At 40.0% G+C, this 72,089-nt stretch overlaps 1 long non-coding RNA gene across 1 annotated transcript; it reads right to left on the minus strand.

The window, feature by feature from the left end:
• Positions 1-28,998: 28,998 nt before the first annotated feature.
• On the minus strand, positions 28,999-36,629 carry LOC136009190 (uncharacterized). Its single transcript, XR_010610382.1, has 3 exons — positions 36,605-36,629; positions 33,618-33,665; positions 28,999-29,086 (listed from the first exon to the last, which is right to left on the minus strand). It is a non-coding gene; the product is annotated as an uncharacterized LOC136009190 (long non-coding RNA).
• Between the last annotated feature and the right edge of the window lie 35,460 nt (positions 36,630-72,089).

The following is a 72,089-nucleotide window of genomic DNA, read 5'->3' on the forward strand; positions in this document are numbered from 1 at the left end:
TCTGGTCTGACACAGACTAATATAATCACAGACCACTTACTTTACCAGTCTCTGCTTCCATTTTTCCATCTCAAAAAATGGGACAATCTAACATTTACCCATGAATGTGGTAACATTTAATGACTTAGGAAATGTTTATGGCACAACAGTTATTAGTATAGCATTGTTTACTCCTGCAAATGTTAATTAAGGACACTGAAATTATCTGGATGATAACAGGAAGGTACAAAAGGAAATTAAAATGAGGCTTTAATCACTCTCTCCGTGTCTAAAGGAGCATCGATATGACCATTCCCAAGCACGAGCTGTAAACAGGACATTGCCCAGTGAGTACAATTTTGTCACTTATTTTCTCTCTGGGGATGGAATCTCAGCAAAACTTTGTCTTTGCTGCCTGCTACCACAGGCTACTAGCCTGGAACCAAGTTGCAAACATAATGAAAAGGATAAAGACAAAGAAAGTTAATGGCCACAACTGCTCATATGGGTCTCGCTTCCACAGGGTTGGTAACCTTGTATAGTGCTGCTTTCATTATGTGCAATGGCATGCTGTGACTTCTTCAATTACATGGGTGCTGCTGTGTTACTGCTTTGCCTACTGACACTAAGATATTGCGTGGATAAATATTGCCTGCTGAAGGACTGCACTGAGTCAACTGCATGTACTAAGCTAAGAATGATGAATATTTCTTCTGGATGAGACAAGTTAACATTTTTCTTGCTGACTCCAGCAGTAGGAGAATCCTTTGTGATTCAAGTACTAGAAATGCTGCTTTTGTTTAAAAGACTGCAACTCTTCCCTTGCTCAGGAGGCACAGACCCAGCTCTCTGCTTCTCCTAATTTGGCTGGTGTTTACCTCAGCTTGCTGTGTTGCTAGAACATCAACCCATGTGTGCCTTGCCTTTGCTGGGAAACGCTGTTGCAGACTACATGACATGCCAAATTCTAGCCACTGTTCCCACTTTCATTTACTCCTTGTCAAACTAAAAAATTTTCAGAGAAGTCAAGAATTCATACTTAATCTGTAAAAATTTGGAAAGCTGCAACATAATACCTATGATGTCTGGAGGACTGTTGAAAAAAATGTATTTACTTCACTGAGTATTCCAAAACTCCTCAGTTCCTCCCTGTTTCCTTCACAAGCTGCATTTTCCCCCCATCTCCTTCTTGTTAGGTTTTTGACCTTTAGGTGCCTTGCAAGTGCATAACAGCAGTGTGCTTGTAACATATGCTTTGTGCAGTGCAGATGAAGATGAAAAAGCATCTTCAACTGAGTACCAAGCATCTCATTCAGTCTGCTTTCATCAGCTTTTCCCCTCAGAGCTCAAGAAGAGCAGAGGAGAGCAAGAAGTTTGTCATGGGCTCTTCATTACTTTCCTAATCATTCTTCCAATTATTGCTAGACCAATGGCAAAATTATTGTTTCTAGTCCTCTTTGCTAGATCTAGGAGGACTATAGTCTGTCACGGGATTAAAGTCTGTTCCCATGCTATATAAACCACTTGTCTATGTTGACTTCAGTAGCACATCTTGTAACTGCTAATTGAATTTGGTTTACCTTCCCTTGTCCTTATGTCACTTACCCCTACTTCGTCTCTGCAGCTACAACTATGCCAGTAAACTGAGCAAGGTCAGGGTACATCCCAAGCATGGGCACACCACTATCCATACGGTAAAATCATTAAAAAGGTACATGACATGTCTTTGGACCAGGCAATTCAATACTCTTCCAGACAAGTAAAAGACATCGCCTGTGAATCAGTATGGGACAGAGGCTGCCCTCAGTTCACGCTTTCTACATAGTTGTCCTGCCTGGGAGTTAGAGGGAAATGAGGTGGAAACAAACTGGGCTGTATCAATTTGCTACAGGTCCATTCCCATTGGTGTTTTATTTCAGATCAGACATATTGGAAGCTAATTTCCTGGTTGGTTCCCAGTTCCCCACAACACTATCCTGAATAAAATAACAAGCGCAGATATTCTGTGTCGTTCACGGCAATACTTTACCATGACACAAAATTATTGCAAGCATGTTACTGTGTCATAATTCCCAAGCTACTATGTAAGATAGATAAAAAACCCCATAATGTTACTGTTGAAAAAAATATTTCAGAGTCTGGATGTAACTTTGAACTCTGGAAGTAACCTTCAATGCAACACCATATTGGACCTTGAGGCTTGAATATGATGCTGGATATTCCTTTTTCCTGATGTATCTGTAAGAGTACTATCCTATGTAAGACAGTCTAAATTGTAAAGGGGCCATCTAGAGACTCAAAGCTCAGTGTACTAAATCCTTGTGCCCAAAACACATTGGGACTTAACCGCTAGGAAAAGCTGTCTGTAGAAGGTGCAGCAAGATCAGCATAAACATCATGTAATAGCTGTTATGTAACCATAATTATTAATAAGGTAACCATATCATGTAATAGCATGTAACCGTAATTCTCACTTGGCCGTAAAAACTGGTTAGTCTTCGCTGGCAAGTTTGCAATGATTTAATGGTCTCAGCTGGTATTGCAGCTATAGCTGCCTTTCCTCTAGTCATGTATTTGAGTTGTCTGCCCTTAGAAGAATTGCAAATGGAATGTTTTCTGCAAATGGTATTTCAAATTTTCCCAATTATCTGAAGTTCAATGCAATGTCTATGAGGTTGTAAGACTTTAATCAAAATGTTGATGCTGTATTTCACAAAATTAACAACAACTTTAAATTCAGGGACTTACTGATTGAAAAAGGAGGCTTTTCAGAGGAGGACTTGGGGCATGGGTATCTACCAAGACCTTTGGTTAATTTTAAGGACATGTATCATGCTTTTCCTATCCACAGCAATGATAACAAATTAATTTAAAGGCACATCTTAGGGAGGCCATTGCAGAATTTTCCGGGGTGGTCTGGTCAGTGAGATCAGTCAGACTGTGCCAAATGCTTTGTAACAAATGGTGCCCATTTTCCACATTTCTATGGTTCTTCAGGCACTCATCATGTGACCTCACAAAGGCAATCAGGCATCCAAATGGGAGTATGGAAACAAGTACTGGAAGATAAGTGCTATCTAATCAAATAGAACTAAAAAAATATTGCCTTGAACATGTTTACAAAACAAGTTATTGTTTTGTATTGTGCAAGGATTAGATATCTTCTTGGCATAATCTGTACTCTGAGGAATTATCATTTAGCTCCAGCCCTGGATCATACTTACATGAGACTTTGAGAAATCCTTATACAGCTGTCTATCTGCCCAGCAGATGGACATGATAGATCTGGCTTTTCTTTTCTTTGTTTTCTTTACTTCTCTTTTTCCAAATCCAGTTGGCATATCTTGTAATTTTCTGGTCTGACCCTTCCAAGGGCTTGATATTGAACCTGCCATCTGGCTAATAATGAGGCCAGCTGGACACTAACACGAAGACTCAGTCCCAGACTCACATTTTCTTCATCTGGCTCCTTTTCTAGTTGTTTGTTCTTGCTCTGTCTGGGCCCAAAGGACATCATGTTGTGCGAAGTCACATAAAGTTCCTAGCCAACCTTTTAGTTTCTGGGTACACTTCATGATGGCAGGGATGTTGTTTTCCAGTCCCTCAGGCAACATTTTACTGTTGGATGTGGACCACATAGGATGCCAAAAAGAGAAAAACCTGATGTAACTACTCTCACTGTTAATAAGCAGCAATATATTCTGGTTGCAACAATAGGTTCAGATAAATCACTGGATCATTTCACTCAGAGTTTAATTGAACCACTGCTCTAATTTATGGCTGTTTGATTGATGTGACAATGTACACAGATTCTTGATCCATAAGAAATAAACACTTTTCTGTCATTAAATTAGGGATCGTCCTCTAAGACATTCAGAACAAGAGATGGACAACAGACAAAGACTTTTAGTGCACTGGATGCTATTGGATCCACCTAAGTTGTTAAGCAGGGGGCTAACTATCAAAGACACATTTACATTCTGCATAAGCTAGCTATGGGACCTTACCATGTCCACCTCTGTCATGTCACTACTATCAATGAAAGGAGAGCTAGAGGACATAGGTGTTTTTGCTGGACACAAACAATTGACTGTACAGACAAAAGGAATGGACTGCTCTGTAAGGAAAGGTGAGCCATGAGCTGAGCGCAGCAGCAAAGCAAGCAGGGCACAGGTCTCACCAGCAGAGCCCCATAGCATTGCAGCAACACAAGCAGGGCAGGTTCAGGGACAGGAACTGGCTTCGGCCTAGAGTCAAGATTACCATGACAGTTTGTCATCTGTAGTGATGAGGCAAGTCTAAAGTCGAGCCAGGAGGCCAAGTTTCCCTGGGGGTCAGAATTCATATTAATGGGGTGTATGGCCAGGCATAGGCATAGATGAAAAATTGCTGAGACAAAGACCAAGGCGTTCAACCAAAACATACAGAGTGAGAAGAACCAGATCTATCATCTTTTGTAACTTCAGTTTTCATAATATGACATAACAGATGTCTCACTTTCAAATACAAAAATATGAAGTAGCTATACTTTTTCATGAATATGCTGAAAGGCATCCTCTTTATTGCTCCACAGACAAGTGTTTCTCTTTATTAACATGATTTTAGAGACACTTTATCCATGAGAGACCGTGAAGCTAGTGTCCATGCTGTGATTGTTTCCCTGCTCCTATCCAATAACATGCCAGTACCATATCTTCGCGGAAGAAAGAGATCATTCTCCCCCAAGGGGAGAATCTTGTTCAACATCTGTTCTATGTCTTCTGCAGCTCCTGCTGTTGCCTCTAACGCAGATAGAGCCACTCTCAAGTGTAAAGGCCCATTTTGAAAATGATCAGTTTCTTGCTAGCTGCTAAATGAAGAACAGTAGAAAGGCAATCCTTCACATGTCCATGGAGATAAGTTAATGGCACTATGCTAATCAGGTATGTGTTCTCCCCATTTACCAAACCTTACTGTGTGTATACCAAGGTCTCTTCACCCTGAATCCTCTGAAGTTTGTTGTGGCAGACCACTGATTTATGCCGCTGTTGTTGCCTTAGAAAACAGAAGGGTTCATATTGCCAGAGATGTGGGATCAATCCTGTGATTACAGTCCATTAGTAGGGAAGCCACTGTTAGGCCTTTCTTGCATTAGAAATACACCATCATTTCTAAGACTGTCTAAAACAATGAGATCTATGAAAACAGCTCCCAGTTGTGAGGAAGAGGCTTGTACAATCAGCTGGAGAGATAATTGCATTGGAGCACAGGTCAGCACAGAGGGGAGATGGTCCTTGTCTCAGTGCATTAAAGTCAATCCACTATGGCTATGACAGGCTCCTTTAATTTTAGAGTGATTTTCAAGGCCATATTTGAAAGCAGTCTGCCTCCAGGTGTTTTTCTCCAGAAAGATTTCCTGCTAGTTTTCCAGTTAGTGCTTCGCACCTTGTCTTCCGCTTCATCCAGAAGAACTTCAGGGAGCTGTTTCAGCTTCACCAATCAGTTTCTTATAGACATTTCTAGGCCCCTGCCTTAAACATCTCTACCTGTGACATGAGTTTTGAATCAATGCACAGCCACTTTTCTCTCCTCCTATCCAAATCTCTGTAGATGAATTCTCTGTTGGTATTTCCCACAATTTAACTCCAAAAGATGAAGTATAGTTGCAGCTGAATGTAGTGCTTTGCATGGCCACATTGTCAAGAGCCAATTGCTGTTCCAAAATGTAATATACTACTTCTATTACTTTTGTGAGAACAGGTGCCAGCCAGCTGACACAGGGATACTTGCAAGCTCAAACATCCGGGTTATTAAAACATTGTTAAAAGAAAACTCTGGCTGTCACTTGTAAACTGGGCTGCCATTGGCTTACCAGCTTCGCCAGACACTCAGAATGCTAAATTGAAGATATTGCTGTTGGTAAATTATATCGCTTTAATTACATCAGTTCTAATCTGCACTATCGACAACTGCCAAACATCTGCATTTCCTTTGTTCTGCTGCTGCTCCACCCAGAGAAGTAGCAGATTTAGGACCTTCTCTGTTGTTATTTTTGAAGGCTCCAAACTGTGTAATAGGCCAACAATAAAAGCATATTCTGCATTTGCCAAATTTGATCTTTTTCATACAACCTCCTGTTCCATGTACCCGGAATATGTAAGTTCAACATTGCCTTCACCACATCCTTTTCTGTTAAAAGGATTTCTGTTTCTTGCTGGATAACAAGAGAAATTTTCACAGAGAGAAATCTAAAGATTACTAATGGTGCCTTCTTCCCTTTACCCTGTGTTATCATTTAGTCATGACTTCACTTGCCCAACCAGACCAACCCATCTTTTCTTCTGCCTGTTCCCTGTCAAAGACTTAGGTGATGCTCAAGCCCCCAGGCATTAGCAATGTATCCTCTGTTACTGGAATAGTGTATGCCAGTGCAGCTCCCAACAGACTGCACATAAAAGAACTGAAATCAGCACTCCATGGTCTCTAATTCCTAGCTTAGTATCTACACACTTACTGTAATCTTCCTGGGTAGTTCTTCTAAATGGAGGGCAATCTCACTCACTGACCTATAGCTTTTTTTTCTTTCAACTAGGTCAGCAAGCAGCCTTAGCAAAGGAAGTGTTTAACCCCTTAGTAGCAAGGATTGCACTGGGTGACATTTCCCTGGCTCTCCTACAAGAACAATGTCAATGATCATTAAGATCATCATTAATGGTCATTTGTTTAAAAACTCAATAATGTGGATTTCTTGGCATGGAAGTACAGTTCAGACCTTTGGGAAATTCAAATTCACTTGCAGAACTTCATCCTTCCAGCCTCCAAATAATGAATCCACAGACAGATTTAGGAGAGCTTGGAATTCTTTGCAGGTTTTTATCCAAACTTCACAAACTGAGCCTATTTCAATCTGTGCATTGAATGGTACCTGCACAATACCTTTAGGAGCACTGGATCCTTGAAGTGCTGTATATTACTGACAGTAGCTCCCTTCTTCGTCTCATATGTTGCACTTAGTAGTTCAAGAGTTTATTTTCCCTGGTTATGGTAAAAAAGAAAATCAGAATAAAAATCTAACCAAACACCAGGAATCTGTTCTTCTGTTGAGTTAGCAACTATTCCACATTTTTGCTGCTTCTGTTAACCTCTGTGTAACAAGCTGCTCAGACGCACTTTGAATTTTTTCTCCTGTATTCCCCTTCTTGTCCCAAGTGACCCGTTTTTTCTCTCAGTAGCACTTTTTTGAAAAAGAAAAATCTACCCAAAGTATCAGTGACAGTCATTACTTAAGAAACATCTTCAAATATTGCATATTGCTGCACATAGATTCAGAGGCTCTCTCATACCACCTGTCTGAGCAGCAGGTAGCAGTAGGTGTTGCTGTATTTCTGTGCTCTTTTGCAGGAAACTGAGCAACTGTGCCACATACAGGTTCATAAAGCCTGGGGAAGGATGAGCTGCAGCTCAGAGGAGATCCCTCCAGGGAGTCATACTCCAGCTGGACCAACAGCCACTTTTCCCATCCATGACTGCAGACAGATGTATTGCTGTCCTGTGGGTGTGGTGTATCTGCTGTCACAGGCTTCAGGAAAGGAGATGACTGATAGAGAGACATTGATGTAGAAAGCTGAGCAGTTTACAAACCAGCGGTCAGGGCAGAGCAGATTGGTGCTGTGTGACAGTGGGCAGCTACATGGGTGGAGAGTACATCAAGGTGTTAAATCCTCCCCTCTTCAGACAGAGCTGGTCCATGTCTAGGGGAGCCCTCCTGCATTCTCCACCCTTCTCAGGAACATGGGCACAAGGGGAGTAGGGTTTACCACTTTTCCAGGTACAGAACAAACCTGAGTGCTTTTGCTTCCCTTCCCTATGCTCTCTTGGCTCATGCTGTGCTCTGTGGGGGACTGGGCCAACAGAAACTCACCTTGAGGTGTGTACACTCACCTGCCACAGTGGGTCACTGGAAAGCAAGTGAGGAGCCCGAAGTGCTGACTCAGCAAGCCTGTGCCACAGACCCTTGGACACTTGTGCTGCACCAGCATAACAGGACCTACAGCCATCAGTCTGTGTAGATGCTGCTATATCCTCCCTTCAGGTCTGGAAGCTTTTCAGTGAGCTCTGATGTAGCACATGTAAATAGCAAAGCAGTGTTGCAGCTAAATACATCTTTCAGCCCAGAAAACAGCCAATTTTGAATCCCTCAGACACAGGCAGAAATTTTCAAAAGGGACTTACAGCAGTCATGGAAGAATCTTAGCTAATATTCCTCTTTGCTGGCTGCTCACAAGCACGGAGAGAGCCCCATCCAGAAGTGCTTCCTTTCCAAGGGGAAAAAAACCCACAATAAGCAGGTACAAAGAGGTATCTAGGAATTACAAGGAAACAGCTAAAAAACTGGTCAGCACGACAAATACTAGTTTCAGCACAGCAGCAGCCTGCCAATTGTCACATCTTTTTCAGCCATCACAGCAAGAGAGAATTTTTTAAATGGATTTGAAGGAGGGACAACAACCACAGAGGTGCTTGTTTGAAAATTACAAGAGGAAAGAAAGTGAAAAAGAAAGGAAATGAAGTTCAGAATAACATTGAATGGCCTTCATTTTTGTTTTTGAGACTGTTTTGGGTTGCAGTAGGTTTTTTTTGGGTGAGGGAGAGACAGGATCTTCTACAGTGTGCGAAAACACACATGCACACATACAAACACAAAATAGTTCCCTGTTAACATGCTTTCATTGCCTACATCTCAGAGCCTTTGTTACGGTTACATTTGGTTCTCATTTAATCTGTGCTGCCCCCCTTGTGCCTCTGTCTTGCATCCATCTATTGTTTAGCTGAGGCTTCTTTCAAGCTTCTCTCCTCCCAGTGTCACTGAGGACTTATGCCAGTCTTTTTCCTCTTTCCCTCTTAGTATTGCTCCTATCCATCTTTTCATCATTTCCAGCATTCACTCTTATTTTAAGCCTTCATTTCTCTATTACTACCCCCCCCCCGCTATTTTTCTGTGTCATTCTTTCTCTGTCTCTTTTCTCCCAGTTTCTTCTCTTCTGCATTAAGCATGCCCTTTACCTTTATTTATCCTTTAGATCAATTCCAGTCTGTGTCACCCTCCTCCTCCCCCTCTCCCCTGCTCCCGGTTGTTTCATTCCCCTTCTTCTTTTTTGATCCCCCTTTTCATGCTCTCCTTTCCCCTGAGAACCTGTTGGTATTTAAGCAGCACTTCAGTGTATAATTTTTGTTTGTTGTAAGACCAAGATTCAAAGTCCACCTTGACAAAGAAGATATCTCCACTGACTTCAGTGGGTCTGCCTGAACACTATAATTTGCAGGATTTGTTTTCTTCCAGAAGCTGAGTTTCTTAAGTCTTTGATTAAAAACAGAATTATTTACATATTAAATGTGTTTGTGGCCAAAATTTGAACTCAGTGTAGTACATGGGAATCACTTAATCCACAACAAATATCTTTTTCCTGTTACCTCTTTATTTCTTATTAAAAACATGTGAAATTATGTTGGAGAAACATGGTCCAAGTTGAGAAGCAGTTGCGATCTTTTTTCTTTTAAAGGAACAGACATTCCTGACACAAGTGATGCTACAACAGCTTCACACTTGTGAATCAGTAGTTGCTATCAACATGGAAAAAAACCCCACATTTTGATGTTAGCTTTTGGGATATTTTAGATTCTGTCTGCCCTGATGCTCTGCTTTTGTCTTCACTGAATGAAAACACTGACATCTGAGGTTTATTCCATCACACCGAAAAATAGAAACCACTTCTAAAGACACTATTTAAGTATTTTTATCTCCTCCGCAGTTTAAATAGTTTCATTTTTCTGTTGCTTATTACTGTTAGGGTTTTTTTCACTGCTGAAGTACAGATCCAGAAGAAGACAGATGGGCTGAATATGTTGGAAGCAGTCAAAGTGATCTTCATGTGAAAGGTCAGAAATGCTCTTTATTAGCCATATGATTTTTATAGGTTGTAAAAGGAACCATCAAATTCAAGTCAGGTTCCTTGAATTGCTGGAACTATGCCTTTTCCCCACTCTGGATGGTTAAACAAAATGAAAATCAGGAAAAAAATATATGTGTAGGACAGTCAGAGGAGTTATTCAGTTTAATATGTTTTTAATTAAATTCCAGCACTTGATGTGAGTATCCATCCTGCCTGAAGAAAGACATCAGGAAATTCTGCAGTGCTATCACACTCTGATTAAGGTCCTGCCTGTTTCTGACCTGTGGTCTATTTCCCTACTAAAATAATGTTCATCATCTTTCCCCCCTTGCTACTTTCATCATGTTATTTTTTCCCAACATATTTTCTTTTTCAGTCACAACCAGACAAATTCCTTCTCACAGCTACATAAGCATTTCCCTCTTCCACTTTCATCTCTCATGTTGCAGGAAACATTTCCTCTTCTGCTGCCATTATCATGAATGGGCTTCTCTGTATCAGTGACTCTTTCATCTCCTTTCAAACATCAAGAACATAATTCAGTCTCTCCCTTGGATAGCCTGCTTAGGTCTCTTGTCACTTTTACATTAGAATTATAGTTTAAATTATAGCCTCATTGTGTAAGCATTTAGGGGCTGTCATTTGCACAGAAGACTACAATAAGGCAGACTACTTTTTTCTTATAAAGCAGCCAAGGTGCACAGGTTGCAGACTTGTTTAGCTCATATCTCAACTTGATTAAAAAAAAAAAAAAATATATATATAAAAGAATGACTTGGAAGAGGGCTCATAAAGGTGAGTTGATGACCTGCCGCCAGTGGGAAAGGTGCCACAGATCACCCCTTCCCCTCCTTGCTTTTGACATCTCACCAAATCATCTCACCATTTGAAGCTCAGTCTTTCTAGCCTGCCTCTATAGCCAGATCAGAAATCAAAGCACCAGATCTGAGTTGAAACATAACTTCCAAAGCATCCTTCATGGATGATATAGCTTAGGACAGCCCACTTAAAAGCCTCAGGTGCCTTAAATTTTGTGAGATACGTCTGGAGTCCAGCCGCTTGCTTAAGGCTTTGACCATTTAGAAAAGGTCATCAAAATATCTACCGTGTTTCCTTCTCCACAAAGACCAGGCTAAAACCACAGCAACATCTTCAATATAAGAGCATCCACATGAGCTGCAGATTATCTGTATGAATGCTGAGTGACATTCATCCTTGGAGAGCAGGGCCTTTACACCACTAACACCCAGAAAACATCTAGTGATTGCCACAGCCCGACACATTTTCTGCAGAACTATCTATGGATGTTGTGCCCATGCTTGAGCTCTGCAGCATCGGTGCCTCAAGTCACAACACTCTTGTGTTCTGGAAAACTCTGGCACAACACTCTGCTATGCCTTTCTCACCTGAGTCTTCCTCTGAGGTCTCTTATGGCTCTTACAGGCAGAACTGATTCCAAAGCATAATTGTGTGAAGTTGCAAGAACAGGTAAGAACACATCTTATATACCCATCAGACAGGCTTGAAATTAAAATCTGGTATAACAGACAACTATTCTCAGATGTAGCTGCAAAAGGTAAATAAATCCAGCTTGTAACTTAATGATCCTTGTGTTTGCAACCAGCAGTGAAAACTGCCTGGGGAACAAAAGCTGGAACTGTACATGGAAGACAGAATGAAGTCATTGGCAATCATATACAGAAAGCACCTGGATTATATCATTCCGACCTGGAGACACAGTCATGTTAGTTCTGGCCAGAAATCCCCCAGTTAGTGAGGGCTGGGCTTCAGGATCAGTCCCCTGGATATTAGATGTGTGCTGCTGCTCATTTCATGTTCATACCCCGTATTAGACACCCTGCACTGTGCAAAGGCTTCATTACATTACCCCGCCAGTCCCTCCTGCTCCCTCCTCCCACGGCTCAGACCAAAATCGTCTGCATTTCTTGGCATTCATTTCAAAACAGATTCATGTGGCACCTGCTATTCCCCAACAAACAACTAAATTAGCTGCTGTGATATGGAAATTTGCATGATTCACTGTACTTAAAAACTGTTAGCTGTGAACTTATTAATTGAAAACCACAGGACAATAATAAGTGTGTCCTTCAATCTGAACACTAGTCCCTTGTTCTAATGAATTTGTACAGCAATAAAGATGTGTTTTTCAGAGAAAACACTGCTGCCTCAGGACAGTTGGGGCCCAGTCATGCCTCACAGGAGACAGAGGTGTTTTCAGGGAGAGGAGAGCAGGGGTCTCCTGCCAAGTCCATAGTATCCTGGCTGCAGGGCACAGCTAGGGCACGGAGGTACCCAGGGTTAGTCGTGCTACCTCTGCCTCCCTGCCGCTTTCCAGCAATCCTGCCTTCAGGATGCTTTCTGCCACCCCTTCCCCACAGCTGGGTGCCAGGACATGGCTTTCCCCTCCTTCCTTTACAGCTGCCCTGGGGACTTCCCATCTTGTCCTTCCTCTGGTGTCCCCACACGTGGGTGGGGAGAAATGATTTAGCCCTGGTGCATCACCTTTCAGCTGACTCCGTTTTCCTTGCAGAATACTGTAGCTATTGGTTTATTTGTTCTGATTGGGTCATACATACTCACGTGGGTGTCTTTGTGCCTTGCATTTATTGAAGACAAACTGTTTCTACCCTCTTTATTTTCTAGAATGTTTTTCAAGCAAACTGCATTTATTTTGCTAATGTGATGCAAAAGCTAAAAGCTAGCAAGTCTATGTTTTGTTTGGTGGGTATACATGAGGTAGCTCCCATGTATAACAGGAGCTAGAAGGCATAGGTCTTCTTCCACCCTGACTCACAATCTGCAATACCAGTGAAGCCAACAGTAATTGCTAGTCTGCACTAGAATATTGTACCATATATTTTCATACCCATTAGAATTTTCAAACAAGAAACTATTAGTTAAAGCTGCATTGACAAAGCATGGCAACATTTGGTACAAATTCTGGCAAAATCATCCATTGTTTTGTTTTCTGTATTTTTCCTTCTTCTCTGTTTTCCTTCATTTATTCAGAAGGAAAGAAAGAGACTGCCTCTAGTGCTTGAATTTTAATTCTTTGCTGCACTGTCCTTGGGCAGAACTGAGTGTTTCTAAGAGGTGTAACACATTGTACAGCAAAACATGAATGTAGTGCCAGCGGTTCTAATGCCAGGATTTGTTGCTGCTTTCCTTATCAACGGCTGTTATACATTATTTTTTAAATACATTAAAAATACTGATATTTTAACTTAAAAATTACAACCCTCAGAAAAATACAGAAACAATTGCCAAAGAACCATCATATTTGTGGGATTTAAATATAACATGGATTTATATTTCTGTTGTCCTTAATCACAATAGTAAACTACCGCATGCATTGAAAAGCCAGGGATTTATTTTTTCACAAACATACAGTTGCTATGTGAACCTGATGCCAATATTGGCTCAAAAATGTGACCCATATGCACTGTGAAAGATATTGCCTTGCAGAATTTCCAGTTTATGGGGTAGGGAAAGAGTATGAGGCAAGAAACTAAAACTTTTATAGGCAGAAATAGCTGAAAAAATATAACTTAATTTACAAATAAAGATTTCCTTTACATGCCCTATCAAACCAAACTATTCTTGCCTTACCCTCAACCTTTTCTCATTTACCTGGTATTTCTCAATCCAACATTTTATGCCACTGTGATCTGTGATCTAGTGGTAATGTAGATGAATGACTGCAGTGGTCCAGTCAGCAAAACCAGGTCTGTGGGGTTCAGCAGATATGCATCATCCAGAGATCCTTCTTCAAAGAGGATTCCACATCACTAGATACTTGCATTCATAATGTCACAGCCATCACTATTACTTATTTTCAGCAAAGTAAAATGAGATCAGAATAACATTTCAGGCTGATTAAAACATACTTTTTCAGCTTACTTTTAATTTTGTATCCCTTAGCCATTTTGCATATTGTATCAAACCCCAAAACTTGGTATTTGAAAGCTCGGTTGCTCTCATTAATCCTTCACAGAGGAAAATTATGATATTTTTTTGCTCTGAAATGTAGAACAGAGTATCTGCAACAGGTCTAGCCATTGGGTAAAAACACTACCATGCAAAACCTGCTGTAGGAACAATTGCTTTCAACTTGTAGACCATCAGCTAATCATAAGAACATTACAAAAAAAAAACAAGTTCATATATACTATCAGTAGCTACACTTCCTCTTTAAAAATGATAAAAAGTCCAACTTAGAAAAAGTCAGGACCATGGCAATCAAATTTCTTGGAAAAAAACCCCATACTGGTCTGTTTGAAAAATGTTGGCTCTTGTTAGCAGAGACTGCTATTTGTCTAAAGGACACCTTCTAAAAAGGCGTAATTTTACCAGAAAAGCTGGAAAATTATTTGAGCTCACTAAATGAATGCACATGACTTAAACACGAAAAAATCAAGCTTGACATTCAAGATACATCTGAAGTTAAAGGGCAAGAAAATCTAATAAGTCAGAAGAACATTTTTATATCAGAAAAGCACAAAAATCTCTTCCATGTCTTTCAGAGTCACAGAAGCATGGCCCATGTTATGATTTTCTATTTATTTTAAATTAAGTAATATCTCACAGTTATCTCGTAGAGTTCAAAGAAAATTGGCAATGTGAGACTTATGGGCAAGAACGTGAACTGCAAAATTCTTAAGACACCTTTATTAGATGATCCTTAGTGCCTGATTCTAGGTATTTAATGCAAATTAAAGAATGTCTTAATGAAGTGGGAAAACAAGTCAGGCAATAAACAGATAAAAAAGGAATCTGGAGAGACACTATTCTAGATCCAGATCAAGCCCACAAATATTAAAGTAATGTCTCTTCTTGAAGCATTTTACCTCATCAGCATTATCTTTTTATTATTCTAATTAGCCTGTCTGGTTATGCATTAATATAGCACTAAAATGTATCAACACTTTTAAAAAGTTAAAAAAAAACAGTAAGAAAATCACCAGGAAAAAAAAAAAAAGAGTTTGTTTAAGAGTCAAAATGTAGCCCTTACATATCTAGCTCTCAGGCAAGCTTCAAGGGATTATGATTTTTTTAAATTCAAAACCATAGAAATATTAGCTTTCACATCTATCAAAACCATCTTCTCACACTACCTCTCTCACCAAGTCCAGTACTGCTAGAAAGTGCATTTTAATGATAGTCTTTCTTACGACTTTCTTAAGTGATATAAGGAAAACAGCTAACTAAATAGAAAGCAACCAAACTCAACTAAACAAAATCCTTCTCAGATCATTTAACATGTCAGAAATAAATGGCTGCAACATGACCAGGGTCCCCTTGGATAATGGGTATATAGGCAGGGCAGTAATGCTCACTTTATGAATCAAATTCTGAAGCTGCAATTTAATCCTCTATAGGAAAGAAGCTGTAATGTTTTGCTCTCAGAAATGTTAAGGACATGCCCTTTAGTCCTCGCATGCCAAAGGCTGTAACCGAACAATTCATAGAGGGGATGGACGTGAGTATCATGTGTTCTTCTGCTGGAGAGAAAGCAAAAAAAAAAGAGCTCATCTTCCCACTCAGACAGACTATCACTGACAGCTCCTTAAGTTAAATACAGTAATCTCAAGTTGAGCGTCTACTGTACTGTGGCTGCAGCTAAACACCATTTCCTCAGCTTGGGTGTGCAAATCCACAGGCTGTGTGTCTGACCGAGGCCACAGCCAGCAGTAGGCGACAGAGCTTCCCGGTGACACATACGTGCATTTCCTTGCAGAGGGGCTAAGGCATTAAGGCACTGTTTGCTCAGTGGAAAACACCAGACGCAAACTAAGATATGTTTGGTTTTTTTGTGTGTGTGTCACCAGCAAAGCAGCAATTGTACTTTCAGAGAAAACTTGTGTCACCATCCCCCTTACTATAGTTGTTTTAAAATTGCTGCACTACATTAGTAGCAAGAGGTCTCATTGGAAGTATGACTCATGTACTTTTTGAGACTTGTGGACTTCTTTTCTTCTGAGTCACAGCAAGTTTATCCTGGAATAGGTCCTACAGTGACCAAAAAGTGGTGAAGGAAGGAAAGAAATATCTTAGATTAAGAGGATGAATCTCTGAAAATAGACAATTACGTCAATGACTTTCATTCCCTTCTTTTTTCTCCCAAAATTTAAAAAGCTGAGTGAAGAAATTACAGTGCATCCATTAAAGAGAATTAAAAATTGCACCCCACATCCTATACAGAGGGCACTGTTCTTTTGGAAATTGAAATCATACTCTGGTTCTTTCTCAAATCAGTCTGGCACATCCTCGTCACCTGCATGTTTAATATTTGACAGTAAGTAGCAATAGGTGAAAATCAAGAGGCAAGGAGTTCTGTTTTGTTTAACCTGAGAACTGTTATATGCTTATCCAAACCTTATCTACATCCTCCTACAAATATGTGAACCTCTGGGCATGAGAAATATTTAGACACCTGCTACTGAAATTAATGGGAGCTGCAAAGGCAGAGTTCCCAGGACAATCAGATATCTTAAATCTACAAAATTAAGTCGAAAATCTCCCAGGAACAATTTTTCTCTCTCACCATATTTACTACTTCCCACCAGGCAGGAAATGTCTGAAGCACAGGTTCACTTGTGGTATGCTGGCAATCCTGAATTTTTTATGGGAAGGAACCAGGACACAGGGCAGGGCATTATACATAGAGGGAAAAAAAACCCAAACAAAACCAAAACCAACAAACAAACCAAAACCAAATTTTCAAAGTAACTGTCAAGTTACAGCGTCTGCAAATGCTCTATTTGGGATTGTCTCAAGATTATGAGTGGATTTTCAGTTGGCTGTATTTTTAATCCCAACAGATAAAGCTTTCTTTAATAAAAAGGAGGATTCTATGGAAAGTACAAGGAAATGGCTTCTTAGACCCCTTCTTACAACATAAAACACATGGGCAGGCTACCAAGCTCATCCACTGCCTTTCTGCATTCATTGAATGAGGACTCCAGCTTCCAGGCTGGTAGAATCAGGACAGCATTTTACGCACTCTAAATCAAGAGAAGAAGGTTCTTTTCCATTTAAGTACTCCCTTAAGGAAAAATGGCTTTAGGATGGCTTCTGCAGTTTCTAAAGCTTAAAATGATCCCCTAGAGAAAAGGGATAGAGCTATGAGGAAGAATAGGTACTATAAAAGAGCTTGCTATGAAGGTCCTTAGCAGATGAGAGAAACTGTCTGGTTTCCTTGTAATTCTGTCTTGTTTGGCTTTATGGCTTTGGTTGCACTTTTAAAAATAAAGCCAAATTTGTGGTTTGATTGGCTGTTTCCAATACTGAACAAATACTGCAAGATGTAAAAGCGCACATACATTTTAGTAGAATGAAAATATATCCAATCACACTGAATACCTTCTTTGTAGTCCTCCTCCACAAGCAGTCACGGAAAGTCTGGGTTTGGGGTTTCTCCACACACACACAAAAAAAATAATGATGCATTCATAGACGTCAGGTCTCAAACAACTGATGTCAGAGCTGAGCGCACATGGATCACAGAACTTGTGGTTACGTGACGAACCTCTGACCTGTGCTTCCCCAGAGTAAGTTTGGTATTACAGCTCTTACAAGCATGTGGGTTGCTGACAGACTGGTGAGATGCCACCAAGCGATCCAGGCAATGATCATTGGTGCAAAGGTACAGGGTGCTACAGAGCTGGACTGAGTCTGTAGTAGCTCTCCTCCCATCCTGCCCATCAGCCTCAGGGCACCAAATGTGGTCCAAAATGTAACATCTCATGCACACATATATAGGCAATCCAAAATGTGGTCTCTCATTTTATAAGCCTATATGGGGCATCTTGACCACCTTCTGTTGAGCCCAAACAGAAGCTCAACCTCATGAGCCTGGGGTTTTTTCTGTATAAAAACTTGGGCACTGACCAAACAGCTGAAATGCAAACATTGAAATTTGCGGCTGTGGAAATTAACCACAATCTTTCCAAATGCCACTAGTGCATTTCCTCAGGGATTAGGTAGCATTTCCCATCCCAGCCTCTGCAGAGGCTGTGTGGGCTAGAAGTGGCTCTGGGGAAATGAGCTAGTTGCCTCTGTAGTTACAACACCCTCCCCAGGCACGTTCCTGTGGTGTTGACTAGCATTTGGAGACTGTGAAGGAGCAGCTGTGTCTCCCTTATTGCTCTCCGTGTGCCTCCAACAGGGTTAGTTGAACAGGTGTGAGAAAGGGGCTTCAAACAAGCTTTCATGTGCCTCTATCCTCTGAACATTATGAAGTCCTGCCTAGGTGGGAAGTTTAGAGTGAGAAAGATACTCAAAGCAACCTTTCTGCTTTTGCATCATGTGAATTTGGATCATAGTTACCCATCTGCTATTGTAACCTGTCTGCTAGTCAGCTGAGTATCCCCATAAGGCTCCCTTCTTTTAACTATTGGGGGATTTCATTTCTCAAAAAGCCTTCTGGAGCAACAATAATGGCTATGAATTCTTCACCAACCCAGATCCTGAGCCAGAGTGTCTTAAGAATGAATGTGGTTCTTTGCATTCCTCACATCCATAGGAGATCAGGAGTCAACTTTTGGTATATGTACAAAGCGACTTGATAGTGCGTGGGTACAGTGAGATAAAGTCCTTTTTACAACACAGTTAAGATATGGAATGCAGAGTTGTAAATCGTTGTGGGTGACAGATGTTTCTGGGCTTAAAAATGTTTTTATTAAAGTCCTTAGTAGGCAACACCAAGGCCTGTCAAAAAGGAAGAAATGTGCTTTGGCTCAGGAGCGCCCTGACCTACAGATTGCTGATGAGTGGAAAAATATGCTAGGGAAGTTTGACTATATACTCACCTTTGCCTAACATTTTCATCTCTGTTGCCCACCAACCACTGGCCACTGTTGGTGACATGCTAACTGGGAAGGCAGACATCTAACTTGACTTTTTGTAGCCATTCTCACATTCTTTTTTCACTAGCTTTGCCTTGTGTGTATATATTTGTTTGCTTGCTTATTTATTTATTTTTGTCTAGGGGGGAAGGCTGTGGGCAAGGGGGCTCTTTCATATAAGCTGGATTATGTGACCAAGTCATAAGATGCTACCATGCTTAAATCTATTTTGAAAAGCTGCCATTCCAGAAGTAGAAGGTATTCCTGCTATAGGCCAAAGTCTTGTTAGATTTTTAGGTTTTATTTAGAGGTGGGCATGAGTCAAAATCCCAGGTCTGAACAGCCTAAAGCTGAGATTTGAGCTTTCACGAGCTTATAGCGCATGTAATCATTTTCTCATGCTGCCTTCAGGAAGGCTTGTTAGAGAGCAGGATTTTCATTTTCTTCCAGTGCAGCTCCAAAAATGCATTTGGCAGTGTGTAAATTAGCTGACGTAGCTAACGCTTCAGCTCCACTGACCACTACAGTCACCTCACGAGCTAGAAAATTCCTGCTGAAGGTTTGCTACATCTTGTTGACCCAGAGGTTCTATGCTAATGTACAGATATGCTAATAATGCTAAAAATCCTTGTAAGGGTGCATAATAATGTATATAAGATTAAAAGAGTGGGAAGCACATGCACATGGGGTTGGTGGACATAAGAGAGAAAATGTTTCTACCTATTAAGTGTGAGATAGATGGAAACTCTGACCAGATCTTTCTGGCTTTCTGTCACATAAAGGTAAGCTCCAGTTTCCCATTTTAAAGATGAGTTTAATAAAGTGAATGATAGAGCGAGATTAATTTTGTTTTCATCTGTAGGTATTATACCAGTGGGAAATGCCATCTGATAAAGGGTCTCATTCAGCTACCAACCTCTCTTGCAAAGGCATAATAGAATAAAAGCTATCTTCAAGGGACAGTGATGTATTTATATACTGAAATTAAAAATTAGATACTTCTGTCTTTGCTAAAGTTGACTGAGTTATGCCACATTTGCCCAGCAATCCAGCAGCTTGGTTTGGTGTGAACAGCGTTCTGTTTTCGTGTCTTAGGGTCAGTGGTCCCCTGTGTTATTCTTGGAACTTTTTTTTATGTAGTAAGCTAACTATGCGAGTTACCAGATCTGAGTTCTGCATAAGCAGACTAGCATTGTTCATAGGGAGAGAAGAAACTGTTTTGAAGCTGAGGAAATAAAAGGCAGTGGAGTGCTTTATTTTTGTTCTAGCCTAGCAAAGCCCAATGCTGGCACACTCAAATCTAAGTGGAATTGCTAGCTTTGACAGTCTTGAGATATCAGCAAAATTAAAACTCTGAGCACAGAGGGTTTTTCTTTTAATTGGGCTTACTGTCTCCACTAACAAACTGCAAACATAGCCTGAACATAGATGTAAACAAAAACCTGCATGTAAAATGCCTTGTACTGTTCAAATAGACACCAAGTAAACTTCTCCGCATAACTGCTCTTTTTGCACTACCCCCTGCACTGTCTTTACACATATACAAATACATAAAGAACCATGTGTTTCCATTTGCCTTTTTTTTAGCCTTAGAAAGTATGGGCATTTATCCCCATCAGACTGTTTATAATGATGCTCTAGGTTTAGCTGCATGTCCCCTTTGGCTTTTCTCCTGAAGCAGAGAAACATTTGCACAGAGCACACCAGGTGTTACTTTCATATCCTCAGACATACTGGAATATATTAACACAAACACTAAATCAAAACACAGCAAAATTAATGATCACTGCTAGGCTAGAGAAACCAAACTCCTTATTACCAAACAAGAATTCTGTGTATTGTTTCTGTTATCTTACTTCCTAGATTATTATAAAATCAGATACCAATAGCTAATTAGCTGTTCTAATTATTGGTTTGAGTTTGCATAAATTATGCTGAAATGCCCAGCTTTCTCATGCTTTAATCAATATAATATGTCAGAAAGTTGCTTGAGGTTGTAAGATAATGAGATAACTAAAGCAGTATCCTGTACACTTCATTATTATAGGTTTCAGCCAAAAGAAACATCAGTATTTCCAAATTAAAGTATGCAGTCTGAAGTCTACTGCTCATCAAGAAACTGCTCATCAGCCCTGTTTCTCTTGCAAGTACTGCCTGACAATCAGACTATCAAAAAAAATGTAGATTGAATAATGTAAATGGTTTTATCTTTTACAAAATCCTTGAACTCCTGAACAATACAACCTGCACTATCATTTCAATGTGTGGATTTAATCTTTGTCTGGATTGGTCTCTTGACCAATGGAACATGTAATTCTCTGAGGGCACAATTGTGACCAAAATGAACTCTCATTCAGACATGAACCTACTGCAACCCAAGTTCACTTCCAGGGCACTGTAACCTGCTCTTGCTTGTAATGCTAATACTCTAATGCAGGGGTTACTTCTATAAGCACCAAAGTCATTTACAAGTGAAGAAAAATCTTTAATTTCCTAAAAAGCTGACATCTCTCTCACTTTCATCTGCTGCTTTAAAGACCTTAATTATGAACAGATTTAACTGATTTTGTATAGAATACAGTTTTACATAGTAATGACATAAATGAAGGCTAAGAATCAAGAAAAATATCATTGTAGTGGAAGAGGTAGAAACAAAACCAGTGAAAGTGAGCTTTACTGCTCTTATATTTTTACATTATAATCTTCATAGTGTTAGGCAACACCAGCTCTTCAGCTGTACAAATAAGACGACTATTCACCCCAAATCCTCCCAAATTACTTAACTGTCCAAAGGGTGATTTCAGTGAAACTTGGGCACCTAAGTCCAAAAAACTGATTCTCAAAATGCATTGTTTGTTTGCATTTGTGCCAATAAATTTTCCAAAGAGACAACTATATTGCAGGTGTTCAAAACTTCTTCCACCTTGGCCATCATATGCAGCCTGTCACTTGGATCATGCTTAAACTCGTTTGAGGTCTACCATGAAGCATTCCCCAACTAGATTCTAAAAGGGAGGGATCCCACCGCCACGTACTGATCACACACTGGAAGAAACATGTTCTCCACATAATATAGAGGCATTGAGTATTGATGTAAACTGTTAAGATTAAGTCAAAATGAAATTAAGAACCAGCTAGACTGGGGAGCAGGGAAAGACAGAGAGAATGACTCTTCTGGTGAGATAAAGGTTCATCTAGTTGTGAAACTGAGGACTTGGCTACTACACACCACAGTCCTACTGTCTTTCCTTTGTCCATTCTGTTGGGTCCCTTAAGTATGCCTTCACTTAGAATCATAGAATCATAGAATAGTTAGGGTTGGAAAGGACCTCAAGATCATTTAGTTCCAACCCCTCTGCCATGGGCAGGGACACCTTGCACTAAACCATCACACCCAAGGATCTTACCACTTACCATCTTGCTGGTTTGGACTCTACTGAAAAGTTCCCATCCTTGTCCCAGAAGCAACGGAAGTCCAAGGTCTTTGGAGTATACACAAAGAACCAAGAATTTATAGTGGTTGTCATCACAGAAAACACCACAAAACCAGTGGGGACAATCCTGATTAAACCTTGGATTCTGAATGATCCTATGTCATCAAAAGGGATCAAGGACTAGTATGCAAGTCAAGATCAAAATGTAACACCTGCTGTGTGCTTACTTAGGGCAAGATTTCCCTCATATGTTTCTCATGCTATTAAGCCATTGAAATGAGAAGAATGTGGGAAGAAAGGTGGAAATAAGGGTCCAGATTTAAAATGTGTGATTGGATTCTTCCAGTAACACAAGAACGTTTACTTTTCAAAACGATTAATCATGCCTTTGCTTTTAGAATTAATGGAAATTGAAGTTATTCAGAACCTCATAGAAAGATCAAGGGATGGAATATGGTCCTGGTTGACAGTGGAACTCATAATGAGTTGATCCATTAAATTAATACAATGGAAATAGTTTCTGTATAACACTTTAATCTATGACCTTGAAGAGCAATCTTTCTGGATTTAAAGGTCATCCTTTCTCAATGAAAATCCTGTAGACAGTTAAGGTAAACTGTGGAAGAATACAAATATAGGAACTAAGACTGGTATGGCTGCTCTGAGAGAAATCCTAGGCCTTTTCTTGCAGGGAGGTGAGGACACTGTTGAAATAAACACATTAATTAGAGCTTTTTCATGGGGCTCACAGAGGGGGTTTGGTGGCAGATGTCAGAAGCACATGGACATCTCCTAAGTGAGGAGAAAGAGATATTAAAAAAGAAAAAACAATTAAGGGTCATAACCTGACAGATAATCAAGGAATTGAAATGTCTAAAGAATGATGGAACTTTGAAGCCAGGTGGGATCCAACGTGCTGGAAAAATATGGCATTCAGAGACATGGGGGAAAGAGTAATCACTTTAGTGCCTTATAGATTTATAACTTGGATCCATAATGGCAGCACCTGTTTATGAAATTGCACTGTATACCTCAATTTCACCATTTATGAGTTCTAAGTACATAACAAATCTACTTCGCTTTTATTCTTGTTTCCAGCCAAAAAAAAAAAAAAAATTATTTGGATTTAAGTTGCTTTTTTTTTCCCCTCCAGCTCCTCATCATTTCAGTTTAAACTTTGTTGGTTTCTTCTTTTGCCCTGAATGTCACTTCACAACTGAACCACAAATGAATCCACTTACTGCCTCTTTATTTCTTCATTCGTATAGAAAGTGAACAAAAATAATCCTAACACTTACCATTATTCCCCTCCCCAAGTCACAGCCCTCCAAGGTAAATTGCTCCTGTCCGGAATGTCTGTCATATTAGCCAGACTAATTCTTTGTTCTCAAGCACACAAATAATTTTCTAACCCATTTGTTTGATGAACAACACCTTTGCACGTTTCAATAAAAAGCCAGATCTCTTTGCAGCAGGTTTTCAGGATATGTAAGTTACTAATGTGGCATTAAAATCAAAATGGAATGAATCAAAGAAAATTTTTTGTGTAGCATGCAGCGCATGCTGAGTTGAATGCATTTGAGATATGGGATGAAGATGAGGAGTTTGCAGCTTCTCCCCCATTATAGGATCAGAAATACTGCATTAATCAATGTTTATAAGGAAGGTATGGTGTCTTTTGCCCATGCCTGACAAATTCACTCCTGGTTGTACATGTTGAAATTTTGATCTGGAGAAGAGAGACAGAGCCAGAATTATTAGCATTGAGCACTTTCAGGTACCCTCTGAAGAAGTCACAATTTTACCTCAGTTCAGCCAGCCCATCTGCAATATAGACATAATAATGTTATGCATTCCTAGGAAAGGGATCTAATTTTTGTATGTTTTGTTTTGGGTTTTCTTTTCAGTAAGGAGCTGAAGACGGGGTGTCCTGCCAGAGGAATGTTAGCTGTGGGGTGAGTGGATGGGTGAATATGATACAGTGGCAGGCGCCAGGTTTTTGTTGGGGTTTTTTAACCCTTTTTTTATTCTACAGCCAGAGCCTTTTTGTTACCACAGCACTGTGTATATTGTGCAGCTTTTTGAATACCAGCCAGGGAGGTAGTGTGGGTCCTCAGCTTGAAAGGGAAAGGCCCTTGCTTCAGAGGCCAGGAGAGAGTGGGAGCCAGTGCCAGGGGGTGTGTGAATCGCACCCCGACAGAATGTGGTTCCTGCCAGCAGCCCCCTGCTCAATTCATATGCTGCCGCCACAGGTACATCTCTGCAAAGGTACCTGTGGTTATAACGGAGATACAGCAGTGCTTGTTACTCACACAGCTCTGTTTGAAAAGGTTGGACCTACTGTTGAAGACAGTCTGCTGATGTGAACTTGGGCCTGGTGCCTTAGAAGTATTTGTTTAGATGTCTAATTCCTGCTGTAGTTAGATGCCCACCACATTTGAGGAGCTACAACTTCAGCCAAGGTCATTCAACAGAGAAACACCATATTGTCATGAAAATAATTTGTTATGATTTTCATGAATCTCAGTGCCTCACACTTTTCTGCATAGGATTCCTGAATGGTAGGAAATTATTGTCTGTGATCAGAAACTTGGTGCTAGGACATATAGTAGGTCAGGTTCATTACCTAAATTCACACAAGGAATCTGCATCTGAGCTAGGATTTAGAGCCAGGTCTCTCGAGTTCCATTCCAGTGCACTAGACAGGTTATCCTTCTCCTCTGGAAAGGTGACTGGAAAGCCTCTGAACCTAGGGGCCTGCATTGCTTGCCTAACTGCAACAGTAGGAAAAAAATTAAATATTAGTCAAGGTCAGACTTAGGGAAATTATAATTTAATTATGGAAAGTCAGCATGAATTCAAAAAAGCAAGCTTGTGCTTCACAATCCACTGATGGGATTTTTTTCAATGTGAGGAATAAAAAATATCGAATAACAGGAATCCATACATTCAGTTTAACTAGATTTTTACATAGAAAAGTCAGGTTCTTTGTGTTATGTGTCCGACTTCAGGGAGAGAAGGGATGCAAAAGAAATCCATTTTTAACACCTGCCTGTGACAGCTTTCTATTAGAAAATACAAAGAATTCTTTCTCACATCACGGATACAGGGATGAGAAGACAGCTTTAAACCTCCCGGAGCTTCAAAACATGATCAAGAACATTTGAAAGATGGAATTGCTCATGGGGCCATTCATGTTGTGACTCACCGAGGAGATGCAAGCCTGTCAGTGGCTGCTGGTAGTCCCAGACCACATCCTGCTTCAGCTCCTCTGCCCTATGGGAAGTTTGCCTTTGGCTGGGGAGGCGTCTGCAGCCGCAGGAGGGCCGGAGAAGCCCATTCAACTCCTGCCCCATGGGGAAAAAACAATGGCTTCCAGGTACAACCCCTTCTTCCTAATTCTGTTTCTCCATATTTGCAGTCTCAGCCTTCTCAAGATATCCAATTTCAATAAGCTATGGAGTAGCTCAGATGTGGTTTTTTTTTAAAGTGGTAACTATGTATGCTAACAGTTTAAAATGTAAGGATGTGACTAAAAGAGAGTCACAAGGATTAGTGTAAAGATCAATTTTCTTCACTTTATATACCAATGACCTGCAAGAAAGAAGATGCAGTAAGTGGATTACATTTGTAGATGATGCAAAGTGAAGGGGCAGTGAAAACAAAGAAGGAGGGCGATAGAATTCTGGGAGATGGAGACAGATAAATAGCTTATAAGTTTCAAAATGTGCAAGGTAATGAGTCTAGTAAAAGAAAAAAAACCAAAACAACAAAAACAAAAAAAAAAAAACCACAACAACCCCAAAACAAGAAGAGAGAATATCCACTCAATAGCCACACATTGCAAGACATTACGGAAGTGCAGTATATGTGGTTAGTGGCAGAGAAAGCTCAACATCGTAAGCAAAAGTGCTGAATGGTAGCAAGAAAATAGAAAAAATTTCTAAACTGTAAGACAGAGAATGATAACTGTAAAGCAGGAAAAGAAATTATTCAAATCCTCCAAATGAGGCTGGTTTTATGACAAAATACTGCATATTTCTAACCAGCTATGAAAAATATGTTGTTGAAAAAAAAATGGTAGAATAGGTCCCTGCCAGAAACTGACAGCTGTTGAAATATCTTGATTATCCAGGGACTGGAGATGAAATCCAGGTTTGTAAGGCTGAGGATAGAAGATTAAAAGGATGCCCTGCTGTGGTACACACAATCCTAAGGGGAAAAAAGAGGGAAAATGGTATGAGGCTGTTCGAGCTGGTGATACTGCAAGGGCAGGGAGGCATGGATGTAGGCACCAGCGGGGCAGGCAGGACTGCTCTTCATAGGGAATGAATCACCTAACAGGCCAAGGGCAATGGCAGAGACAAGGAGCATAGACAATTTAAAAAAGCTGATTGCCATATATTCATAGGGCAGGACCAGTTATGGAGAACACCTCTAACCCCTGACAGCGGTCAGTCACACTCGTGTGGTTCCTCTCCCCCATGGTTGTCCTCACACCCTTCAAGCCTTACCAGGAGCCCACAGAGATGAATAGAGATCTTAGTGCCTACTGCAGTGAGGGTTGGATCAGATCCCACGTGGAGAGTGGCCTTTCTGTCGCTCTGCTTTTCAATTCCAGCAGTCACTAATTAGCTCGCTCGCCTGTGCCCCTTTGCTAGTTGCTCTGCAGTGCTGGGGCTGGGGCGGGTGCATATAGCTGCTTCAAGAGCTCACTGCACCAGCCGCCCCCAGCACTCCTCTTCATTTGCTTCTCTGTGTGATCTGCACTTGCTGCTTATTTGTCACAGCTATTAAGTTGTCTCGCTCCTTCCTCACTCTGCTGCTGGCAGGGCTCCCCTCCCCAGGTCTGCCTTTGCAGTGGGAGCAGCAACGCCCCTGCATCCCGCCTTCTGCAGGTGCCTGAGCACAGCCCAGCCCAAACCTGCCACTTTTTGCTCCACTGCCCTTCTGCTGGTATTTCTCTGGTCTCACAGTCTCCTCTGGGTAATTGCTCTCTCTGAACAGGACCTTCCGGGCCAGCTCTGACACACACTGCACTCAGGCAACTCTTGGAAGTCTGTTGCCAACTGCCTTAAAAGCTTCTGCTGTGTTAACACCATGTCATTTGGTCTGTGGGCCCAGGATAAGGCAGGCTAGAAGGGTAAATGCCTGCACACTCCCTCACTCACTGTGTCTAAAGGGAAAGACCCTGCTACACATATTTCACGATTTTTTGGTCCTAGCAGAATTTCTTGAGCTGCAGTGTCTGAGTAGGCTGGAAATTACCACAGTGTTTTCCTCTCAGCCTTGAAATAAATGTTAACTGAACTGTGAAAAGCAAACCATTGACCACTTTTGTCAGAACAGATTCGTACTAACAATATTGAACCTCACACAATCACCCTGCATTACTTCTTTGCATCAAAACCTTTTGGGTTCAAATCCTTTAGCTGATACTATGATACTCCATGATCAGTTTTGTTTTCCCAAGCCTTGATAATAATTTCAAGATGACAGATGTGTCCTGCAGCATGAATACCCATCCACACTTCTTTACCACAACCAGTCTTGAAAACCTGATGGTGTTCTGTGCAATGCAAAAAGGAGCAGACCCTGCTTTTTCCCTTCCAGCATCTTTTGAATCAGTCTGGATACATCACAGACCGTGGAGTCACAAACTGCATTTGGTTAGTTACAATACTAAAATAAATAGAATAATTTGGGTTGTGTGGCTTTCCCTCTGACAGACAAAGCCAGAAACAGCAAAGTCCCTAGTGGGTACGTATGATTAACGTATGATGAATTTATAACATTTTTGCTTTCGACAGATATTTGGAAGAAGTTGGGATCTTGTCGACTACCACTCTTTCTAAATAAAATTCTGCTTTTATTATTTTTTTCTGTCAGCAAACTTGCTGATATGCCAGAAAAGGTCAGAGAAAAAGATACATTTGGGAGAAGATTTTACATTAATATTGGGTCTTTGTTTCAAGCAATTTCTGCATCTTAGGGATCAAGGTAAGCCTCCCATAATGCACCTGCCAGTAAGCAGGTATTAAAAGGAAGTCTTTCAGGCATTTATCTTTGAGACATCAGACTGTAAGATGAAAATACGACCCAGGGATTTTCTGACCATCACAGACAATGGCTTGCTATGATTAAAGCTGTGTGTGTTACCTGGACAAAACTACATCAAAGTGCTAATTAGGGACGTGTACTCCTGACTGGTTGCCTCTGAGGCTAATATGCTTTCATTTGTGTTAAAACCCCAAGCAGATGCAGATAATCAGTGTGAGCTAGCAAGATATATCTGTATAATGGACAGATATATATTGCTGCATTCTACCATCTTTTCTGTTCTATATTTTCTTTATGCAGAGAAACAAAATATGTGTTTATCTCACAGGGCTGAGATACTCAGTTAAAGAGCCTTGTCCTAGAAAATCATCTGCCTGAAATTAAAAATGAAAGAAAATTGGTCTGATTAATTTATTCCTGATGATAAGTACTTAACTATCAGTTTTTAGGACCTTCTAATCCTATAATATTCCCAAAGCCTGTCTGTAAATGGGATAGACCATACTCATACAACGAATGAAAAATATCACTCACATGTTTTTTAAAAAGTCATCTAATTTACCAAGGCAATCAATTGACAGGTAACAGAACAAGCAGTACATAGAACAAATACAGATTTATTGCTAATAAAGCAGCCAAGATGCAGAACACACTGTATGTTAGATGTGCTGCCTGGTTTGCACAGCCACATGCTCTGAATGCCCCTCTGGTTCTGGAGGGTCTGTCAGGAATAGAGCAGTGCCTCTTCTGGGGAGAATATTGTCTTCTTCTCCAAAGCTGGCAGATAACAGGCAGTGGTACAACAAATCAAGTCACACTGAAATAGGAGGGATAATTATTCACTCTCATGAAAAAAGCATCCAGCTATTCTCCTACTGAGCCAAAAAAAAAAGAAAAAAAATACGCACACTTGCATGTAAAGGAAACCAGACCTATCTCTATGAGTCAGACCGGTTTTGATACACTTTTATCTAAGAAACAACAGAACCCCATTGTTTCTCTATTGAGCATGAACCATTTGGAGGCCATATGGATATCCAGGTTTTATTGCACATGCAAAAGATATTTTACAGTAACAAGTCTACACTCTCAATGCTTCTTCCTAGGGTCAGGATGAGGCTGCAGGGGGATCAAATAAGTTTTTCTGCAAAGAAGAAAACAAAACGGTAGGACTAATGCTGCTAAGTGTATTACATTTAGTGTTCCTTTTCATCTGGTATAAAAGTAGGCAAGGGTAGCAAAGGTCTATGGAAAATGACTGCAAAGGTGCCGACCCTCCAGAAACTGAACCTTTTTCAATTATTGCTTACTTGAAGAAGTAATTAGGGTTCTCACTTCTTGGCTAATGCCTCCTAATGGTCACTTTATTCTTGAAAATTGTATAGTACTGTAATAGTAGAAAGGCAAGTAATTGTGTAAAAATGTTTATCAGGAGTGGCAATATATTTTTCTCTATACTATGAGGGCTTAAGCATTTTTTTTCTGGAGAGAGGTAGAATAGAATAATTTGTTTCGTAGTGTCCAGACAATACAGGCAATAGGAATACATAATTCAGCCCAAGCACTGTGAATACAAAAGGCCAATCTTCTGGCCAAACAATGCTTTGCTAATATGAGCACCTGGTTTTCCTTTGGATGTTTCTGTTGGAGAGCAGAACTTCTTTTATCTTTTACACAAAGTAGCTTCAGTCTGTATTTCAGAAAACTAGAGGCAGCACTCTCTGCTACTCAATTACTTTATTCTACCTACCCGCCTACTGCTTCCACTGCAGAGGTGTCAGTTAAAGACACGGGTGAGTGAACAGCTCTGGAATGCCCAGCCCAGGGGGATGCACACAGATCTCCCAGAGGTACCAGGACTGGGGAGAATGTGGGGCAGATTACGGTTCTTTTGTCAGTAAAAGTTCACTTGACTGATTGAAACGGTATTAGCCTGGCTAAGCAAAAAATTATGGCTGAGGAAGGGTTTCGGTACTTGGTCCATCAACTGTCTAACAGAAATCTCATTGTAATCAGAAATGCATCATTTCCAGTGCAGGTTTATCAGAAATCTTTGGTCCGTCTGTTGTGGCAGATTCCTTACTTCCAGTGACAAAGCAAATGGAGACTTTAAATCCACAGACTCCTGACTCAGCATCATCAATAGCTGAGCTGTTAAATCAGTGTCTTCTTGCTGAGTGGCACTTAGTTCACGACTACGGCCTATTGCATGAAGATCATTTTGCTTTTAAAAGCTAGGCTGTTCTGTACTAAAATTATCCTAATATAAATACATTTTTCAAACTGCTTATTAGCTTTGGAAATGTGTAAAATCCCATTTTTCCCACACATTCACAATAAATCAAACTTAGATGTCAAACATTTCTTCATTCCCAGGAAAAAATATTGTACTGTGGAATACATTCCATTCCTGCCATGGCACAAAGTGAACTATTAGAAAAGGATAAATAACACTTACGGAAATATATTTTGTCCTGCTTCTGCATTCCTGCTTTTAAAATTCTATTTCCTACAACCTGGCTTTGTGATGTTGCTGTTTGCATGCAAAAGCTATTTAAGTGGAACGTTGCACCTGACTTGTTCAGAGCTTATAATGAAGAAGAATGTGCAAAAGCATTATTTTGCAAAAACAGATAAGTAAGCATACTGCCTGTCAAATGATGTCACCCATGCTTGACAGACAAAAAAATAAATGAGTGCATAAGCCTGGTACAAGAATCTGCAGTCCACAGGGCATGAAATGTCTTGGGGAATGAGAGTCTGCATTTCTTCATACATCTTACTAATTTTCTGTTTCTTTTACTAGGCTGCAGAATCTGCAGCGTATTGCAAAACACTAGCTGCAAGCCCCCTTAAATGTATCTGGGATCAATCCCTTATGAGATATTGTCTCATTAAGATTGGCCAAAACCCCAACCTTCTCAGTGATATTCAGATTACTATTTTAAGTTGACAGAATGCAAAGAATCATTACACTATGGTATTCAGCACAAACTGTACATTGCTCTGTAAAGAAAGGAGATGGGGAAGCTTTTTTAGCTTGACTGCTCCCATAAATAGCCGGAGGTAAGAAAACCTCTATTAAAACTATTAAGCTACTCTTACCTGGTATCTTTCTGACTCTAGTTCTCTGTGTTATTCACAGCATCTGGCAGTGTTTTCACTTAAAACAGAGTTGCTGTTTGCTTTTCTTGCCAGCTCTGCAATCCATATCTGCTTTTGTTTGGGAAAAGTGAGGCTATTTGATGATGCTTCTGACAGAAAGACAACAAGCAGTTTGTATGCATCCCATGTTCATGGGGTCTCTTCTCTGCTGTGTTGGGTAATGGCACTGTGCTGCAGAGGGGAAAGGCAGCTTGGTGTCTGTGCTTCCCAGTCACTCCTGAAATGCTGAAGTGAGGGTACGATCTGCCCTGTGCTCTAGGCTGAACCTCCAAAATGGCTGCACAGTTACATTTTCTACCAGCCAAAAGTCATTGAGGTTACTGCCTCCTTGGCTTTGCCCTCTCCTTATCTGACACGTCCCCTGTATCCAGAGATGGAGAAAAGGAGGCTTTAAGCACAAAAGGGTAAATCTCAACTTAAAATCCTATTTAAAGGAAAAGGTAACTTGCAGTGTCATAGGAAATGGCAACAATATCCTCCTTTGGAGGGCTCAGATTGGGGGCAGGGATGTATGTGAGCTATTTCACTTTCATAAAGAAGCAATCTGAGCTCCCAATTACTTAGGACAAAACATAGTTACAGCTCTAGAGCTGTCTCCCTACCTGATCATGGAGTAGCAGCAATGAGAAGATCATGAATCATGAAGATAGGTATGTTGCAGAGCAATAGATTTGACCAAATACTTCTCAAATAACTTCAAAATGCAATAGTAAGTTCTCATTTTCCATGCCTGTCTGAAAAAGCGATGTGACAGCCCCAGAGAAAAGATAACAGCAAGTATAGAAAATAAATTAATCCAGTTCTAACCATATGAAAGTACACAAAGCACAGAGCAGAGCTTGAAGAGAAGAGTATTTTGCTTTGTAAATTCAAATCAGAGGAGCAGGTTTTTTCTGCTTTCAAGAACACTGCAACACCACTCATCTCTCACAGCAGGCTGAAAATCAGCATGAGGAGAGGAAGTGAGGACCAAAACTAAACCAAAACCTTCTAGCATCCAGGTGCTCAGAAGAGAGAAATTTGCCTTTTGTTATGAAGTTGGTAGTGTAACTTTAGTAATAAAAGTGTTGTTTAATAAAAAAATGGGTAATTTTCCATGCCATTATTTCCCAGATTTGTCCTACCAGTATTAACTACATTCCCTGATGAAAATCCAGGCCTTTTGTGGACTATTTCTGAAACTTGGATGTTCAATATCATAATTTATACTAGATAATAGTTGTCTGCTTTAAAGAATGTCTCTACTTGTAGCAGCTTTCCATGACTGTAGTTAACAAGCAAAAAAAATACATAGGTGAAAATGGGAGTATTTTCTTCTTCTGCTATTAAAATTTTAGTTAACTACCCTTAGGAAAAAAAAAATAGTTGAGTGTAGTATCTTATTTGCAGGTGCTCCTTTCCTCATAATCTTCAGAGAGGTTATTTGCAGGTGCAGAATGGAGATTATACCCTAATACTCTCCTGTGGTATAGCATGCTGTAGCATGCATCCCTGAACTGCTTGTGGGGATATCAAATATTGTAAGGAAAAAGAGAGCAGGGTTTTGCCATTATGATTTTCTATGATGTGCCTATTGGAGAGACTGGGGAATATCAGCTGTATTGAGTGGAACAATTCAGTTAATCACCAATTTTATGAAAAAAATATCATCTTTCTCCAATCAGATGACATTCGTGAAAGATTTTCTTTATGGGCCAACATTACTCACTGCATGGTTTATGCCAGGATTCCTTTGCTGCTTATTTATGAGCAGTATGTTGCTAATATTCAATCATCAACTTTTTTTTTCTTTTTTTTTTCCCTAGAAATATTACGTGCTATTTAGTTAAAAGCAAAATTTAAGGGCTCGTTTTGATGAAATTGCCTTCTAGGAAACTTATCTGTACACGCGTTCTGAAAAATGAGTAACATGCTCTAACAGAGATACTGTTTAATGCACTCGTAAAGGTGGATAAAATGTGAATACCTGCACACATAAATAATACTAAGATATAAGGAACTCAAAATCTGTCCCCCCGACTATTGAATGTCTATACTTTTGCCTGCATAACCAAGCAGGATGTCTTTCTGTATGTAAGCCTGTTTTTCACCAGCTGAAGAGCTTTCCAAAGCAACAGGCCAAGTCATGAGGAAATTTCCCTTCATTTTATCCAATTCTCCCCACAAGTGTATGAGTGAGATACCTTGACTTAATGATGTCATTTCAGTGCCAGCCTCTTCAGCAGCAATTACTGAAGGGAAGAAAAAAATAAGAGAATGAATTCCCTGGGTGCTTTTGTTAGTTCTTCATTATTTTCTCTTTGAAAATTATTCTTCCATACTTCGTCTTGAGCTGCCTTTTTTCAAGCTGAATAGCCCTATTTCTTCTGCTGAATACACAGACATGACCACCCACACTTAGAAAAACCTTACCTCTTGCTGAGTTTCTCTGAAATGGTAGGCAGCAGGGCTCATGCAGCAATAAAACTTCATGATCATAGGGGAAGGAAATAGTGCAAGGCTAAGAATCCTCCTGCTGTTTCCATGTGATTTCCTAATTTCAAAATTGGCTGAGAAATAATAGGGGGGAACTATATTGTGAGAGTTTCCTCTGTGCTCTTCTGTGATTTCCCACCTAGCCTGTTGTTTGTGTGAGGAACTCTATTAAACAGCTACCCCAATACCAGGCAGTCACTCTAACAAGCAGGAAAACTTTATTCTGCAATATTTTAAAAGGATGATCCAAGGAAGTATAATCATAGTGGGTTACTGTCTGGCTTTTGTTTGTTTTGTTTTTCCCCTACCCCACAACAGGAATGAGAACTTGATTTGGAGCATGTGAAAGGTTACAGTTGTTTACACTCAGCACTCAGTTTGGTCCAACATTTAAGGTGAGATCCAGCTGTGATGATTTGGAAATGTGTCCACACAGATGGTCCGAACAACCAGGGCAGTTTGGGGATTGGGATACAGACACTTAGCGCTGGTTTGTTATAACAACATGTACCAGGTACCACCCTTCACAGCTGGAATAAGATATTCCGGGACTTCCACAGTTCATTTTACTCGTATACTTCTTTCTTTTCCCATGAGATTTTTTCTAAGATGGGTCAACCTCCATTGATAATCAGCCTAAAAGACAGTATTTTGAATCAGAGTTTCATGCAGAACAATAATTTTAGGGATCAAAATGAAAGCTAGGCAGAGTTTGTTTTACACTACAAATACCACATTGTTGGCAGTTACCTAGAAAAATAATGATCTTGCATGTAATTTTTTAAAAAACTAGATAAAATGTTATAAAATCTATTGATTATGAAAACAAGGGAAAGCACAGATTTACTTTATCACCCAGATGACTGCCAGCTTTACTGCAGTATGAACAACCACAGCAAATTGAACCAAGTCCTAAATTAACAGGTCTGTCATACACACACTTGAAATGTCTCTATTCCAATGTACCATTTTCCACACCTTGGTATAGTGAGTTCTCTCAAGTCATCCCATCAGCCACAAACCACTTTTTGCTTGGTTTTAATTGTTGTTTTTTTTATTTCAAACAGTATAGTAGCATTATTTGAACACGGGTTTTTTTGTGGTTTCCTTTTCCTTTATGCATCTCTAAATTGTTTAAAGCATAACTCAATGAAGGAAGTGAATGAAAACTGACATCATACTGTGTCAGATGATTAAGCATTCCAGAATTTTTATTTCAAAATATAGTGGATTATTGTCCCTTTAGACAGTGGATTTTTACTGTGTTACCACCTAATGAGAGCACATGTGGTCTTCAGAGCTGAAGTCACAGAGGGGCACTGCTTTTTAAATCTCAGGAATTGTCTGGTAGACTTGTTATTTGCTTTTCCCTCTCCCTCCCATGAGTTTCATAGCCTTTGAACACCTCAGAAGAAGTGTTAATGCTTTACTTCACAGAAAGTGTCCTAGATACAGACTGGCCTGCTACAACAACAGCCAGAGTCCCACTGCTCTCTAGTACCAGTCCTGCTTCGCTATTTATTTTAAGACTGTTATGAGAGTGGGTTGGAAGCAAAAGGTCAGAAGAGTGGTGAAAATATGTACTTGGGGGGGGTCACAACTGCTGGGAAGTGGAGCTCAGCTACGCCAGGCCCTTCACCGCCTCTCTTGGTACTCCAGATTTCTCAGTCTCTGGGTAGGTTGGACTCTCCCACTGTACATTTGCACAGGCTGAATTCCATCGTGGGACCGTTGCTCAGCAACAGCACTGAGAACAACTTGGTTTTGGACCATTCGGAAGATGATTACATTCGCTGCATATTTTCTGCCCCTGGTACCTCTTTCTGGATATTGTACATATTCATCTGAGTTTTGCATATATAGTAGTTTCTCCTCTAAGTAAAAACTATGCCATCCAAATGAGCTTTTAAGAGTACTTTATCCTGATGCATGCCTACATTTCCTCTCATTCAGTAGATATAATGTTGCACATGAAATGGCATTGTTGGGCTTCTGGGGGTTTTGTTTTGTTTTGTCTATGTCAGACAAATTTCAGCTGGAGCAGGGCCGGGCTTTTTATGACAGTGCTGCTTCATTGCTTTGTTTGAGGCACATAAAACAAGTGAAGGATTTAAATAGTTGTGAACACCTGAATGACTTTAAAGCATTCGAGTAAAAGATAGGCTCAGATCTCCAGATTTCCAATTTCCTTCCTAATTGTTTCTTTATCTACACATCTTTCAGCATCCCATTAGGAAACCATTCCCATGCTCTCAACTTCGAAGAATTTGTCTAAGGACTACGATGCAATATTTAAATCTCTGCCATACATTTCCCTGTGCTTTCACTAGCAGTAGTAATTTATTCTGAGTCTTCCATTTTTCTTCCCACTAACACATACAAAACAGAGCTGCAAGGGTAATTTTCCAGGTCTGCTATCCGGATCTGTCCCCCTTTTTTGCAGGGCCTTCCTCCACTGCCGGAGAGTAGATAAAACACTCTTGGCCCTTTTGTCTTTAGGTGCCTCCTTCACGCCCTGCAGAGGAAAGTGCGGGCATCCACCCATCCATGCCATGCTCAGTGGAGATAACTTGGATATCATATTTACAGACACCACGTGCAACACTCCCTTTTTTACTTTCCCCCAGACATGGTGGAATGCAAGAACAGAGGGAGAGAAAAGGGAGACAGAAAGAATTCAGAAATCAAGTTTTACCTGCTAAAACCAGCTATGGATGAGTGTGTGCCTGTGTTCAGTGACACTGGGTTCCAGCTCTCTGAGGCAAATCAACATTACTAATTTTAACATATAAGATAAGATCTGTAACTCTATTGCTGTGCTTTTAGAGAGCAATGAACTTGTGTACCTTAGCAACTCAGTCAAGCGTAGTTTGTTCTGTGCTGCTGTAGATATATGACAGGAATCAGGCATTTTAGAACAACCCTTACTATACCTTTCCTCTCTTGGTTAATTTTTGCCCTTGACACCCCTCCACAGCAGTGAAGTGACCCAGATTTCAGGGAGGGGAAGAGGGAAGAAGGTGGCATTTCTCTCAGCTTTTCAAGGACACTTTGTTCTGCCTTAGAGGTACCCTCACTCTCCAGGCTCCCTGTGGAGCAGCAGATCCTATGGTCCGGCAGAGGGGCGGGCAGACACACTGACATGCACCCGCCAGCCAGCAGCCCCCGGCCCTGCGCCGCGTGGAAGACTCCAGCTAATCCCTCTCCAGAGCACAGCACGACTCCTTGCTCATGCAGTCTTGCCCTGAAACCTCTGACAGGGACCTGCACTGCAAAGAAGAAACCTTTTATACATTGCAGCCCACAAGACATGTCTATACAACGAGGGAAGGAGGCAGGCAGATATAACACACAAAGTCAAACAGCGCTAGGATAAGCAATGCTGCAGACTCCCCTTTATGTATGCCCAATAACAAAAGCATTTTTTCCTTTCTAATTAGCTGTATTAGAGCAAACACTAATACAAGGTTGACCTAAATACAAAAACATATTTTTTTCTCCTCACTTTCCTCAGTGCAAGCTATATTTAGCCTCTAAGTGTACATTCTTTTTTTCTTAAACATTTTTCTTTTTAAAATGCAGGTTAAATGTTAATCAATGAGGTAATCTTCATCAAAATTACTAGGTATCGATGTTTGGTTCCAGCCACATATTTCCTCATTATTTTGAAGGAACAAATTACCAACTCCTGCTGCAGTGAACTCCTTGATACAACATGCATTTATCCAGGCCCCACGGGGGTCATTACAATGAGATTCACCTCTGTGTGTGTGCATGTATATATTTAAAAATAACCCCCTTGACTTTCTCCTTTGGTCTTTCAGCAGGGAACATATCAAACAGCAACAGCAAATCTCATACACACATCAATATCATGCTAACACAGTTGAGTTTCACTGAACCCGATGTCAAATTAACTTTTACAGGGCAATTACGAAATCTTATAATCATGCAAATTAGTAGTAAGCAGCTTACATCTTCCAATTAAATTGCCACCTGCTATTCCAAGTTAGCCATGGTAAACTTTTCCTTTTTCATTTTTAAAGAGAGACATTTCATATGGAAAGTCATTGAAGTATGGATTAACCTTCCCAGGGAGAGGTGGTACAACTCAGAAGCAAGCACAGGCAGGTTATTTCAGCAATAGAAAAACCAACATAATGTGAAAAGGGCATAGTAACACCCAGGAGTTACTATCAAATTGGAGTGTTCAGGTGCAGTCCTGAGATCAGGGTCACATCCTTGTTAACAGCATAAGCCCATATCCAGGCAAGATCCAGGCACAATCTACTCCCACCCTACTATTCCCTTCCTCTCCCTCTCTGGATGAAGCAACAAAGTTGATGCTATTTGGGCCGGGATTAGCCTCTGATTCCTGGAGATCAGCACAGCATCCCCCAGCACAGTAACCCCCTCTTTGCTTAGTCCGTAAACACTCAGATGTACTGTACAGACTTCCTGGAAGACTGAACACATGACACATTTCAAAGCTTTCTACCAGCTCCCTGCTAGGTAGGCAGCAGGATGAAGTGACCAGTAGATGCAATTTACTTTGAGGCATTTAATGGATTTACAGAAAAAAAAATAGGGTTTCAAGAGTCAAACTCCTCAGTTTAGCACAGCAAAATTCTCATTTTTTTATTATTTATGAAGTACAGATTTTGTAGAAAAAGAGAGATTTTTCTTGCTGAAAGCAGACAGAAGAATATGCTGCTTGGGTTCCTAAATGGCAAAGATGCCAAAGCATACTGTGGCCTACAAAATTAACTATGATGATGCAAATCAAACCTCTCAGAAGAAAAGTCAGGCATGAAACACAGCAGATAATGAGAACCAGTGTCAACTCTGGAAAGCGTTACAGAATTAAATTATTTTTTGATTACTGTTTCCTTTTCTTCTCCTTACCTCCTTGCCCTCGGAGGGCACCCACAAAATTTGTCTTGCACAGATGGGACAAGATCTGTGCAGGTGCAAGGTTTTGCCTTCAGTTTCCAAGAGATCAGTTATCAACGGTTTGTAGCCAACAGCACTGTTCTTCAGAATTGGTTTAGCTGGAATTCATCCTGATGAGATTCATAAACTATTTGACAGAAAGCTCTGCTTTTACAGAGGACTGCAGCTTCTTAAATTTGTGAAGAGTCATTAGTAATTTCTAGTTCGCAGCCCAGTTTCTTCTGATGGGCAGCTTTTCAGGACAACTTGATGGATTTCTCCAAGTACTGAGCACTCCCTGGGCCAGACTCCAATCTTGGGTGTTTTGCCCTCATGGCAGTGTGAGTTTGTTGGCTTTTCTGGAGTGACTTACTTATTCAGCCCAGTATAACCGTTCTTTCCTGATATGCAGCTCATAAAGTTGCTTGTAACTAAAAGGAATTGGGTTTACTTTTGTTATTTTAAGTGAAAACTGAACTTCTGAAGAGAAAAAATAAACAGCTACTGAGCTGTAAAAATGAACTCATTACTTCCGCCAGCAGCTTCACTGCAGCTGTTCATAACCACAGCTGTACAGAGTAAGCCCAGCACAAAAAACAAGTACATACCTGCAAAAGATAACAACATCCCTAGTTGTCTTCATTCAGAGTAAGAACTCCACTGTCTTCTCTCTTCAGAGACATGACAAATGCTGCAACATCAGCAGATATGTGGATTAGACTTTTTGTCTTTGGATGCATCAATGTTTGAAAACTGAATATTTTAAAGCATCTCATTCTCCAGGAGTTGCCAATGGAATTCCAGCATGACAGAGATTTTGATTCATGGCTGAAAACAGGGTGGTTTTTTTTGTTGTTGTTGTTTTGCTACAGCTAGTTTTGATTGAAGATCAGAATACCAAATGACTATAGAAATTCCTATCTTACCTTACAGCCCAGCATTTCTATGGATAAGCCAACATATTTGCAATCAGTAGCAGTTGTAGTGTGTTTACAAGCAGTGTATCAAAGCACCTGTTCCATACATGGAAACAGGGAAAGAAAAAACCCCACAGTTCTTGTGCCAGATAGATGTGAAAGATTACACAGCTGCACTGTCTTGAGGTTACGAAACTGCCAGTTTAACAAGCAAGATAAGCAGCAATGCTGATGTATTTATAGGAGTTTAGACATTTATATTGCTTTTCAAAAGAAATGTAACAAAACAATCCATAAATAGTATGTGGATCATAAGTTTATTGCAGCCTTTAAGGGAAGCTTACAATATAAAAACATGCCAATAAGAAGCTACTCTGATAATGCTGTTGGCAATAATTTCAGGCAAGGACTGCTTTTTTGGGGTGTGCATATGGGCAGAGGCTAGGACAGGGCCACAGTCATCTGGCTGGGACCCTCAGCTGCCATTGTTATGTAAATATTAGAAAATAACATGAGATCTGAAAGGTACAACACCCTATGACAGGAAACAGATCATTATCGTGAACAACAAAAATACCTGCAATTAATATTTGTTTAATAGTTGGAGCCTAATCTGCAGATCTTGTATGCATTTCAATAGATTTTGGAGCAGGTCCTTGGACATGGCAGATGGCACATTTGCTGAGTGAAGCAGCTCAAGTCTATAAGCTGCTCCCCAGGAAAAGCAGGAAAGCACAAGGATCTTCTGGCTCAGTAGACTTTAAGGTAGTGAGATATTTTCTGTTTTAATTTAAAGAAAGGTATGTCAAGCAATTAATTAAATTCTTGCTTCTCAGCAATTCTACATACAAAATTCTACATACAAAAACCAATTTGCTCTGTCTGCTTTGCCATTGATTAGCAAAACAAAAAGGATTCAAAATTTACTACCAAAAAATACTTTTACTCTCCCCAGTCCTACGTAAATGGCAAACATTTTCATTTTGTAGTGATGTCATAGGATACCAAATGGGGCAATTTTGTCTTTTCCTACAGGCTAAAATGGCTTTGCACCATTAGTGTGATAAGGAGTCCTGAGATAACTCTGAGCTGTCATCACTGAATTCTCACCACTCTCCATGTCATGCAGCACTGTTCAAGGATAAAGCTGTTGACTTTACCCCTCTACCAGCCTGGGCCTTTACAGCATAAGTGAACAACATATTAGGAGTTAAAAGTAATTTCCCTGCCAAGAATACTTTTCTGACTGGAGACTTCCTTTTGAAAATTCTGGCTCCAAGAGGAAAGAGGGTATGCTAAATACTTTACTACTTAATTTTGAAAATATCAGGGTGATGTTCTCCAAAATAAATACTGGAGAAGTCCTTAAGCAATATACACATTGGACTGTAAGCTGGCACTTGGCCATGGTTAGGTGGTGTTTGGTTCAAGTTTCCCTGTCAACCTCTCATGAGTAAGTGTTAAAATGTGGGGTGAAAGTGATGAGGGAGAAGTGATGAGGGAGAAGCTGAGATTACCTCTCTGACACAAATTGCCCTGCTAAGGTCAAGGCAAATATTATTAGAAGGGAAAGTTGATCAGCATTCAGTACTGAATGTAACCTCATGACATGCAGTTTCCTCTTTCAAACTTTCAAGCCTTCAGTGAGATGAGTGACATCCCTCCTAAAATGCTTTTGCTCATACTCTTTTTCTAAACCCACTGCTCCTCAGACATCACCTCCTTGTGATGGAAGTTCCTATTTTTCACTTTGGAGTCCTTTGAATTCCTATGAAAGCTACTTTCCTCGCAGTTACTGCCTGGTACAACTTAACTTACACAAATGTGTGAGGTTTTCACTCAGTCTCTCTGTCACTTCCATCTCTGAAGACAAGGATCCCTGAGATGCCACTGTTCTTACATCTGCACGGGGCTTTCAGATTGCTGTACATCAGTGCACGTGTTTGTTTTCAAAGTCAACAACAAATGTAACATTAAACACCCTTGACTGCATCACTGAACAGCCTTGTCTGCTTCATGTTGCAAAACAGACCTAATTCTTATTGTAGCTGGTTTGTGATTGAACTAATGGTGCATGCAGAATCATAATTCAGCAAAGTGAATTAAATTATCAGAAAGTCTTTTACACTCAACACTTACCACTGCTTATACAAAAGAAACAAAACAGTGCATTTGTGGGAGGGCAAATTTTTCCACACAGCTTAGAGGGAGGTAGATGGCCAGCTGTGAGCAAAGGGGAGGTAGAGACAGCAATTCACAGAAGAGTTGAGAGGCTAGAAATATGTAAATGGCAAATCTAAACAAATCAGCAGCCTTCTAAAGGAGAAGCATCAGTGGATTGTAGAAATAATTTCCTCTTGCAGATCCCATTTGTAAGGCACTGACTGTCATTCATTACTCCTACAGTTTAATAATGGACATTAATTATTTGTTTGGGATTATTTTCCTCTTTTGTGAGGAGGGCCTTCAAGTAGTTTCTGGCTGTTTCAGGCCACGCTAAAATGTATCAGAATCATGCAATCATAGCATAGTTAGGGTTGGAAAGGACCTTAAGATCATAAAGTTCCATCCCCATCATTTAATTCTTTTCACAATAAGAAACTGACTAAGGATGTCTGCATGGCAATAGAATTTTTTCTTTCAACTCTGAAGGAGACAGATCTACTGTCTAGTTTTACCTTTTCTTTCACCCTGAGGAAGTGATTTGAAGATTGCTGTGAAGTTTTTGTTTGTTTGACTGGGTTATTTTGTTGCATTTGGTAGGGAAGTTATTTTTCTCACAGGATGCACTTTGACTAATCTTTAGGGCCAGAACACATCCCAGAGGATGCAGAGCTGATACATCCCAAATAAGACAAACGCTAATCTACTATGGGCTTTGTACAGCAAGGGAGAGTTTTGGCTTAGCAGACATTATCTCTTAGGGAAAGTCAGCTCTGGAAAGTATCTAGCCAATCCCTCTATTTTTATAGGCTCAAAAAGTCATTGGATTATCTCAGACAAAGAGGTAGATCTGGATCTTCATTAAGTAGGGGAACATTAAGTGTAAGAATGGAAGATGCTACTCTTGCCTCCTACCTCTGTACTGCCAGAGATGATCTCATCATTCCTAAATAAATAACAACCACAGGTCCTAGTGATCACAGTTTCGTTGTTCTTGGAAGATCATCCTCTTTCTGAAATCTTAATTCACTTCAGATATTCTTTGTTTCTTTTCAACAGGTTTCAGACAAACTGAAGTGCAACAATTGGTTGCAGTTTCACTTCAGGAAAGCTGCTATTAAGGAACGTTGCTGAGACCATGGCCAGGTTACTTCAACTTGGAAGGATCAGAAACTTGGAGATTCCCAAAGCAAGCTCAGTTCTAACTGTGTCCGATCTGAAAGCTATTTGTCACCTTTCTTCTTAAGGATCTGTACAACTGAACATTTCACTGCCTTAGCAGACTACCCATTTATTTTCTGTACAATTTGAGAGTTTTTCCAAATGTCTAGTCCTTGTAGTAATTCAACCTATTGTTTCATGTCTGAAGCACAAGTCTATATTAACTTCTACCTGCTCTGGCATTTTGGATGCCTAGGTGGCTGTTACTGTGTTTTTCCCTCCACTGTCTCTTATTCACACTAGAAAACACCTGTTCCTAAGTTAACCCAACCAGCTGGATTTCCTATGTCTCTGATCATGCTTGGTTCTTCTCCTCTGGACTCTCCCCCTTTGCTTGCCATCCTTCTCAAAGTGCCCCACATTAGCAAGTCTGCAGCTGAATCCGAACAGGGAGCAGAAAGATAGCTTCACCTGTCTTTCCAGCTATGCTTGCTTTTATATCTCTGCAAAGAAGAATATAGGACAACAGATTGAAATTTCTGACTTATGTTCACATGCTGATCCATGTAACCTCCTGCTCTACCAAATTGCCTTGTTGATGTTATGTATTTGTGCCTATGATCAGCTCCGCTTAGGTGTGCTACCCAGTACTTCCACCAGACAAATAACACACTGGCCTCCAGCTTGTCAATGCTGTTATTCATTCAAGGGCTGCCCTGCAGTAAATATTCTTGCAGTCCCTTCTGGGTTTCTATCATCTGTATAATCTCTATTCCATCATCTGCTAATGAAAAAAATCAAGAGAAGAGCAGCCCCTGTGGAGCCACATTTGATGCATCCTTCTATTTTTAGCTTGCCTGTGGGATTCAGATCTGATCAGTATTTTGTTGACCCAGCAATGGTGCCTGGGCAGAAGAGAACAATTTTACATGAAGTTCTGACACAACCCCTATTCTTTTCTGCTTCTATTGTGTCCTATAATACAACTAATAATAAGGCAATGAAATCATTGCCTCCAGCTGTTTCCCAACAGAATTTACCAGAAGGGTAGTGAAATGATCTCATTTAAATCTCTTTCCACACAAAGCATTGAACCATACCAGCCAACACCAACACTGGTTCCAGCATGGTCATAGTGCAATTTCCTTGACAGTCCTGGACAGTTTCAGGGAGTTTACAGATGGATGGGGCACATTTGGTTCCAGCTGGACTGAAGTGCAGATGGATCCCAAATGTCAGAAAATGGATCCTCACAGTTGAAATACTTGTGGATACTCAAATTCCCCTGGAAAGTGACAGTTCTGGAAATAACATTTTCAATACCAGTAAATTAGCCCCAGAATGGCATTTCCTGGCATGTCCACAGTCTGGATGTGTTTAGCTTGAAAGAGATGCAGAAAAAATATTGAAGATACTATTGTGCTCAGAGGTGCCCCATGGGAAAATATCTAGGCTTGTGCTCTCACATTTTAAAGCACTTCCTTTTCATTTAAATAGTGTTAAGACTGATACAGGTAATGAAACTCAGGGAAGCTGCTGGCTTGTAAGAAAAATAGGACAGTTATTTGGATGTGTTAAAGCAACTCAGGCAGACAGCTAACATAATCTACTGTGAATATTTTATTTCCTCACTGTGGAAAGATAAGTCTATCTGGACGAAGCTGTTCTGCCTCCAACTCCAGTGGTGGCACACGGCAGGAGCACTGCAAAGACTTAATTGTCCAGCTAAAGCCCTGTGACAGCTGACAGTGCTCAGCACTTTGCAGGATCGGACAACAGCTGGTAGGAAAAATATTTGCAAGTGATGTGTTAAGGTCTTAAGAAGATAACCAAGTATGCTTCCTTAAAAAAGCAAACAGAGCTCAAATGCTCTGAAGGACCTGAAGCTGGTGCTACTGCCAGGACAGCCAACAACAGCAGACTGAGGAACCTGGTTTCCCTGGGATGTTCCTGAGTGCCTACAAAACGACTGGCAGATTCCAGCACTGATGAAAGCAGCAACAAGCACAGCAGGTTCAAGCATACCAGGACTTTCTCCATGCAGGCAGAGAAAAAAGAAAACTCAGCTAAAATTCCTGCTGATTTCAAAGGAAGTTCCTCAGAGATTCCTGCCAGTTAGCTCATTCTGTACTGTCCTTTTCTATAATGGAGCCAGGAACAGAGATATGAATCAAATATAGACCAGCTGCTCAGAAATACATGCAGATACCAACACTTTATTCACTTTTATAATGCTTCATGTCAGTTCCCAATAGGGGCTGTAGCCTTGGCTATAATTTTGAATGAATGACCTCAAAATCGAGATTAGTTTTGAATGTATGTGGGAGAGAAAACAAGAGAAATCTCCTTTATGTTCTGTCCAAATTGTTTATGTTTGGACTGAGTGATCTGCAGAGCAGATGGCTAAATAATTTCCAAGCTTCTCATAGGAGGCTGGATCCTCTGCATTTGCAGGTATGCACATACAGATACAGTATATCTCTCTTTATCCTTGTACTTACTCTGAGATTCTTCAGGGGGCCTATGGAGTGAACAAAGGGCATCTTTGTGTCCTAGTGACCTGGCTATAGGAGTCTTCCCCAGGTCTCCTGTGAAATAAACAGACCAGTGAAATTGTTTATCACTCAGAAAATAAAAATATTTCAGCCTAGAAATTGATGTTACCTGATATATGAACTGTGGTAATCCAAGATGTGATGCATGTGTTGCTTTAAGTTCATACAAATGTCAGTGGAGATTTAGCAGATTTAACTTGGTTTTGGTTTTTTTTTTCTTTAAACTGCATAAAGGGAAGGATTTTCTTTCGTCTCATTTTAAACATGAGCACTGAGTGACATTTCCTCTAATTTGGAAATAAAATATGGCAGTACCGTTACTCAATCTGTGCATGACAAAATGGATCCCTTGCTCCTGTTACAGAGGTAAAGCATGGCTGTTGGACCATCCCAGTAATAAACTATAAAGAGAACATAGCCCTACCAAAGTAATTTGCTTACATCTTGCTGTTTTCTTGGGCTTTGGTTTTGTTTCCTCTTCCCACCCCTTCCATGAGTGTTGCTACAACACTGAAAAAGAATGAAACTGGTAAAAATCTGTTTTCTGAACTCATTTCGCATTTTGTGATTAGACTGAGCAAAACCTGGATTTTTTATAGCAGCAGAACCATCTTGTTTATAAATGGGACCTATCACATCTGAGATAATTGTGCTCTTTGATTCCAGAATTTGAGAAATCCAGCACTGGATTCTTCAGTCTTTTTGCAGCAGCAATTGCCAACCAGTACCCCATCGCAGTACCCACCAAAGGCTAGACCTGTTTTACAAGAGCCATTTTCATATTTTACATTCAAACTGCCTTACTGAGAATGCATGTTGACTCACAATTTTTTATTATTAATCTATGTATTTTTCTTGCTGCTAGAAAGGATTATTTGCAGATGTAACATATTTATTTTTACGGAAACATTCGAAGAGCTGGCTCCTGGTTTAGCATTCGTCTTTCTTTTTTTTTTTTAACCTGAAGTTCCATGGCTAATTCCATGAACACTATTGCTATAATGTATTCTCCAGTTTTAGCTGCTTGTTTTCTTTTTAACATTGTCGTTAACAGAGCATTTCCATCTTATAGAAGGGTCCTCCTTAGACCTCTCTTAATCTGAACTGTATCTCATCAGAGAGCCCTTCTTCACCCTTTTATGCCTCTAGAAACATGCCATCCATGTTATAAATATCAATAGAGCTGGAAGGAAGCAACATCAAAATCTCCAAGACAACACAAAAAGATCCAACAAATCAAAGGCAAAATAGTGATGGTTCAATTAGACTTTTAAATAGGATATTAAAATGAGGTTTGTAGTTAAATACAATTGTCTCTCTGAATTTGGCAGGGAAATCATTAACCAAATGATGTTAAATTTGCACAGATTGTTGAATAAATGAGTAAGACTTGCTTTACATGGCAGCAAACCAGCCATGAAACATACATACAAAGCAGTCCACATGAACAAATGACTTACACGAGGATAAGAGTATTTGTTAAAGATCAGTAACTGAATAGTTACTATTATCATTAGCTAGTCCTCCACATGGAGTACCCCTCTTATAGTCTGTACAAGTGAGGGAGTAAGGGGGGTATGGTCACATGTTCATGTGTAATAATCTAGGGTTTCTTTCTTGTTTAAGTAATGAGTGCTCTTGTTGTATTGATATTAATCCGAGTTTATAGCTACATGTCCAAGACATGTAATAGCTATGGAATTTTAAACACTCATTTATATTGTTATTTTGTTATACATGCTTTCTCTCTCTGATTCCTAAGGTATAGCCAGAGAAATTCAGGAACCTGGATGCACATATACAAACAATATAGAGATTTTTCTGAAAAACTGAACCATCCAAACAGAACTTCAACATCTCAATTTATGATTTCGCTTTAGCTACTGCAAGCAATAAATATTCAGAATATTTTTATAAACTGAGCTGTGATATCGTCCTCTTAATGAAAATCTTATTTTCTAAAATACATCAACTTCTGGATATTCATCACCTCGAGTTACAGCTTAATATACAGTTAGGTGTGTGTAAGAAAGCCAGAATAAACAACATCTTCTGAAGGTGAAACGTAATTTTAATTAAGCCTCAAAAGTAGGATTATTCGTTAGCATGTATTATATCCATACTCATTTGATTAACATTGCATTAACAGCAGGGAAAAAGCCAGTACTTCATCACATCATGTGGAGCCTACAATTGAAATGAGATCCCAATTCTCATCTAAAACTATCCAGTGACTACTTATGGGGTGGTCGCAGTCTGGGTCACCATTTTTTGGATCAGAAAAACTGTAATCAGATCCTCTGGAGTTTACAAATCAGCTACATCATATCCAACATGTCAGGAGAGGAAGGGGCACATGACAGCTTGTGTGGACATAGCAGAACTCCATCCTCCTTGAAACAGTTATTTGACCCTTGCTGCCCACTGTGAACCATCTCTGTCTGGTGCTGTTCCCTAATTCCAAGAGTGGAGGCTGGCATGACAGAAGCAGCCTAGAACTTAAACAGTATCAAAAACTATGGATGAGCACTTGAGCCTTATTTGCTGGTACAGACATGGCTAAAACAGGCAGAAGTGAGGTATGACATATAAGCATTAATTTGAGACCGGAAATGAGAGAACTTTGCGGCAGGCTGGTGAACATACGTGTATACAGTGGTCCATGGGGAAACAGTTTTCTTTTGGGAACTGGAAATTCAAACAGAAGTGTGAGCTAAAGCCAGCACTGGCTGAATGGAGGGGAAAGAGGAGAATCCAAGTAGCTGAATGTCAGTCTGGAACTTGGAGGTGGGTGGGATATGCAGCACAGAAACACATTTAAAATAACAAAGTAATTCTCAGAAGTGATTTCTCCCACGTATTTTGAGCAATGAAATAACCACATTGGTCAATGCCTACGATGTGATCTCATTCCCAAAAGTACAGTTGCAGTTTCAAATACCTTGTAAAGTGGTTATATCATAGAGATGCTTCCAATTTTACAGTTGAAATCGACTCAAAGAACAGCTTTTCTCTCAGTATGGGCTAACAAAGCAGACACTCCCCACTTATTAATAAAACTAACATAATGTCCCTAGAAGAATTAAAAAAGCTTGGGATTATATTTAAAATTGCGCCATACCGAAATGCATTGATATTTCCACTCCCAGGACTACAAGCACATCCGCATGCGATATCTATATTCTCAAGGCAGCTCAATAAAGCCGTTCAACTCCAGTGAGTTCAGTGGAGTTGTGCCAACCATGGATTTGGCCTCCTGATTGTAAAATACAGGCTGTTATAGTGTGAATAGTAAAAGTTTTAGATCCAAGTAAATATCAGACATCAGCAACTATATTCCACTTATTTCAGAGTTCACCTGGGGACTTTGCAACTGAACAATACCCAGATGATTGCAACATCTTAAAATTAAAAAAAAAAAAAAGAAAAAAAATGAGGCAAATAAAATGCTAAATGGCAAAAGAGAGAAAAGACAAACCATGCTAGGGAAATGGGACACAATGGGCCAAATTTATTGAACAATGCACAATAGTATGAGAATCTGATATTTATTTTCAGTGTTGAATATGCAGGATACATTTAATGTGCTCAAGATGCATTATTCAATCTGCAGCAGCTGTCTTTGCACAGAGCTCTGCAGAAGAATCAAAAGGAGCAACATACAATAAGACAACAACACTAGGCACCTTGCTACGTCCCCTGCTGTCACAACACTCCTTCCTTCAATTCAAATGCAGCACATAGCTGAGATTTTTCCAAATAACAGTGTTAAGTGTTTCACAGGAAAAGAAAGATAAACAAAGGAGAGTAACCCCTTTGTGTGAAATGATCTGTACCCACCAACATTTCCACAAGAAGAAATAACTATTTGTTGTTAAACTATCAACTCAGAAGAATGAAACATCAAGGATTCAAACCTAAGTGAATTGTTTGGTATTTTCCCCAAGAAGCCGGATCCATTTCAGAACTAGATCTGCACTGACACCCTACTTCTGGAAAGCATCATTATTCATTTATATTTTCCCTTCCTAGAACAGGAAGCGTGAGTTTCTGTGTCTTAGAACAAACTGTTGTCACACAGAACATAAAATGTAGAAGAAAGGAAAAAGATGCCATTGCTTCTGGGCATTTAGTCACTAAATCTGCTCTTGGTTGTGACTACTTTGCATCCTTTACAGTCCTTTATTTCTCTTAGTGCTCTCACACTGCCGATCCATATAACATCTGTGCCATTTGTTCTATTTCTGTCCTTATCTTATTAGTTTGACTCTGCCTCCTCTGGTCCCATTAGACATACATACTCCTGCCTATCTCATTTTGAAGTCAGCAGATATGAGCATGTGTCAGATTTTCCAGGTGACTTAGTTCTGCTCCTATTGCCATGTTGTGCCTTCCTCTGGAATATTTTATGCTATGCTCATCATTGCTAAAAATGTTAAAATGAAACACAATGCTTGTTTACAGGAAGAATACAAGAAAATTAGATACATGTTGGCCACAGCCACAGAGATCCACTTCTGGAAGCAGCAGTGCAGATGCTGCAACTCCCAATGACTCCCAGCTGGTTGTCAGAAATAACCATCCTGCCCAGGGAAAGTAGGATGTGAACACTGCTTAACCCATCTGAATGCTGATCAGATGGGTTATCTCACCTTCAGAAAATGCCATCCTTCCCACAGCATCTGATTCAGGAGCATAAAACCAAGAGTTTCCAAGACTGACCCTAAACTGGAGGGTGAAGGTGCACCCCAGGCCAAGGACACACATGCAGAGAGGAAAAGGAGTCTCCCCAAAGACCTGAGTGTACAGATAGGAGTTGGACTTCTGAAAGGCAAAAGGTACTAATGATGGGTTGTAACTGAGGTTTATAGCTGAACTAGGCTACCATTAGATACAGTTCATGGGATGATCTTATTACCTTCTCCCTCAGTGATGTGAGTCTACTTACTGTGAGGACTTCTATTGCTCTTCATGGGAACCATGTGTTAGCATATGCCAGGTTTTTCTCAGACAGGAGTACAATAGAAGCCTTTTTGCTTCTTTTGCTCTGAGTCAGAAGGAATCTTGAAGAAAAGACAGGCCCTTCTCTCTGAGGAAACAACAGAGAATGGTGGGGTGCAGGAAAAAGTATATTTCTGGAGCACACGGTGAGCATGAGGGACCCAGAAAGGGAGAGCAGAGCCTGGAGTACTGTGAGACCATTGAGAAGTGTGGGAAGCACAGGTTCAACAAAGATTACAGAAAGATTTTTGGTGTCACAACAAAAATGGACTGTAAATCTTCTCACAACCCAAAACATCGCTGAGCTGCTGACGTTCAGCACAGCCCTGACAGAATGCCCCTGTCTTGCCATGACACACTGGAGGAGGAAGTTCATTTACAAGCTTTCAAGTTGCTACATTTCATTCTAGACTTCCTCCACGGTAAGTTTGTTCCTTCAGCTTTTACTCAAATAAAACCTGCAATGCCTTCACCCCTCAGTGACTTTAGACTGAATTTAGAAGTGCACTCAGACCTGTCGTCTGGCTGATGAGGAGCAGCAGAGCTGAGGGAGTGTTCATCCTTAGTTGTCAGGGCAGCTTGCGATGTCTCTGTGACCTAAATTGCTTTCAAGTCCTGAGTGTACTTCGTCATTCAAAGATAAAGTCTGAAAGATCTGAGTACCACCTGGGCACCAGTGACATGGTAAGGTAACACAATTAGAGCTTGCTAGCTTCTGGGTATGCTGTAGCAAGCATCACATCTGCTCCTGCATACACTCCGGCAGATACACACATGTGGCCGGGTGAGCCCCAAAGCAAGGCACTGCTCAAACTGCTGGCTTGCCCCTGATCATCAAGTACCGTATTCAAGATCCACATGGGCCAAGTAAATTAGGATGAATAATGTCACATCTGTTCTAATGTTGAATTAGTGTATCCATGTAGTAATTAGTAATTTAGTGTTTCAAGTGTTATCGAATGCTCTGGATTTTTTGTGGGTTTTTTTTTTTTTTTTTTTTTTGTGGTATTCTTTGGGTTTGGTTAGTTTTGATTAATTGCTTTGTACTTTGTTATTGTGGGCAAAAGCAAAACAAGTGGAAGTTTGAATTGGTTTTGTGTATCTACAGCCATATATTAAAAAAGCCAATTTTGTTTTCAGCTCTTTCAGAAACAACATGGATAAAATCACGTTTCTGCCACATTTTCACTTATTTCTAATGAGTTTCATCTGGTACATTTTCATACAGCAAAACAAAGCCACAGAAAATGCAACATTTCATCTTTCTGCAAATTGGGAGGGAAAAATAACCAGGCTAACTTAGCTTTTCTGAAGCTCTAGGTTTTATAACAGACAAATGACTGACACAGAAAAGGGAGACTGCACAAAGTTTCACTGAGTTTCAACAGAAGGACAGATTTATCCCTGGCATAACTCAAGCAAAGTTAAGGGAAGAGTCTGGCTTGGAGACTCTGAGTGGATTTCTACAATTTATGGTTTACAAATCCACCCTAATCCTTGTCCTTCCTATCTGTTATGGGCTACTCACAGGCAATAAGTATCTGTCACGTTGCCAAAGAGCAGTTGTTTATCTAGTTTTAAGTGAGTTTGGGAGTCGATTTGTTTGTTTTTACGGGAGGTATGATGGATGCAATTACAGGGGCAATAATATGCATGGTTACAGCGTAACTGCTCTGTGGATCAGAAACAGCAAAACCATCCATCTTCCATGTGTGCAATCACCGCAACTCTTACCTTGAAGTGAATGAGATCTCTGAAAAAACTGTGCAGAAATTTATCTTCACAAAAGCTTGGGGTCAAACCAGATTGAATCATACCCCAGAATACCTGTGGTATTAGTGTGGCAGGAAGGGAGATTCAATTCCTACTTCAGTATTGGATGATTTATGTGTGGGGCACTCCCTCAACTCCCTCCTTCTCAGTTCGGGCACGAACATTTGGTGTTATTATCAGTATCGGGTCTCTGCCTAGACAGAGGATACTGATTTCCTCCATCACAAGGAGACTCAGTATTTAAGCAGTCAGAGCTGGTCTTTCTGAATCAAGCAACAAGCTGATTTTGAACTTATTTCCCTGTACACACAGAAGAGTAATTCCGTCCCCTTTCCCCATAAGATGGCTCTGTTGGAGACTCTTTCACCAGAGTGCACAAATCCTGATTTGTCTTCACTGAAATATTCTTTCTCCCAGCACTTTTAGGTCCTGCAACCTTTTCTTATGTCTATACTCTATCATTTGATTTATTCCTCCATTTGATTTCATCTCTTATTTAATAGCTCTTTCACTTGCATCTGCCTTTTATTTTGTTATTTTTTTCTCACCTCTTTACTATTTGACCTTTCCTAGACCTTGTTTAAAAAACATATATTACCCTTTCTATTGCTATGTTGCTCTTTCTGGCTTTTTCCACCAGCCCCTCTCTGACCTCATAGTTCACTCAATGAAGGAGGAGTAAGGAAAGTGAAGGCAAAAAAGTCAAATCTAGCACTGATTTCCATGAAACTTGATTCTGGCCCACCACAGTCTTGAAAAATATCTGAAAGTTGTTTCAGCATCAGTCCTGCAAAATCTGGGAAACTCTAAGAGGCCACCAAGTCCTGGGATCACACCCCAAGAATATTGAAGCACTGAGTACTTACAATCCCCTTTGCATTATTTTAATATTATCTGATCAACTTTTAAAGTTCTTCTGAGTTACATTCAAATACAACCAAATGCTATGTATTTGAGTGAAGACTGAAAACGTAAGACTTAATGTAGAAATTAAGGGTAGATATCAGGATTTGACCCACTGTTGAAAAAGAGGGGATTTTTGCAATAAAAAAACCCAACACATCACCCTGAAGAAGTTCCACCACATTTAGGAAATCCCTGTTCTCAGTGTTAGCTCCCTAACACAGCACAGCAGCATGGATGGAGCATAGACAAGAACAGCATTGTATACAGACAGAACTGGAAAAAAGTCTGTTACCATGATAGATTTGTGTAGTAACAGCCAAGGATGATAAATTTCACAAGTTAGTCAGGGTTAAATTGGTAAATCATGCAATCAGTTATGGGTTAAATATTAACAGAAGATACCCTCCAAAAAAAGGACAAAGTTGATTACATTCTTTCAAATGATTCCCAGATGTTAAAATGTGCTTTCCAATGAAAATAATTATATAATCTAAAAACCTGGACACCATGTTAAAGGAATGGTAGTGAAAATTACTGAGTTAACAATCTAGGCCTATGGCCATTTTTCTCTGAACAGACAAACAAGAAAACTTCACATGTCCTGAGAGCTGTTGAAGTGAAAAATTCTGAATTTAACAGATTTCAAACTTAATGCATTAACTGTCCTCTTTTCCCTGGAGCTTAAAATGCAGTCATTTTTGCACTTTTTGTGAGACTGTGATTTATCAGAACTGTTTTCTTTTCCTATGGTTTGTGGTGCATGCCTTTGAACCAAAGAGCAGGTTTTCAAAGCCATTTAACTCTGTAGCTGCAAATGTCAGTGACAATAAGGCATGTTTACTACATACACCTTACCTGCATATTTCTGTACAGCAGCCTGTCCCTTTCTCATTCACTACTTTTTATTTTTCTTTAAAGAATTGACAGCTCAAAGTGCCCCAAATCATTCATATTCTAGCTACTGCTTTTAAACTATTAGGCTAAACCCAAAATTTGTACTCTTTTTAGTCAACTTCCACAATTTAGAACTGTTAGGATTCTACTCCTGGTTTAAGCACTTGCTTCTTTGTCTTCCCCTTGTTTTCCAAATTAGAGATTAAATTCTCATCCCAATACTACAGTAAGATTTTCAGAAAAATACCAAATGAATGGAGCTTCTGGGAACTAGTAACATCATAACGCCTTCAAAACAGAATTAAAATAGACACATTGCCATTCAAGACCTTCCGTATTAAAGCTTTGAGAATCACTTTTGAACTGCTGGCTAACTAATTAATAGACTCATAGGTAAATGTTTGTCCAACAGTTAATTCCTTGACTGCTTCTCCTTTTTTGCTTGTAACAGTTATATGAATCTCTAAGTGACTTCTTAATAACAAAATTTGCTGGCAAATATACTTCTAAATTAGATATCTGAGATAGACATACTGAAAAGATCTCAGATAGGACCTCACCTGTGATGGGTACTCTAAACTGTTATGGTACGAATGAGTGAGTTAAACTTCTGAAAACATTTACTAATCTTTTGTAGCAATTAATGTTCTTATTAATAGTGCAGACCAGATTTCAACCACAAGACAACTATAAGGCAAAGAACACCACACATTGGTTTTCATCTCCAAAAAATTTTTCTCTTGTTTTTTGTCTTTGTAGGTCATCCTTTATGACATTGTTGTTGTGACAGTTTTTAATGTCAAGAATATGTCAAGAGAAGATGGAGAAGTATAAACTATGTTCTAAGAGGTAAGGTTGCTCATTTCAGAAATGTGGTGTGTTAAGGAAGCATATATCTTTCAAATGCTTCATACTGACCACAGGCTAGGTCATCTAACTTCAAATATCGAAACGTTAGTTGTTCAGGTCAGTGCTGGTGACCTTGTGCCACCTTTATAGGAACTGGAGGAAAATAGACACCATCAGACAGTGATTTATTGGACTTGGCCTTGGTGTCTAGGATGCTCCAGATCTTGTGAATCTAGGATCTCCCTGAATGAGCCTCCTTCTTGAGGCGGCACCTCTTCCCCTTACCTATGAAAGGCACATGAAATGACTAGATCATGTAAATATTTTTATACCTACATTAGGGAAAATTACCCAAGATCTCAGGTGGAGCTACAGAGAAGAGCTCCATGCCTGCCTAGAGCTTTGGAGGCCACAGGGATACCCCAAGGCCAGAGGTCTCTGGCACGGATGGATGGTTACTGGAGAACTGGTGTTCAAGCAGGACCCAAGAGCCCTGTGGAGAAATTTCTGCTAGCTAAAAATCCCACCAGCTTCACCTTGCAGTGGGGAATTCATTGTGTTCAAGCTGATGCATTCAAATGAACACATAAATTAGTGCAGTGCTTTTGAAGTGGTATCATCTTCACCAATCTTAAAAATCCTGTTAGTTACCTGACAGAACAGCTTATATTTTTCTTTAAGTGCTGACAAATATATTTTCTAACTGAGATCAAAACGATATTATTTTCCATTGAGTGCACTAATGTTTTATTTATATATTATTTTTTTTTAAATCTCTATTTTTTTTTTAAATCTCTCTGATATTTAAGGAGTTTATGAGTTTTGCACTGGATTTGTTTTTTTCTTAGTAAAGGTTTCTTTTAATCAAATGTGAGTATTAACTATTTATTAGCTATGGTCGAAAATAAACTTTCAGATCTGGAGGGCAAACACATTGTAAAGCTCTCACAGTTTAATCCTGGATTATGCAAACACTCAAATACAGGGAAGCTCATTTAAGCAAGAGGAGCAGCAGGTCTGTGAGGGCTTGGGGCAGCGCTCCCTCTACTCTATTCCCAGGCACATGCAAATCTGTATCTGTGCTTAGGCAATGGTTACCCAACCTTTTGCAGACCAAAAGCCAAGAAATAAAATATACGAAGAGCCCCTGTCAGCAGCACTGGTAGCATTGCTGGCAGAATTGTTGGGGGTTTGTGCCAGAATGAGAGAGCTCTGCCCCAAGTATTTCCAATGCTGCCCATCTTAGTCTTCCATCAGATATGTTCACTTCCTCAGTTTAGACGCCACCTCTCATTCCCCCTTACCCCACTGCCTCCTGTCTTCCCTCCATGGAAAAACCATGCCGTGGTTTTTCCAGCCAGGATGCCAGGTTTTCACATTTTGTTCTTGCCAAGTAGCCACAAAGTTGTCTGAGGACCCAAATTACTGCACTTCCAAAAAACAGTGCTAAGTGTCTGTGCTGAAAAACACTGTGATTCAGAAAGCAGCTTCATTAACCAGCAATGAACAGTGTGGAACATCAGGGCAGCACTCATGCAAGAGCTGCAGCAGCTGGAGGGTTGCACAGTGGTGCCCCAGTTCATGTCTCTGCTTTTATTGCCTCTGTTTTTGCAGGTCCATCACTTGGCTGCTGCAAATTCAAACACTGAGACACATTATAGCAGGATTCACACTCAACAATTTAAATACCAGAAAAAAAACTGGTAGGTTCAGCTTCTGTTATTTTGGGTGCAGCCTGAGGTACCTTAAAGAGACCTGATTTTCAGAAGATGCTAACAACACATTTATTGGGTGTCTCAAATGTAACATTCAAATGCAAGAACAAGATAAATCTTTTGGTTCTGAAAATTTTGGCTTAAGTGTTTGAGGCTGGATGTCCTCAGTTTTTACATCTATGAAAACAACTTGAAAAGGTATGACTCATCATGGCTCCAGGGGTCTTCTGTGGACTCAGATGTTTCCCCAACTTACTTTTCATTAGACTTTTCCTTGCCACAATTTTTAAAGAAGCTTAGAGCACCTGGTGATAAAATCTTCAAATTTTGTTTACTTTTAAATGGATATAACTATTGAAGTGTATCTTGTTCATAGTTGCTGACGGCAACACAGGAAAGGGAAGCAGAGTGCATTTCTCCATAAATGTGTGATGAAGTGAAAAATAAACTTTAAGTGATCCAGATCATAAAAATGCAAGACAAGAGACTGCCATTGAAAAAAGTGGTCTATTAAATTAAGATGCTACTAGGTGTCATTGTGACTCTGTGGGTAGCATGTCTGTCTCACAGCCAAATACTTGTGGGTTCAAGTCCCATATTGGGACTTTGGCTCCCATCCAGTGTATTGCAGTAATAAGCAGCATGTGGCACTTTTAGAGGTGTCATCCTTCAGAGGAAATGTTAAACCTACTGTCCTTCTGCCAGCTCTCCAGTTGGAAATTAAAGATCCCCCAAGTATCCTTTGAATACAGTGAGTAATAACCTTGGGGCCCAGGCCAAGATTCCCTCTGTCAATAAAGTAACTTGTAACGGACAAAGCATATTTCACAAAATAGCAGAAGTCATACAAACCAATGGAAAAACCTCACTAAAAATGTCATAGTTCCTTTATGTATTTTTAACATAGCAAGTCACCTATTTGATTAAGTTTCAATACCATCTTTAAACAGCTGCCATGAATTGCCCATACAGGGACATTCAAAAGTACAAAGAAAACAATTTCTGCTACACCTCTCTGGGAAACCGTTAACTCCCATGGACACCTTTGAAAAACTCAGCTGAGGTTCAGGAAAGGTCCATGAAAAATGTTTAACAAGACCATATTTCAGAACAAACCTTCAGTGCAGAGCACCTCAGCAACATTCATGGCCTGTTCAGTGTGAAAAGACTGACAGATCTGTCAGGAGTTTCATGTGCTGCTCCACTCTCTTAAGCACCAAGAGCTGGTACACTCACGTTTCTAAATGTATTCTTGCACTGGGGACTGTTAACCTGGCCAGCTGCTATTTGCATGCCATTAAATCTGCTTTTGAGACATTTTCCACATAGAAGGAATCATAGCAAAGTTATTTAATGGCGATGGGTAAATATCCTGCCAGTGGCGTAAGTATATAACTGCAGAAGAGATTTTTAGCATAGCTCAAGTGAAGCAGAACACAATGTGCTCTGAGCTAAATCCTCTATCCCCCACTGTCCCTGGAAAGGTATCCTGAAGTACTGTAGTTTACTGTGCCAGGAAACTGTTAACTATATGGGAAGAGCTGGAATAACATCTCATGACCTTGCCCACCTCTCTTGTCTCCCAGATGATTGTCTCTTCAAAGCTCCACTGTGAGCAGGGACTTCTTATGCTTTTATGATGTGCCACCTGGCTGACACCCAGGCAGGCAGAGCAGCAAAGACATCAAGAACCCCAGTGGCAAGGGGTCATAACGGTCACAAATCCTTAGGTTTGTCTGATAACATTAAAGGGTAAGAGCTTTCACTTGCTTCTCTTTCTCCTGTTTTATAATTGTAATAGGCTCCTGACTCTGAATAACAGTTTGGTGATGCCACTTCTTGTAAGTCACATGCCGCCACCTGGGAAACTAAACATTAGCAGCCTGTTTTTCAGCCGCCATAAACTCACACTGAACAGCAAGAAAGTACCTCAAGGTACAGGTAAGAGAGGTCAGAGGAATTTGTTCTCTTGGCAGCTGAGGAAATAGGAATGCCTTTTGCAAACGTGGACCTCAGACGAAGGAATCCAACCCTTACATACCTAAATCCTCCCTGTATCAGGTGAGGAGATACTGCCTGTGCCGCAGGAGGAAGGGTGAGGCACCATGGTGCAACAGCCTTCAAATTTGCACAGGAATCTCCTCTGTGAACTTCACCATTAATGTTTTTTTACCACTTTTTTTTTTTTTTTAATAAACACAAAATGTACCTGAGGCACTGAAAGCCTGTGTACGTTATAGAGAAACCGCTGTTTGCCCATTGTGTCAGAATTCTCTTATTTTATGTTTTGGATTTTGTGGCATGTTTCCTTCAAGCAGGCAACAAAATGAGCTCCCCTGATGGCGTCAGGGTGCATAGTTCTACATAGTACAGTTAAACATATGCCAAAGATTTCCCAGTACTGCCCACTCACTCTTACAACTATATTTTTAATGCAGTTTTATAGGATAGGTTGTTGTGGTTTCTTTCTCCTGAGTAAGTTTCCCTTCTCTGCTCACTAGCCTCTGAAGAAACGAATGGTAGGAACAGAAAATGGCTTCTGTCTGCTTTATACCTTTCTCATTTCAGATCTTCTGTTCATTTCTCATACATCCAGTCTCAAGTGCTCTTCTGAACTCCTCACTTCAGTGACCTCCTTTCTTAATTTAATCTGGACAAAGCACTGAGTTCATTTCAAGTCATAAAGCTTGATTTGCTGTGTGCTCTTGGCAAATGTGAATAAGCTCCCTGGCTCCTTTTAATCAGCTATCATAATAATTTATTTTTTTTTAAACCTGCAGCAATTAGGTCACCAAAGCAAGCAGTCTCTCGTGTTCTATTGAGAACAAATCTGTCCTTCTCTGACTTGCTGCATAATTTAGTTATTAATGCTTGATATAATTTTAGTTTCCATGTAAGGCAACCCCATAAGAGCAATTATAATCTTTCAAATGCAAGGTTACTACTGCTAGAACCAGTACTCAGACAGCCTGGTTCTGCACTGTATATGGTAGTACTACTACTTCCTACCACTTGCATTGCAACATTTGTCTACCTACCCAGCCAACAACAGCATTCTACTGGCATACTCCCCACGACTCTGCACTGAGCTAGTATGTGGAGGATCTGGTATCAATTAGTTAATAATTTAGCAATGGTTTGAAGATGTAAAGCAGCTGCTAAAAGCTAAGCCTTATTATTATTTTAACTACTTTTTTTTTTTTACCTTTTATTATTTTCCTTCAGAAACCGTTATTGTATTATTAACTGCATTTATCACCTCCTAGTCCTGACATTTAAACATCTGAAAAGTTTTTACGTAATTACACTGTTTGGTATCACAACACCTAAGCCACCTCCCCCTTCATGAAAATTTGCATACCTAAATTTTGTTGTAAGAACCCAAACAGTTTCTATTAACTGCTTTCAGAAAGACAAGAAATTAGTGTGTTATAACATCTTATTTATCTGGCTGGAACAACCTTCCAGAATAAATTATTTAAGAAGTTTGGAAAAGCTTTTGGCCACTAGGTTGATTTTCATTTCCAAACTCTGCTTTTCCTGGTTCCCTCTTAGTTCCCCTACCACTCCAGCGATATCTGATACCTCTGGTGCACTGGGAAAAATCTCTCCGGAGTCACATATTTTGAGGATCTGATTGGCACTCAAATTGGGCTGCTAGGCACAATTAGAAATCCTGTATTTCAAGAAAGACTTGCAGTAAACACATGGAGCTGGAAATCCAAGAGGCACAATCGAATTCAGTAAGATGGTTCCAAATACTGTTGGTCAGAAGAATGATGTATCTTCACGTTCACCTTTACACAGTGTATAAACTGCTCAAATGCAACCAAATTTTGTCTGACACATGCAGATGGAGCAAGATTTATTTGTAGCATGTATAAATTGTAGCATGCTGAGAATAATGGGGCCCTGCTCACTGAGTAAGCTTGTGTTGGTGTTGCACTCCGCATAGATAATAAACTGAAATTATACTAAAACATGAATTAGAGCAACCATACCGTCGCATTTAAGATGTTGATTTCCACGTTAACGCAGGAGCAAAAGATGCAACTGAAACAATTTGAACACGGAGATATTGTCTTATTCTAACAATAGGAGCTTGTTCAAAGGTTAAGATGGCCTGTAACATGGTCTTCTCTTAAATTTAATTAGAATTCCAATAGGCCTCACTAAAGAAACTTTAAATGATCTGTCTCATAAACTTCACAGCCTTTCGAGACTGATCATATCAAAATTCTTCTAGTGCTATAAGTCATTACATACCTTCAAGCCTGTCAGAAACACACCATTTATGTAACAACACTTCAGCTCCTTCTGGAACAACTAATTAAATGTCCCTTTTACATACTTGCCTCGTCCTGCCTGTAGCTATTAGGACACATCACGCATTTTCAGTCAGTTTGAGGGCACTGGAGTTAGCTTCCTGAAATTCTATCAGGATAAAAAGAAAGTGGTTCTTAATATGTGACATATCATTCAGAATGGCTTGCTCCAGACACTCTGGGAGAGGAAAATAATGCATGCTTTGTCACTTGGGGCTATGTTGTGCCATGTGGAACTATTTCAGAGCTCAGTGCTTTTGATGGGGAGTGCAGCTAATCCCATTCTCAGGTACCAGTACTGAAAGAGCATGACTGATATGCATACCATGCACATAACCTGTGAGCTGGCTTGTGGAGAAAATGAGGAGCTTTGCAAACCCCCTGCCACAGAGGAAGCAGTTCTGCTCTATCCAGGGGCAGCTGAGCTGACAGTGCAAAGTGGTGGTCTTTGCCTTTGTGCACAGTCCGGGAGATTCAGACAGTGCCATTGGGAAGTACACATTCAGCTCTTAGTACAAATCCTGTCAAAGGCAGAACTTTCTGCTTTGCCCAACAGTGTGGCAGAGCTGAGCACGCTCTCCAGAAACATCAGGGGAACTTGTGGGGAGTAGAGCTTCTCCTGAGCAATCAGGTGGCAATGCCTGGTGATGTGGTCTAGATGGCGGCTAATAAGTAGCCAGTAATGGAGCTCATGTCTGAAATGGATCTTCAGCCCAACAACAGACAGGGAGATAGCATGGGGCAGCAATGTGTCCTTGTGGCAAAGAACACTAACAGTATGCAGGGCTGCATTAGACAAAGTTTTGCCAGCAGGTTGAGGAACGTGATCCTTCACCTGTATTCAATACTGGTGAGCCAGGGTATTGTGTCTGGTTCTGGGCTCGCCGGTACAAGAGAGACATTGACATATGGGAGAGAAAAAAGAGCCACTAAGATAATTAAGTGATTGGAACTTCTCTCCTATGAGAGAAAGTCTTATGTGGCTGGGACTGTTCAGCCTGGAGAAGACAAGGTGCAGGGGGGGATCTTATTAGTGTATATAAATACCTGAAAGGAGGGTGAAAAAAGGAGGCAGCCAAGCTCTTTTCAGTGGTACCAGTACAAGAGGGAATAGGCATAAACTGAAACACAGGAGGTTCTCTCTGAATATCAGGAAACTTTTCTGCACTGTGAGGGTGACTGAGCACTGGCACAGGTTTCTCAGAGAGACTGTGGAGTCCCCATTCTTGGAGACATTCAAAAGCTATCTGGACATGGTGCAGGGCAACTGTCTCTAGGTGGCTCTGTTTGAGCAGGGGTGGTGGCCTAGATGACTTCCAGAGGCCTCTTCCAACCTCAACCCTTTTTGATAACAACCATGAAAGTGTAGTGCCAATGAAGGAAAAAGGGGCATAGCTGCCTAAGTTCCTTACATTGCAATTATAAAAACAAGTAAAAGCAGCTGCTAAGTTTGCACATGCCAGCGATGTTAATTAACAGACTGATAAAGCCAGAATTACAGTGAGATTTATCTAGTAGTATAGAGTATCCTGCCTCCTTTATTGTCCTGATAGTGCCTCAGTATCCCCTTTAGAATATCTTCCTCTTACCTCGGGCTCCTTCCAGCTGCTAATGGCTCTGCACAGCCTCCACAGGTCCTTTCCAGTCAGTGCCATCACATCTTGCCATGAACCTGCCACTCCTTCAGTGTGAGCAGCAAGAGCTGCAGCCAGCAGGATTCATGATGTTTGAACTCTCACACGGCCTGTGTGTCAATTCTGCTTCAAGCTCATTCTCCAGCTTGTGCTTGGACTTCAAAGCCACAGTCTGATGCACCGCAGAGACAATGAGATTATTTCTTTCCTCTGGGAATATTTTTTTTACTGTGGCAGAAAATCAGATGTGGGCATATATAAACAAAGGGCTCCGGAAGAGTGTCTGGGACAGCAGACTGCCCAACAGAGAGATACCATGGCCTATTCCCACTCTTTTGACTCTTGAAACTCATCCCTAGAGCCATAAACAACATAAAGAACAAGAGCATCAATGTCTCTCAAGGAACTCTCATCCTGCATCTCATAGTAATTGCTATGTGCCTTTGCCTGCAACCTTATTTTGTGCAGAACCTTCATTTGCCCTTAGACATCAAAAGCACCCAAACTTTGAAGAATTTAGAATACTGATCTGGTCTTTGCAGCTGAAGCACACCTCTGGCATAATGATGAAAAAAGAAGGAATGTATTGAAGCAGAACAGAGACATACTTCTTCCAGAAATCACTCTAATCAAGCAACTGCTTCCAGCATGAGGTCATGTCAAAATGTTCCCCAACATGGTGAATACAGTTCTAATGTAAGTAAGTTTATAAAAATACTAACTCTATTAAGCTCATAACATTACTAGATCCCTCCACTGGCCTCTTAATGCAAGTATGAGTGTGTTAAGACACAGGTTTGTTCCACAGACACTGTTAGAGGGTAATAATCTATTTCTGCTTCATCAGATCCTAAATGGGGAAGTAAATTTAAATGAGTTATACCTAGAAGAGGCATATCTGCAGTGCAATTTTTTTTCCCAATACAATCAGCTATACACTTTGCACTCCAGCAGTAGCCCAAACAAATTTTAATATGCTTTTTGTTAGCTTTAAAAGGAATATGTTTTCCATTTGACAAATCAAAGATAGCATAAGAATGCTATTGTGCTGTTGTCATCCAGCCATCTTACCATCGATTAGAAATCCACTGGTTTAGGCAATGCACACATATATAACAAGGAAGATGGCATGACATAATCGTCAACAGTAGTTTAGTTGAAGATACAGGGTACAGAGATGCATGATATACCAATATTCTTTTCCAGTGTGATCTATCAGTTTTAAATTTAGTTGCTAAGGCTGTGACATTTGGCTGTAAAAGGTCAGTAGTGTCTTTGAGGTATGGATTTTAAATATATAGGAGTAAAAGCCTAGCAAAAGAAGAAAGGGGACCCTTCTGAGGGTGAATGGCAAAAGTTTTATTTTTACAACAGGAATTATTAAAGTCCTTGTGATTTTTATCATGACTGTGGCACAATAGCAGAAGCAATGGGACTAATTATAATAGTATCATAACCATGATAACAATATCATGAGAACAATGAAGAAAAAGGTAAAGGATCATTTTTTGCTCAGCAAATGAGTTCACTTTAATAGAAGCTTGTTTAAATTCTTGGGCACTGAGTGAAGGTGATTACTAGTGTAATTCAAATGTTCCTGTTGTAGTATTTGTTCAACAATGTAAAGTTCTAGCATTATAAGTGAAGAATTATTTTGTGAAAAAAGAATATTTCCTAAGCTTATCCAAGCGTTTACATCTGCCAAGTCTTCTCACCAGTTCTTGTCCTCCCCCAGCTGGAGAACTAAAAATTATGGGTATGCATCAAAGTTCAAAGTATTTTCCTTCATGTGCCGGGTGTTTGGCCCATGCTTACTGGTAACAGCAGTCTATGGAAAGCAGCTCAAATAATGAGAAAGAACAATGGTTCAGTATGAGTTTTTTATTAGTGTTATCTTCATTGACATAAGAAATGCCAGATTGTACTCTCTAGCAGAAACGGAGCAGAAAATTAGACAATAAACATCACACCAACTTCAAGGAAATTAAAATGTGATCATTACCAATGGATTATGAAATTATCATTTGATTTTATTTATGGTCAAGTTATGCTTTTTTGCAGAAAGCAGAGAGAATATGAAGTAAGATACAACTACAGTTGTAGCAGAGGAATTTCAGGGTACAGATGCTGCACTACATTTGCTAGCTCATCACATCAGCAGAGTGTATGTCAGCATGTCACCACCTTTGGTGGTGGGTTAAGTAGACTGGTGGGTGAAATATAAATTCATTTCTTCTTCCTGCCATTGTTTCATATTCAAAGTAAAATTTACATCAAGATTTGCGACCTTTGGTCGTGGCTATAGTGTTTTTATCTTTATAAAATTCCAGGGGATATTTTTGTATCTATCAGACATGATTTAATTAGTGATCACTCAGAATATATCAAGTATCTGCCTGAATAGAGTATACAGTTTTGTCCTTCTAACACTCCCAGAAATATCTTTGTCTATAGCCAGGTGAGGAAGGTAGGTGCTGTCATTATGCATGCAGAAGACCACGCTATCATATTTACTGTCATCTTTTACTTATTCTTTGATAGCTTTTTATGTTTGCTTTCTAACTTCTGGCCTGCAGGCATTTCCCATCCTAAAGGGAGTGACAATCAGACATAGTAAGAAAGAAGAAAAGATGACAGGAAGAAAACTGTCAAGTAAAACAGGAAGAAATTCCAGAAAGTAAGAGTTAAGGTTTAAAAGTAAAGTTTAAAATACAGCCAAGCAAAATAAAATAATCAGCCCATTGGTTTGAAAGTAAATACAAAACCTTTGCTTTAAAGCCATTTAAGTACAGTGAGACAGTGGCAAAGAAAGAAGAAAGGCAAAGGACAGCAATGGAGAAATTGTGTTATATTGTAACAGACTTTTCTCACAGCACATTTTGAATCACATTTTAAAGGTGGCTGGTTGCAATTCATAAAATAAATATCAAAACCTGTGCCCATTTCTGAGTGGACGCAGCAAGAAAATATCTCAGCCTGAAGTCTCTGAGGAGATATATCCCAGCCACAGTATGTTTGCTGAAAATATAAAAAGGTATTTAACAGAAATTTTCAAAAACATTCTTTTAATCAAAGAAAACAAATTAATTGAAAACATTTGTTTAGGTTTGCATTTTGGTTTTTTTCTTCAAATGTTTATAGCAATTATAGTGTATGGTGAAAATCAGAAAGTACCACCAGAAAGCCAAGCATCCCATATCCTGAAGAAGTACCTGGCCTTTTGCTTATTCCACACTGGGATGGGCAAGGAGCTTCTCTTGCACTACATTTTCAGTAGCCTCTGGGTTCATCTGATTTTAAACAGGAACAGTTTTTAAATCATGAAAGCTTTTATAAGACATGAAAAATGTTTCCTGTCCAGCTCTAACATGAAGACTCACGTCATCAAATAAATGATCCATAATGGCTAAAATAGCTTCGTTAGTTAGGTTTATTATTGTGTAAATTGCAGAAAAGGTATGAGACTCAAATATGCAAAGGTGGCATTTCCATTACCTACTTTCCAGCACAACATATGTTTTAAATTTAAGCAAATTTCCCAACTGGAAATTGGATGACATGCAACAAATACTGTGTTTTAACAGCTTTAGCATTTTATAGACATTACAGCCATGCAGCAATCCTCTACCCCAGGAAAAAGTAAGAATTACAAAGAGTTCGCTATAAAAACACCTAATCACCAGAACCCAGCTGGAAGTTGTATAGCCTACTGCACAGCAGACCAGATTAAGACACAAAATACGTGAACTCTTGTCCTTGAAGAAAGATATTTTGCCCCTTTTGCTTCCAGGTCTGTAAAATGGGGTAATAATACTTATCTGCTGCGTAATTGAGTGCTTTGGAAATAAGAGCTGAGTTTTTTCTGCAAAGTGGAGATCACTTGGTATTGCTAAGAGCATGAGTAAAAATAATGCAGCTTAACAAATGGAGTACAAAAAATATTTAAGCAAGCGTCAGTGAATTGATTCAAAATACCAAGACTGCACAATGCAACCACATAACTGCAGTGACAACTTTTAATTTTGTGGTCCTATTTCCATTAGATATTTAGTTCCAATAAAGCACAAAGATAGGCTTTTTCACAGGAAAAACGTTCCAGTATGTTGAGACTTTAGTTACAAAAAACACCAACATCTTCCTTATCCAGAGAATGTTTTGCAGGCTCCATTAATATCAGGCCTGACATTCTGATGTACTTTTGTGGTTTATCTCTAGTCAACTGGCAGACTACAAAGTATACTGGCAAAATGCTACCAATAAGAGAATGCCAAGACCTCTTTTTTTTTTTTTTTTTTTTTTTTTTGAGTAAAAAATAAGCTGTAATTTAAAATATTTATCATGAAAACCTGGAAAAATTACTCCTTTATTCCAGATCATCGATAAAATCTTGGCTTCATGTAAGTCTGTTGGAGTTCTGCCACTGATTCAGTAGGGTACAGATTTCAGAATGGACTTTGAAACAATTGGATTAGAAACAGCTACTTTTCTGATTTCCCGTATTTCACAGTGGAAGCTGAGAAAGGACATTTTGAATATTGAAATCATTTAAGCCAGACAAGAAGGATGCAGTTTGTGAACTTGTTACTTTACTGAAAGATTGACTGTCTGGAAAATGCCACAAAGCTGAACACTTATTATTTTTGCATTAGTTCTCAGAGATCCGAGGCACAATCAGTGATGTTAATCAAAGGTGTGTATGTGCACACTGTATGCAGTGTTGTATCAGTTCTTGGGTACACATGCACATGAGCTATTATACCCATATGCAGCTCCATTGATACTGCAGAGTTTTATATGGCTTAAATTAATTGTAAGCTGAAAATTGCACAGAAGAGATAAAGGGAAGTGCACAAAATTTATGGGAATGTTTCTCTAATAAGATTCTTTAATATTTTAATATTTTCATTCATGCATCTATCATATATTTTTCTTAGTACTTTAGACCACAGTAATACTCCTACTGTGACACCACTGATGAAAGAATCAACTTTTTTCATTTCCGTATATTCTTTTTTCTATTTTCATTTTTCCTAAGGCCAACATAAATGTCCTCTTGGCCAGAAGTTCAAACCTAGGTACTGCCAGTTATGTGCCCAAAGGACTTTATTTTTCTCTATGCTTTCTCCCAAGACCACACAGTCAGTGATCTTGTTTTCTCTAAGCAAGTTCATCTTCTCCTTACGTACTCACATAATCAAAGCAATGTTTATTTCCCATTCAGAAAATCTACCCTTCTTCTCCTTTACTGAAGGCCTGCCCCATGGACACTGATTTGGACAGTAGCACCTATTGTTTCAGCTGTCTTCTTCCAGGGAAGAGCTTAATTGCTTCTCCCACCTGATGACAGAGAGTTTGCATACTCATCACTGTGTCCCATGACTGTCCAGGGATTAAAAGCACTTCTGCTACACTTAATCATATTATGCTGCCCTCTACCATATTACTATTTAACCCCACGGGTTAAAGTCAGCCTCTATGTGTACATTCTTATTCTGACAATAATTAGGAGCTATACGATCCTACCAAGAGATTTACTTTTTGAGAGGCCAGCAACAGCTATGTAGAATTACAACTACTTGGATAAGGTCTATCCAGTAAATTGAAAAGACCTCAAAAGATCTGTGAAATCTTATTTCACACACAGGCACATGTGTACAAACACGTATTTAGGAAAAAGAATTATGGAAAATAATGTAATCATCTTTGCAATCACATGCCCTTACACAAATCATTATTTTCTACAAACGCAGCCACTGTTGCATAAGTGCCCTGTTGTGCTGAACTTTTTTTCTAAGTGCCCAAAACTATTTAGAATAATGGTCCACCTGTTTGACCAGTTTTCTTCTTCAGAAGGGTTGATTTGGATAATTGATTGTGGGGGCTGATGGAGAGGGCGGGAAGATGAGGTCAGTTAATTGCTGCCTGGGGAGGAGGATGTAGGAGGTCTCTTTTGTTCCAGGCTGAGGGCCCACTTGTAATAAATGACATACAACAGAGATGCTCAGAAGACACTCTTTTAAGACCCTTCCCACAAGGGAATAACAGATGTTCTTTGTGATTTATGGGTCTGGGTTTTGGGGTCTAATACTGTAAAATGCCTGTGCAATCTGGGCTAAGCATCACAAAAAAGTGCAAATAAATATATCATGACTGAATGCATTATAGCTCACTGTGTATTAACAAAATAAAATAGCAAGCACCCGAACTGGGTAAAATACCTTTCAGCTTTCCTTTTGCATAACAGAAATGTGTGCAGACCTCACACGCTTTGTGAATTTCCACAGCCAATGCTTCCTGGAAGAAAACAGCCTTCATCCTGAACACTGATGTCCCATGGGTTCCGTGCCTTTAGATTATGGGAGATCTCACATCTGTTCTCAGACTTGCCAACTCTAATAAAATGTATTTATTTCAAGCTTCGCTGATGACTAAAGAAAAAACCCTAATAACTATTGAAATGGAAATCAACAACTGTTCCAGGCCACAGTAAATGGATTTGAGGACTTAGTAACCTGGCACCCCTAGAAATGTCTTCTACATAATGCCAGACAAAATAAGCATATTTGGGAGCATTTCGTCAGCTCTCATGGATGCGTACTTGATTACTGAACAAACACAAAGTTTCTTTCTCATTTCTTCCTTTTTCTTATCCTCTCTAGAGGAGCGATAATGCTTCTTATTTTTTTAAATCTTCCCTATATCTCTCCCTCTAGTGTCTTTCATGCAGCTCTGACTTAAAGTGATCAGGACAGCAAATGATCTGTACTCCACACGCTGTTGTTTTGAGTGAGGACAAGGAGTTTTAGAGCAGCACAGCCATAGAGAAAACAGTCCTGCTTGACAAAACCATGAACAAAATAACCTGCTATACCTTTGGCATTGAAACATGTATGTGCTTTCTTTTCCAGCCCTTAATGAACATTTGAAGAAAAGAAAAAAAAAAAAAAAAGATTAATTGGCTTTGAAATCTGGCTGGGAGAACATTTAGCATGTTTCCACTTATGTTCAGATGCATGGCTAGAAAATGGTAGTTGTAATAGTATTCACATGCCATACCTCTCACTTTCCTGCCAAAAATCTCTTATTATAAAGGTTTTTATAATGGGAAATACTTCAGTTTATCTAAAACACCAAGGGAAAAAAAATATTTTTAGCTCTATTTTCACCCCTCCCCCATCTCCATTCTCACATGCATAATTAGCCGGCAATCAGGTATAATAGCTACACATGTAAATGTCTTTAGTTTCATGCAGGTGCAAAACCCCAATGTTACACACAAAATCAAGCCCTAAGGATTAAGTCTTTCAATACAGGACACAAAAGCTGCCTTCCCCCACTCCCCCGAAATGATTCCTCAAATATAGGTCCTTCTTTCACAGATAAAATCTAATCATCTGGTCATATCCTGACCCCCATGCTGTAAAATGCAAAACCAACGTTGAGTGGGCATTTATTATGAGTCAGTTTTGGCATCAGTTTTGGTAATCTGGAGATAGCAATACAGTGAAGAGAAAATTAACTCTAGAAGACAAAGCTATGATCAGTAGAGCAGCAGAAAAATGGAGATTTACTTTTAAAAAATATGGGAAACATTCTTTTCTGACTTATAGGCACGAAGATATTTTTTTCAGTTAGAAGTAAAGGAAAAAATATGGCTTTGGGAGTAACCTCTGTGTATAAGAGATCATAGATAAGATGAGGAATGGGGAACAATCTACAAGGATTTCTCATTTCCCCACAGTTAGTGTACAGGTTACTTACCTTTGCCTTCTGCTAAAGCTGAATCAGCATTTTGAACTTACAAGTAAGAGATAGACATCATCTTCTCTGGGGCATATTCTGTTATCTAAAGGTGATGAATAATAATTCAGACACCTTCCCTCCAAGATCATCTATTGATATTCAAAACTAAAATCTTGCACGTAACAAATGGTTCAAGGTACAGAGACAGATATTCCCCAGGAGAAGGATCTCTGAGGACTGAGGTAGTAATGTGGCATTTGTGAAAACCAACCTAACCCTGCACCTGAGAGTGTGTAGGGTTGCTGGTTTATAAGGAATAGTAATAAAGAAAAGAGATCATTGAAATGGCTGAATAGCTGGGTTAAAAGGTTTGCCAGCATGTCAAAAAAAACAAACCACTCAACCCAAAATCATCCTTATTGTGGCCATGAAATAAATACAAAATACAGGCACTGTGGGTAGAACTGGGTTTATGGTCAGAAAGGACACTATGTTCTTCGTTGTCACAAATCTTTAGAGTAACTTTTCTGAGGGCCTGTGAAGGGTCCTCACAATCAAGGTAATTCAGACAGTTTTACAGAAACAAAAACTAAATTAGTATCACACAAAGAATTATCTTCTCTATCTGTTTTCAGGCTTAAGCAGCTGAAATTCCCACCTCTGTGCAGATGCATTTGTGTGGAGTGAAAGCAAGCTCTGACTCGCCCAGTGCTAAGTTAAACAAGTGCAGGAAGGCCAGATCTCTGTAAGAACTGGCATGCCCATATTTAATAATGTGTTTAGATAGCGGCGATTGCAGCCCGTCCTCTGTTATGCTCCACTCCAGTCGCAGAGCCAGAGCAGTTCCAGAAGCAAAAGGGAGTGCTGACTACTCGACAAGAAAGTAAACATTGAAAACATGCCTTTGCCTGCAGTATAATCTAACCCGGCTGGTATTGAGACAGATGAAGAGGGTTTACACAGTGAGTTCTTCTGGCTCTGTTGGGCTCCCTGGCAGGAGGACTGCAATGCACAGCAGCACAGCAGCGCTGGGGGTGAGCGCCTGTGCAGAGCTCCGCTCCCAGCCCAGGGGGGGCAGATGGAGGGGTAGAAAGGGGCCCTGAGCTTTCTGGGCATTAGAGAGTTTGCATTATGATCTTTAAGCTCTTAGGCTGTCTCTTGTTTGTCTGCAAGAAAAGTCAAACTGTCTCAACATATGAGAATTTAACACAGCATTAAGCTGCAAATCCTAAGCCTGGAAGGGCTCTTCCGTAGCAACCTGAAGATCCTGCCATCCCATATAATGTCAGCTTTTCATATTGCAGCCTTTTCCTTAATGTCCTTCTAACTTAATTTTCATGCTGCCTTTGGAGCAAAGTGTTCGATGTCATGTGCCACGGGCTACACCCCTCACACAGGGATTCAGGTACCGCCTGCAAGAGCTTCTGAACTAAAAAACTGTGCAAGTAGCCCAAGAAACTACACGCTTGAAATAACAACAGACACTGCCACAGGCATTTGGTGCCTCTCAGAGTCTGTTCTCTGCACAAAATCAGAATATGGTGTTTGTCCTCCTGAGATCAGCAGCTTGGAGGCACTGCCAGGCTCTTTGGAAGAGCACTCTTTAAACACC

This window comes from Lathamus discolor, chromosome 2 (assembly GCF_037157495.1).
Source record: "Lathamus discolor isolate bLatDis1 chromosome 2, bLatDis1.hap1, whole genome shotgun sequence".
Lineage (NCBI taxonomy): Eukaryota > Metazoa > Chordata > Aves > Psittaciformes > Psittacidae > Lathamus > Lathamus discolor.